This window comes from Mauremys mutica, unplaced genomic scaffold (genome assembly GCF_020497125.1).
Source record: "Mauremys mutica isolate MM-2020 ecotype Southern unplaced genomic scaffold, ASM2049712v1 000557F_np12_obj, whole genome shotgun sequence".
NCBI lineage: Eukaryota > Metazoa > Chordata > Testudines > Geoemydidae > Mauremys > Mauremys mutica.
This window is the reverse complement of record NW_025423004.1, coordinates 1-57,500: the sequence shown is the minus strand read 5'-3', so window position 1 is coordinate 57,500 and position 57,500 is coordinate 1. Positions and strand designations below refer to the sequence as shown.

General features: G+C 69.7%; 4 protein-coding genes across 7 annotated transcripts in view; 2 read left to right on the top strand and 2 right to left on the bottom strand.

The window, feature by feature from the left end:
- The window catches only part of EIF5A (eukaryotic translation initiation factor 5A), a 13,964-nt gene extending 3,563 nt beyond the window's left edge, over positions 1-10,401 (top strand). The window contains exons 1-7 of one of the 3 annotated variants that reach the window (XM_045000658.1): positions 2,568-2,666; positions 6,008-6,058; positions 8,302-8,487; positions 8,569-8,673; positions 8,759-8,890; positions 9,300-9,373; positions 9,572-10,401. In XM_045000658.1, the coding sequence (XP_044856593.1) occupies positions 8,323-8,487; positions 8,569-8,673; positions 8,759-8,890; positions 9,300-9,362 (465 nt within the window). In that variant the 5' untranslated portion in view covers positions 2,568-2,666; positions 6,008-6,058; positions 8,302-8,322 and the 3' untranslated portion in view covers positions 9,363-9,373; positions 9,572-10,401. Of the gene's footprint in view, positions 1-2,505; positions 2,667-6,007; positions 6,059-8,301; positions 8,488-8,568; positions 8,674-8,758; positions 8,891-9,299; positions 9,374-9,571 lie in introns of those variants that run through there. The other 2 variants (XM_045000657.1, XM_045000660.1) reach the window with 2 other exon arrangements.
- A 3,307-nt stretch (positions 10,402-13,708) lies between these two features.
- Positions 13,709-20,740, bottom strand: GPS2 (G protein pathway suppressor 2). Of its 2 annotated transcripts, none has more exons than XM_045000654.1 (11): positions 20,582-20,740; positions 18,882-18,991; positions 18,002-18,114; positions 17,652-17,731; positions 16,649-16,731; positions 16,402-16,567; positions 16,242-16,328; positions 14,464-14,543; positions 14,075-14,170; positions 13,933-13,992; positions 13,709-13,834 (listed from the first exon to the last, which is right to left on the bottom strand). In XM_045000654.1, the coding sequence occupies exons 1-11, from the start codon at positions 20,673-20,675 to the stop codon at positions 13,751-13,753; spliced, it is 1,053 nt and encodes a 350-aa protein (XP_044856589.1). In that variant the 5' UTR covers positions 20,676-20,740; the 3' UTR covers positions 13,709-13,750. The 2 variants fall into 2 exon arrangements, with proteins under 2 accessions (XP_044856589.1, XP_044856590.1); XM_045000655.1 differs by lacking the exon at positions 20,582-20,740 and adding an exon at positions 19,220-19,381.
- Positions 20,741-21,580: 840 nt separating this feature from the next.
- On the bottom strand, positions 21,581-45,433 carry NEURL4 (neuralized E3 ubiquitin protein ligase 4). Its single transcript, XM_045000644.1, has 29 exons — positions 45,251-45,433; positions 44,364-44,742; positions 42,083-42,148; positions 40,486-40,769; positions 39,302-39,413; positions 38,834-38,922; positions 38,470-38,542; positions 37,936-38,206; positions 36,989-37,170; positions 35,518-35,603; positions 35,266-35,428; positions 34,476-34,674; positions 34,291-34,367; positions 33,500-33,578; positions 33,086-33,261; positions 31,311-31,439; positions 30,375-30,520; positions 29,552-29,767; positions 28,852-28,950; positions 27,879-28,028; positions 27,307-27,471; positions 26,248-26,406; positions 25,792-25,971; positions 24,955-25,048; positions 24,721-24,828; positions 24,291-24,435; positions 24,033-24,145; positions 22,997-23,162; positions 21,581-22,897 (listed from the first exon to the last, which is right to left on the bottom strand). Exons 1-29 carry the CDS (start codon positions 45,431-45,433, stop codon positions 22,693-22,695), a joined length of 4,494 nt encoding a protein of 1,497 aa, XP_044856579.1. The 3' UTR covers positions 21,581-22,692.
- Positions 45,434-45,742: 309 nt separating this feature from the next.
- On the top strand, positions 45,743-57,405 carry ACAP1 (ArfGAP with coiled-coil, ankyrin repeat and PH domains 1; the record flags this gene model as incomplete). The annotated part of the gene is made up of 7 exons (XM_045000656.1): positions 45,743-46,903; positions 47,218-47,271; positions 51,750-51,807; positions 53,731-53,850; positions 56,017-56,070; positions 56,914-56,972; positions 57,347-57,405. Coding segments are annotated over exons 2-7 (403 nt in total), but the record flags the coding sequence as incomplete, so codon positions are not given.
- Positions 57,406-57,500: the final 95 nt, after the last annotated feature.

The following is a 57,500-nucleotide window of genomic DNA, read 5'->3' as shown; positions in this document are numbered from 1 at the left end:
GTGATTCTGGCGAGTGGGGAGGGGGTGACCCCAGGGGGGAGGGGATGATTCAGGGGGGCGGGGAGGGGGTGACCCCATGGGAGAGGGGGGCTGACCCAGGGGGCGGGGGTGACCCCGCGGGGGAGGGGATGATTCAGGGGGGCGGGGAGGGGTGACCCCGGGGGGGTGATTCTGGGGAGTGGGGAGGGATGACCCCGTGGGGGAGGGGATGATTCAGGGGGGCGGGGAGGGGGTGACCTCGTGGGGGAGGGGATGATTCAGGGGGGCAGGGAGGGGTGACCCCGGGGGGGTGATTCTGGGGAGTGGGGAGGGGGTGACCCCATGGGGGAGGGGATGATTCGGGGGGGCGGGGAGGGGTGACCCCGGGGGGGTGATTCTGGGGAGTGGGGAGGGGGTGACCCCATGGGGGAGGGGATGATTCGGGGGCCGGGGAGGGGTGACCCCGCGCGGGAGGGGATGATTCGGGGGGGCGGGGAGGGGTGACCCCGTGGGGGTGATTGGGGGGGCGGGGAGGGGTGACCCCGGGGGGGTGAGTCTGGGGAGTGGGGAGGGGGTGACCCCATGGGGGAGGGGATGATTCGGGGGGGCGGGGAGGGGTGACCCTGCGGGGGAGGGGATGATTCGGGGGGGCGGGGAGGGGTTACCCCATGGGGGTGATTGGGGGGGCGGGGAGGGGTGACCCCGGGGGGGTGATTCTGGGGAGTGGGGAGGGGGTGACCCCATGGGGGAGGGGATGATTCGGGGGGGGGCGGGGAGGGGGTGACCCCGCGGGGGACGGGGTAATTAGGGGAGTGGGGACGGGCAGACCCCGTGGGGGAGGGGATGATTCGGGGGGGCGGGGAGGGGTGACCCCGCGGGGGAGGGGATGATTCAGGGGGGCGGGGAGGGGTGACCCCGGGGGGGTGATTCTGGGGAGTGGGGAGGGGGTGACCCCGCGGGGGAGGGGATGATTCGGGGGGGCGGGGAGGGGGACCCCGCGGGGGAGGGGATGATTCAGGGGGGCGGGGAGGGGTGACCCCGGGGGGGTGATTCTGGGGAGTGGGGAGGGGGTGACCCCGCGGGGGAGGGGATGATTCGGGGGGGCGGGGAGGGGTGACCCCGGGGGGGTGATTCTGGGGAGTGGTGACCCCGTGGGGGAGGGGATGATTCAGGGGGGCGGGGAGGGGTGACCCCGGGGGGGTGAATCTGGGGGGCGGGGAGGGGTGACCCCGGGGGGGAGGGGATGATTCAGGGGGGCGGGGAGGGGGTGACCCCGCGGGGGTGATTGGGGGGGCGGGGTGGGGGTGACCCTGCGGGGGAGGGGATGATTCGGGGGGGGCAGGGAGGGGGTGACCCCGGGGGGGAGGGGATGATTCAGGGGGGCGGGGAGGGGTGACCCCATGGGGGAGGGGGTGATTCGGGGGGGCGGGGAGGGGTGACCCCATGGGGGAGGGGATGATTCAGGGGGGCAGGGAGGGGCTGACCCAGGGGGGCGGGGGTGACCCCCACGGGGGAGGGGATGATTCAGGGGGGCGGGGAGGGGTGACCCCATGGGAGAGGGGGGGCGACCCTGGGGGGCGGGGTGACCCCGTGGGGGAGGGGATGATTCGGGGGGGCGGGGAGGGGGTGACCCTGTGGGGGAGGGGATGATTCAGGGGGGTGGGGAGGGGGTGACCCCATGGGAGAGGGGGGCGACCCAGGGGGGTGGGGGTGACCCCGTGGGGGAGGGGATGATTCAGGGGGGCGGGGAGGGGGGTGTAAAACACCCCGAATCCTTTCAGGAGGCGTGTTCATATTTGTATTATTAAAGTAGCCTCATTAATATGAACTAATTTGCATAAATGTACATCTGTAACGACGAAAGAGGCGCAATTTCACGGTTGCTATGGTAACCATGGCGGCCACCCGGCTTCCAAGATGGCCGCCTCACCCCCACCCCCCGGCGGTGGGACTCTCTCTCCTCCCGGGTCCCGCTCTATGATTTCCCCCAACGGGTTGACGGAGGGCAGCCCGTAGGGGCGGATAGAAGTGCGCATGTGCGTAGTGGAGGGTCGGGGAGATGGTGCACGTGGATCACTGCGCGCGTGCTCAGTAGAGAACCCAGCGCGGTGGAATGGAGCATGGGCACGGGGTAATAATCAATGGAGATGGGGGGGGGGCTCTTTTGCGCATGCGCGTTGGAGCGTTTTGCGGCGAGGCGATGAGGCAGGCGTTTCTCGGATGCGCATGGGCCTTGAATGGCTACCAGGCTGGAACGAGGCAAGGTGTCTTGGGCACGCATGCGCATCGAGGCAGTATGTGTGCAGGGGCCGGCCGCGATCCTCTGCGCATGCGCACTGTCGGCCTGGCGCGCGGGGTGGCCGGGGAGCGCTCATGCGACTTGGCCGGCGTGTGCGGAGGGGGTGGGGCCTCGCCGCTCTCGCGGCGGCCCTCACCCAAGCGCGCCTGCGCCGCGGTGGCCGCCGGGCCGGCTTGTCGCCGCGGCGCCGGCGCGGCGCCCTCCGGCGCAGGCGCGCTGCGGCGTGGGCGTCCCCCCCCCCCCCTCGCGCCGCTGTCAGGCGGGGGGCCGCCTCGTTTGGGTGTGGGGCGGCATAAGTGCGCGTGCGCACTGCGGGCTGGGTTGCAGCAGGCAGAGCACAGCACGAGCGAAGCCAAGCGGCGGCGGCGGCGGTTGAGCTCGCGGTCGGGTGAGTGCGCGCGCGCGCGCGTGGTGTGTGTGCGGGTGGGTGCGCGCGCCGCCGGCTGGCCCCGTGCGCGCGGGAGCGAGGCCGAGGGGCGGTTGGGGACAACCCCCCCCCCGGTCGCGCGCGCGCGGGGAATGGGGGGGAGCGGCGCGCGAGGGAGGCCAGGCCGCGCCGCCCCTCCCCCCCGCCCCACACCGCGTGGAGAGGCCTGGCCCGGGGGGGGGCGCCTGGGGGGATCACCTGAGGGCTGGGGGGGGGCTGAGGGGGGTTGCCCCCCCCGAGGGCTTGAGGGGGGGGGTTGGGTTCCTTGAGGGCTAGTGGGGGAGGCTTCAGGGGGGGGGTTGGGGTCCCCTGAGGACTGGGGGGGGTTTCCTGAGGGTTAGTGGGGGAGGCTTGAGGGGCTCCCTGAGGTCTTGAGGGGGGTTGGGGTCGCCTGAGGGCTAGTGGGGGGTGTTGGGAGTGGGCTGAGGGGGTTGGGGGTCCCCTAATGGCTCCCTGAGGTCTTGAGGGGGGTTGGGGTTTCCTGAGGACTGGGGGGGTTTCCTGAGGGTTAGTGGGGGAGGCTTGAGGGGGGTTGGGGTCGCCTGAGGGCTATGGGGGGTGTTGGGAGTGGGCTGAGGGGGTTGGGGGTCCCCTAATGGCTCCCTGGGGGGTTGGGGGCTCCCTGAGGGCTATGGGGGGTGTTGGGGGTCCCCTAATGGCTCCCTGAGGGCTTGAGGGGGGGGTTGGGGGTTGGGGGCTCCCTGAGGGCTTGAGGGGGTTTCCTGAGGGCTAGTGGGGAAGGCTGAGGGTGGTTGGGGTCCCCTGAGGGCTAGAAGGAGGGTTGGGGGTGGGCTGAGGGCTTGTGGGGGAGGCTGAGGGGGGGTTGGGGTCCCCTGAGGGCTAGTGGGGAAGGCTGGGGGGGTTGGGGTCCCTTGGGGGGGGCTCGGGGGGTTCCCTGAGGGTTAGTGGGGGAGGCTTGAGGGGCTCCCTGAGGGCTTGAGGGGGGTTGGGGTTTCCTGAGGGCTATGGGGGGTGTTGGGAGTGGGCTGAGGGGGTTTGGGGTCCCCTATGGGCAAGTGGGGGAGGCTTGAGGGGGGTTGGGAGTGGGCTGAGGGGGTTGGGGGTCCCCTAATGGCTCCCTGAGGTGTTGAGGGGGGTTGGGGTTCCCTGAGGACTGGGGGGTTCCATGAGGGCTAGTGGGGGAGGCTGAGGGGGGTTGGGGTCGCCTGAGGGCTAGTGGGGGGGGGGTTGGGAGTGGGCTTAGGGGGTTGGGGGTCCCCTAATGGCTCCCTGAGGGCTTGAGGGGGGGGTTGGGGGTTGGGGGCTCCCTGAGGGCTTAAGGGGGTTTCCTGAGGGCTAGTGGGGAAGGCTGAGGGTCGTTGGGGTCCCCTGAGGGCTAGAAGGAGGGTTGGGGGTGGGCTGAGGGCTTGTGGGGGAGGCTGAGGGGGGGTTGGGGTCCCCTGAGGGCTAGTGGGGGAGGCTGGGGGGGTTGGGGTCCCTTGGGGGGGGCTCGGGGGGTTCCCTGAGGGTTAGTGGGGGAGGCTTGAGGGGCTCCCTGAGGTCTTGAGGGGGGGTTGGGGTTTCCTGAGGGCTATGGGGGGTGTTGGGAGTGGGCTGAGGGGGTTTGGGGTCCCCTATGGGCAAGTGCGGGAGGCTTGAGGGGGGTTGGGAGTGGGCTGAGGGGGTTGGGGGTCCCCTAATGGCTCCCTGAGGTTTTGAGGGGGGTTGGGGTTCCCTGAGGACTGGGGGGGTTCCCTGAGGGCTAGTGGGGGAGGCTGAGGGTGGTTGGGGTCCCCTGAGGGCTAGAAGGAGGGTTGGGGGTGGGCTGAGGGCTTGTGGGGGAGGCTGAGGGGGGGTTGGGGTCCCCTGAGGGCTAGTGGGGGAGGCTGGGGGGGTTGGGGGCTCCCTGAGGGCTAGTGGGGGAGGCTCGGGGGGTTCCCTGAGGGCTCGAGGTGGGGGTTGGGGTTCTCTGAGGGCTGGGTGCTGGGTTGGAGTGGGATTAGGGGGGTTGGGGTCCCCTGAGGGCTTGGAGGGTTGGGGTGGGCTGGGGTCCCCTAAGGGCTAGTGGAGTTCCCTAAGGGCTAGAGGGGGGGTTGGGGGGTGGGCTGAGAGGGTCTGGGGCCCCCTAAGGGCTAGGGGATCCCCTAAAAGCATGGAGGGGGAGTTTGGGTTCCTCTGGGAGTAGTGGGGGGGTCTTGCTGTGGGGGGTGGGCAGGTGGGCCTCATGGAGAGGGAAGGAGAAGCAGCGATCCGGTGGGCGGCCCTTGGTTCCTCCTGGCGGGGGCAGGAAGAAGGGGAGATGAGGGTCCTCCTAAGGGAAGGGGTTTGGGGCGATGGGGTCTGGTGGGAGGAATGAGACCTGGTTAGCTGTGGGGGGAGGAGGCCCTTGGATTAGCTGTGGGGGCAGAGTGGGGAGGGGATGAGGACGGTGGGGGGCTTGGGTCTCCGTACAGTGGGGCGCAGAGGGCAGGGGTTCTCAATGGCTGTTGCCTTGCCCTGGAGGAAATTAATGGGGGTGAGGGGGACCGTGGGTTGCCCTAGAGTGAGGAGGATTTGGGGGAGGGGTCCCCTTAGCAGGGTGGGGGATTGGAGGTGATCTCTGTGGGTTTTCCCCTATAGGATAGAAGGGTTTGGGGGTGGGTGGGATCCCCCTAGGGAATGGGAGGGGAGGAAGGAGAGTTGGGTGGGGGGTGGCTGTGGGGACTGAACTGGCCATCTCCCAGGGAGGGGTTGGGGGTGGGGGGAACCCCCATTGGGGTGTGGGAGGGGTTCCCCTGGAGAGGGCTGCCTGGGAGATCTGGGGAAGCCTCTGGGGTTCAGGGAGTGAGGTCAGGACATAACGGGGGGCGATAGATGGGGGAGACACTTGCCTCCCTCTGTAAGGAAGATCTCCCCCCTGCCCCCCCCAAATGGGTCTGGAGATCCCCCGCCCCCCAATTTCAGGGAAGGGAGAAGGCCTGAGTGCTGGTGGCTGGGCCTGCATTGCTTAAAAGAGACTCTGGGTCGAGAGAATGGGGGGTGCCGGGACCTGCATCGTGTCTTAGACCCCCCTCTTCTTGGGGGAGTCACCGCTCCCTTCCGTGCTGGGGGGAGGCCTCTAGCGTGAGGAGGGGGAAACTGAGGCAGTCTGGAATCTGCAGCAGGGTTTGGGGGTGCAAGGGGGGGCTGTACGGTGGCCTAGGTGGCTGGCTGACGCATGGGGCAGAGCCGTGGGGCAGGGAGGGCCCCGGCGCCGCGTGTGGGAGGGAGCTGCCGGGGCCGCCGAGCCGGCCTGGTTCCTTCCCCGGCGCTCAGGGCAGGAACTTTTCACCGATTTCTCAGCTGCCGGAGTTTTTTTTTTTTTCCTGCCTCCCCCCTGCCAGCTGCAGACGGAAGCACGTGTGTGGAGCGGCCCGGCCCGGCTGTCACCCAGCGTGAGCTATGGGGAGCAGTTGTGCTAATCAGTTATGGGTGGGAGTGGGGCGCGAGGGAGGGGGGGGGGAGGTAATTAAACCGAAACGGAAAAGCCCCGTCCCCGATCTGGTGCCTTGGGGAACCGTGAACCCTCCCAGCAGCCTGCCTCAGGCTCTGGCTGGGGGGGAGAAACAGCCCCCCCCCGCCCCCGTGGCTAGCGGGCCCTGCGGGGCACTTGCCTGCTCTGTAACCGGCCGCGTGGAGCCGTTCCTGGCCTGTCACCGCGCTTGGCAAGCAGACCTGGCCGCCGCCTCTGCTCTGGTTGAACCCGGGTCAGGGATGAGTCATCTGGTCCCCTCCTCCACGCCGTGGGGAGGGGAGGGGGAATCCAGGCCTGGGACCCATGTCCTGACTTGCTTTCTGGGGGGCGGGGGGGTGTCCCTGACTGAGGGGGAGATGGGAGCAGAGCCGGAGAACAGGTGCTGGGAGTCACCTCAAATGAGGGCACCAGGGTTCTCCGAATCGGCCCTTAATAGGGGGGTTTCCCAGAGCTGGGGAGAGAACCCAGGAGTCCTGGCTCCTGGCCCCCCACCACTCTAACCCACCAGCCCCCACACCCCTCCCAGAGCTGGGGAGAGAACCCAGGAGTCCTGGCTCCCAGCCCCCCCTGCTCTAACCCACCAGCCCCCATACCGCTCCCAGAGCCGGGGAGAGAACCCAGGAGTCCTGGCTCCCAGCCCCCCTGCTCTAACCCACCAGCCCCCACTGCCCTCCCCGAGCCGGGGAGAGAACCCAGGAGTCCTGGCTCCCAGCCCCCCCTGCTCTAACCACCAGCCCCCACTCCCCTCCCTAAGGAGGAAGGGCTGTGAAGCAGGACTCCTGGGTTCTTGCACCCTAAGAGGTGGCTAGTAGTCCCTCCCCAGGCTGGTGCCCGCGGCTGGCTCCTGGCCGTCTGCCCTGTGCCTGGGGCTCCCTGGAGGAGGGGAAATCCCCTGGGGCTGCTGCTTCCTGATGCGAATCTGGGGGCCGGGGCTACCGGGCACCCGGCCCTGCTGGCCAGGAGGGGGCGGCTGCTGCGCGCACCGGGTGGCTGTGGGGGAGAGTTGGGAGTCGAGTCCCTCTGTAAAGCAGCGCTGCTCTGGGCTCCAGTGTGTGAGTCCCCGCTAGCCCGGCCTGGGCTTCCCCCCCCCGCTAGCCCCCCTGTTAGCCCGGTCTGGGCTCCCCCCAGCTCTGCCGGTGCCCCTCACTCCCGACCCGCAGCCCCCTGCCCCTCCCAGCTCTGCCAGTGCCCCTCACTCCAGACCCTGGCGTTTCCCGCCTCTCCCCAGAGCTGGCTGCAGCCTGGTGCCCTGGCAGGCTCGAGGTGGAGTCGCGGTGCCAGGCCCCCCTCCCTGCCTCCGAGCTCGCGGCGGGATCGGGGAGGGTCTGAACCCAGCTAAGCCCAGGTTGAGGGAGCGGTGGCTGGGTCGGGGGGGGAGGGCTCTAGGTTGCCCCTTGCCTGGGGGAGGCAGGGGGGGGGCGATTATGGACGGGGCCTAGGCGCTGTCGTTCCACCCCCCTGTGTCTGGTTAATGCTCCGGGACAGGGAGTGTCTCTTGGTGTGGGGCGGGGCAGATCTCAGGGCAGAAGGGTCTGCGGAACCCCTGGTGTGATGGGGGGGGAAGATCTTGGTGGGGAGGGGTCTGTGGAGTCCCTGGTGTGGTGGGGGAGGGGGGCTAGATCTTGGGGGAGGGGAAGGGGTCTGTGTTCTCCCTGGGGTCATGGGATGGGCCCCAGGTTTGGGGGGGAGGGGTTTGTGGCACCCCAGTGTGGTGGGGAGGGATCTGTGGTAGCCCCTGGTGCGGTGGGGGACCCAGATCTCTGGGGGGAGGGCAGGGTCTGCACAAGCCCTGGTGTGATTGGGGGAAGGGGGCTGTGTGAGGGGGGGCATATCTGGGGGGGGAGAGGGGTCTGTGTAAGCCCTGGTGTGATGGGGGCAGATCTTGGGGGAGGGGGGGTCTGTATAAGCCCTGGTGTGATTAGGGGGGGTCTGTAAGACCTGGTTTGATGGGGGGGGGCATATCTTGATGGGGGGGAGGGGTCTGTGTAAGCCCTGGTGTGATGGGGGGAAGGGGTCGTCAGCTCTGGTGTGAGGGGGTGGGCCCCAGATTTGAGGGGAGGGGTCCCTAAGCCCTGGTTTGCTGGGGGAGCGGGGTGGGCCCAGATCTCAGCTGGGGTCTCTGGGTGCCACTGTAACCGGCCTGGTCTACCCCCCCCCCGGCAGTTCCTCTCACGCCCCATCACCATGGCCGATGACCTGGACTTCGAGACCGGCGACGCCGGGGCCTCCGCCACCTTCCCCATGCAGTGCTCGGCCCTGCGCAAAAACGGCTTCGTGGTGCTCAAGGGGCGTCCCTGCAAGATCGTCGAGATGTCCACCTCCAAGACGGGCAAGCACGGGCACGCCAAGGTAGGGGGCTCTGCCGCTGGGGGGCAGCGGGGGGGCGCCGTGGGGCGGCTCCCAGGCTGACTGTCCCGCCTCCCCCCCCAGGTGCACCTGGTCGGCATCGACATCTTCACCGGGAAGAAATACGAAGATATCTGCCCTTCCACCCACAACATGGACGTGCCCAACATCAAGAGAAACGACTTCCAGGTAAGGGGGGGGCACCCTGGGGCGCCGGGGGGGGGCGGCTGAACCCCGCGGTGGCGCTAAGGGCCCCCCCACCCTTGCCTTGCAGCTGATCGGGATCCAGGACGGGTACCTGTCCCTCCTCCAGGACAGCGGGGAAGTGCGGGAGGACCTACGTCTGCCCGAGGGCGACCTGGGCAAAGAGATTGAGCAGAAATACGACTGCGGAGAAGAGATCCTGGTAAGGGGGGGCGGGGGGGGCAGTGCTGGGGGGGGGCCTCCCCCCAGGTCAAAGGGGCAGGGCATGAACACCCCTTTGCTGCTCAGTCTCGGCAACGGGCACAGGCTCTCGGCAAAGTCAGGCAGCGCCGCTGCGCCGTGACCCCGGTTACAATAATCTTCCAGCAGCGGATCTCCAAGCACCTCGCGGAGGCGCTCGGCAACGCTAGCCCCGCGATGGGGAAACTGAGGCACGGAGGGGCGGCCGGTGACTTGCCCGGGGTCACCCCACCAGCTGGGACTAGAACTCGGGGCCCTGTTTGCCCCAGTAGCATCTAGCGACTGGCCCCCCCAAAGGAAGGGAGCTGGGGGGGGGGAAGCAGGATCTTACCAAGTGTGGCCCCCTGACCCCTCCTCCCCTCGCCCCCCAGATCACCGTGCTGTCCGCCATGACCGAGGAAGCTGCTGTCGCCATCAAAGCCATGGCTAAATAAAGGAACCACAGGTGGGTGCTGGGGGGGGTATTGCGGGGGGGGGGGTCGGAGGGGGCCACTTCTGGGTCTTGCTAGCCAAGCCTGGAAGCGGGTCCACCAGCCTCTGCAGGGGCCTGGCTGCTGCGGGGGCAGGAGGGTTTGGCAAGGGTTGGGGGGGGCAGGGCTAGGCCGTGCCCCCCCCCCCCCATAACGGCTCCTTCCTTTTCTAGGGCAGCGGCAGCAACTTTTACTACGAACCAGAGAGAATTGCGACCCCCCCCCCAAAACCGGCTCCATGTGGCTCAGCCCCCCCCAACACCCCCCAGCCTCCCCCGGGGGGGGATTTAAACCCACAGAACAAAAATCCTTTTAATTTGGTCTTTGTTTGGTTCTGGAAGCTGATCTCCCCCCCCTCCCCCCGCGGCCCCCCCCCTCCGGGGTGCTCGGAACACTACAGGGGTGCGAGGAAGGGGGGGGGATTATTTAAAGGGGCGGGAGAGAAATTGACACAAGCGGGGTGGGAAGCCTCCCCCCAAAAAACCTGGCCATTGTGGGTCTCAGAGCCCCCCAAAGTCCCTGCAGCTCTCAGGTCCCTCTGTAAGGGGGGGGGGGTGCCCCAACCCCAGCAGAAAACAGACACTCTGCCCCCTCCCCCTGCAGGCCCCCCCCCCTTGTTTGGCCTCTCCTAGGTCAAAAAGGCTGGTGAGTGACTGCGGGGGGGAGGGCACAGTATCCTGCTGCCTTCTCATTGGCTGAGGTGACCCTGAGCTGTCTGCTTCCCGTCATCCCCCCCCAGCTGTGGGGCAGCTGTTGCCAGGGGCGATGCCCCTGTTCTGGCCCCGCCCCCCACTGTTTGGAGGAGGGGGAGCTGCGCCCCCCGCCCCAGCACCCCCCCTGTCGCCTCCCTGCCGGAGCTCTCGGGGTGCGGGCAAAGGGGGGGTGTCCTTGGTCACTCACTAGCCCCCCCTTCTCCAGGTTCACCCTCCCCCGCCCTGCTGTCAAGGGGTCACTGCCCCCCCCCATTTGTTAATCAGCCTCAATAAAAGAAGTTTAATACGAAGCTCTGGCTCATGTCTCCTGCTGCGACCTGCTCTGGGGGGGAACCCCGGTGTCTCTCCACATCCGCCCCCACCCCCGGGGTGTTCACTTCCTGTCCTAACCCGGGGCCTGCTCTGTGGCCCTGATCTCATGGGGGACCATGCAGCCTGCCCCGGGGGGGGGGGGGGGGGGGAAGTGTCTGTCATGGCTGGTGTGATTGAGGCAGGGTGCTGGGCAGCACCGGGCACAAGGGGGGGGCCTGGTTTCAGGGGGGGTCTGGCCCATGGTGCCCCCTGAGTTTGGCTGGAGGGGGAGCTCAAAGCCCTGGGTTTCAATGGGGCCAAAGCGTCTGTGTCTCGTCTCTCCCCCCCCCCCCCCATCGGGGGGGGTGGGGGGGCCGGCTGCAGCCAGTGCTGGAAAATCCACCTCATTCTTGCCAGGCTGGGGTGGGGGGGGGCAATTCCTCCCTTTGCCCCCCAAAATCAGAGCCTGTGAGTGAGTGGCACCTGCTGTCCCAGCACCACCCCCTCTGCTCAGGGGCTGGACGGGATTTACCTCCTAGGCCCACGGAATAGCCCCCCTGCCGGAGTTACACGCCAGGGCAGGAGGTGACAGGTAGGAGCTGGGGCCAGACACACCCAGGGGTGGAGTTACATGCCAGGGCAGGAGGTGACAGCCAGGGGGTGGGTCCAGGCACACCCAGGGGGTGGGACTTTGTGCCAGGGCAGGAGGTGACAGCCAGGGGTGGAGCCAGGCACACCCAGGGGGTGGAGTTACGTGCCAGGGCAGGATGGGACAGACAGGGGGTGGGGCCAGGCACACCCAGGGGGTGGAGTTACATGCCAGGGCAGGATGGGACAGACAGGGGGTGGGGCCAGGCACACCCAGGGGGTGGAGTTACGTGCCAGGGCAGGATGGGACAGACAAGGGGCGGAGTTACATGCCAGGGCAGGAGGTGACAGCCATGGGGTGGGGCCAGGCACACCCAGGGGGTCGGGCTTTGTGCCAGGGCAGGACGTGACAGCCAGGGGGCGGAGTTACGTGCCAGGGCAGGATGGGACAGACAGGGGGCAGGGCCAGGCACACCCAGGGGGCGGAGTTACATGCCAGGGCAGGATGGGACAGACAGGGGGTGGGGCCAGGCACACCCAGGGGGCGGAGTTACGTGCCAGGGCAGGATGGGACAGACAGGGGGCGGAGTTACGTGCCAGGGCAGGATGGGACAGACGGGGCGGGGCCAGGCACACCCAGGGGGCGGAGTTATGTGCCAGGGCAGGATGGGACAGACAGGGGGCGGAGTTACGTGCCAGGGCAGGATGGGACAGACAGGAGGCGGGGCCAGGCACACCCAGGGGGCGGAGTTACGTGCCAGGGCAGGATGGGACAGACAGGGGGCAGGGCCAGGCACACCCAGGGGGCGGAGTTACGTGCCAGGGCAGGATGGGACATGCAGGAGGCGGGGCCAGGCACACCCAGGGGGCGGAGTTACATGCCAGGGCAGGATGGGACAGACAGGAGGCGGGGCCAGGCACACCCAGGGGGCGGAGTTACGTGCCAGGGCAGGAGGTGACAGACAGGAGGCGGGGCCAGGCACACCCAGGGGGCGGAGTTACGTGCCAGGGAAGGAGGTGACAGACAGGGGGCGGGATAGGCACACCCAGGGGGCGGAGTTATGTGCCAGGGCAGGAGGTGACAGACAGGGGGCGGGGCCAGGCACACCCAGGGGGTGGAGTTACGTGCCAGGGCAGGATGGGACAGGCAGGAGGCGGGGCCAGGCACACCCAGGGGGTGGAGTTACGTGCCAGGGCAGGATGGGACAGGCAGGAGGCGGGGCCAGGCACACCCAGGGGGTGGAGTTACATGCCAGGGCAGGAGGTGACAGACAGGGGGCGGGGCCAGGCACACCCAGGGGACGGAGTTATGTGCCAGGGCAGGATGGGACAGACAGGGGGCGGGGCCAGGCACACCCAGGGGGCGGAGTTACGTGCCAGGGCAGGATGGGACAGGCAGGAGGCGGGGCCAGGCACACCCAGGGGGTGGAGTTATGTGCCAGGGCAGGATGGGACAGACGGGGCGGGGCCAGGCACACCCAGGGGGTGGAGTTATGTGCCAGGGCAGGATGGGACAGACAGGGGGCGGGGCCAGGCACACCCAGGGGGCGGAGTTACATGCCAGGGCAGGATGGGACAGACAGGGGGCGGAGTTATGTGCCAGGGCAGGATGGGACAGACAGGGGGCGGGGCCAGGCACACCCAGGGGGTGGAGTTATGTGCCAGGGCAGGATGGGACAGACAGGGGGCGGAGTTACGTGCCAGGGCAGGATGGGACAGACAGGGGGCGGGGCCAGGCACACCCAGGGGGTGGAGTTACGTGCCAGGGCAGGAGGTGACAGGCAGGAGGCGGGGCCAGGCACACCCAGGGGGTGGAGTTACGTGCCAGGGCAGGATGGGACAGGCAGGAGGCGGGGCCAGGCACACCCAGGGGGTGGAGTTACATGCCAGGGCAGGAGGTGACAGACAGGGGGCGGGGCCAGGCACACCCAGGGGACGGAGTTATGTGCCAGGGCAGGATGGGACAGACAGGGGGCGGGGCCAGGCACACCCAGGGGGCGGAGTTACGTGCCAGGGCAGGATGGGACAGGCAGGAGGCGGGGCCAGGCACACCCAGGGGGTGGAGTTATGTGCCAGGGCAGGATGGGACAGACAGGGGGCGGGGCCAGGCACACCCAGGGGGCGGAGTTACATGCCAGGGCAGGATGGGACAGACAGGGGGCGGAGTTATGTGCCAGGGCAGGATGGGACAGACAGGGGGCGGGGCCAGGCACACCCAGGGGGTGGAGTTATGTGCCAGGGCAGGATGGGACAGACAGGGGGCGGAGTTACGTGCCAGGGCAGGATGGGACAGACAGGGGGCGGGGCCAGGCACACCCAGGGGGTGGAGTTACGTGCCAGGGCAGGATGGGACAGACAGGGGGCGGGGCCAGGCACACACAGGTGGCGGAGTTACGTGCCAGGGCAGGATGAGACAGACAGGGGGCGGGGCCAGGTACACCCAGGGGGCGGAGTTACGTGCCAGGGCAGGATGGGACAGGCAGGAGGCGGGGCCAGGCACACCCAGGGGGTGGAGTTACGTGCCAGGGCAGGATGGGACACCCAGTGGGTGGGGCCGGGCGCAGCAGAGAAGCCGGGGGGGGGGGGGGTGTCTGACCATCCCTGGGTCACACAGGAGTAACCCCCTTCTCCCCCCCCCCGGGAATGCCCAGAGACCACACGCTGCAAGTGGAGGCTCCCCGTTTATTGGGGGGGAGGGGGCCGCGTTGGCGCGGGCCCCTCCCCAGAGCTGGGCGCCCCGCGGGCCGGGCCGGGCGGGGGTCACTTGTGGTAGAAGCGCTGGCCCGGGGCGGGCTGGATGAAGCTGTGCCGCGAGGCCGGCTGGCCGCTGGCGGGGAAGCCCGACTGCAAGAGACAGACAGACAGACAGACGAGGGTTAACGAGGGGTTAACGAGGGGAACCCTTCCCCCCCCCCTCCCAGGGTCACCCGGCCCCCACTCACCGTGTGGGGCTGCTGGGGGGTGGAGCCGTGCGGGAAGCTCCCGGGCGAGGCCAGGCCAGACTGCGGGGAGCAAAGAGGGGTGAGTTAGAGAGGGGGGGGGCCTGACCCCCGGAGAACGGCGGGGGGGGGGTGTCACGCTCACCTTGCTGGCCGGCTGCATCTGGACGGGGAGCTGGGGGCTGGGCAGCAGGGTCTGGTTGGGGTGCAGGGCCTGGGGGTGCATCGGGCGCAGGGTCGCCTGCGGAGTCGGGAGCAGAGTGTGAGGGGGGAGACCCCGGGCCCCATTCCCTGCCCCCCCGAGCCGGCCAGTCCCCGCCCTGGGGCCGGCGCCCCCCAGAGGGGACAGGCCCCTGCCCCATTCCCCGCCCCCCTGAGCCAGCCAGTCCTGCCCTGGGGCCGGGTGGGAGCCAGCGCCCTCCAGAGGGGACAGGCCCCTGCCCCATTCCCCGCCCCCCTGAGCCAGCCAGTCGCAGCCCCGGGGCCGGGGGGGAGCCGGCGCCCCCCAGAGGGGACAGGCCCCGGGGGACTCACCGAGTCGGTGAAGCCGGACTGCTGGTTGGCGTGTTCCAGTTGCTTCTGCAGGGGGATGGTTGTGCTGGGGGGGATGAAACCTGAGAGACAGAAAGCCAGGGGCAGGGCTCAGTGCTGGGGGGCTCGGAACCAGACGGGTAATGGGGGGGGCAGGGCTCAGTGCTGGGGGGCTCAGAACCAGACGGGTAATGGGGGGGGGCAGGGCTCAGTGCTGGGGGGCTCGGAACCAGACGGGTCAGGGGGGGCGGCAGGGCTCAGTGCTGGGGGGCTCGGAACCAGACGGGTAATGGGGGGGGGCAGGGCTCAGTGCTGGGGGGCTCGGAACCAGACGGGTAATGGGGGGCAGGGCTCAGTGCTGGGGGGCTCAGAACCAGACGGGTAATGGGGGGGGCAGGGCTCAGTGCTGGGGGGCTCGGAACCAGACGGGTAATGGGGGGCAGGATGGGGGGGGCAGGGCTCAGTGCTGGGGGGCTCGGAACCAGGCGGGTAATGGGGGGCGGGGGGCAGGGCTCCGTCTCATGGCAGACTCAGGGTCTCTCCTGGCTGGCAGGGGGAAGAGGTTTCGGGGGGGGGGTCACTCCCAGCCAGGCGGGACTGTGGGGGGGGTATTTCACCTGGGCGGGGGGGTCTCACCTGGCTGGGCGACGGAGGGAGGGTCGGGGGGGGTCTCACGCAGGCGGGGGAAGAGGATTTCATCTGGCCAAGTGGGGAAAGGAGGGGTTGGGGGGGGTCTCACCTGGCCGGGGGGGTCTCACCTGGCCGGGGGGGGGACGGGTGTCGGGGGGGTCTCACGTGGCCGGGGGGGTCTCACGTGGCCGGGGGGGTCTCACGTGGCCGGGGGGGCGGGTGTCGGGGGGTCTCACGGGCCCGGGGGGGGCACGGGTGTCGGGGGGGACTCACGTGGCCGGGGGGGTCTCACCTGGCCGGGGGGGCACGGGTGTCGGGGGGGTGTCTCGTGCGGCCGGGGGGGGCACGGGTGTCGGGGGGGGGGTGTGTCACGCGGGCGGGAGGGGGCACGGGTGTCGGGGGGGGGTCTCACCTGGCCGGGGGGGGGCACGGGTGCCGGGGGGGTGTCTCACGCGGCCGGGGGGGGGCACGGGTGTCGGGGGGTGTGTGTCACGCGGCCGGGAGGGGGCACGGGTGTTGGGGGGGTGTCTCACGCGGCCGGGGGGGGACGGGTGTCGGGGGGGGGTCTCACGCGGCCGGGGGGCTCACGGGTGTGGGGGGGGTGTCTCACGCGGCCGGGGGGGGGCACGGGTGTCGGGGTGTGTGTGTCGCGCGCCCGGGGGGGGGCACGGGTGCCAGGGGGGGTCTCACGCGGCCGGGGGGCTCACGGGGGGGGGGTCTCACCTGGCCGGGGGGGGCAGGGGTGTCGGGGGGGGTCTCACCTGGCCGGGGGGCTCACGGGTGTCGGGGGGGTGTCTCACGCGGCCGGGGGGGTCACGGGTGCCAGGGGGGTGTCTCACGCGGCCGGGGGGAGGACGGGTGTCGGGGGGGTGTCTCACATGGCCGGGGGGGGCACGGGTGTCGGGGGGGGGGTCTCACGCGGCTGGGGGGCTCACGGGTGCCGGGGGGGGAACAGGTGTCGGGGGGGGGGTCTCACGCGGCCGGGGGGGGGCACGGGTGTCGGGGGTGTCTCACATGGCCGGGGGGGTCTCACGCGGCCGGAGGGGGCACGGGTGTCGGGGGGGGGGTGTCTCACGCGGCCGGGGGGGGGACGGGTGCCAGGGGGGGTCTCACGCGGCCGGGGGGCTCACGGGTGCCGGGGGGGGTCTCACCTGGCTGGGCGGGGGGGAAGTGCCCGTGGAGCGCGTACCCCGGCGGCTGCTGCGACAGGTACTGCATGGCGGGGAAGCCCGAGGGGCCTGTGGGGCAGAGATGGGGGGTCAGCGCGGTGCCCCAGCCCGGCCCCCCCCCCCCCGGCGGGCCCCGACTCACCGCGGATGGGCTGGCCGCCGGCGTAGCTGACGGGCCCGGCCTGGCCCGGGGCGTAGTGCTGGCCCTGCCCCACGGCGTAGGGGCCGTGCCCGGCCTGCCCGCTCTGGTACTGGCCGTGCTCCGGGGTGCCGGGCGCGAAGCCGGGCTGGGTGGCAAAGTGCCGCGTCTGCCAGACAGAGGGGGGGGGGGGGGGTCAGCGGCCTGGAGGGGATCCGCCCCCCCCCCCACAGCCCCCCCCGACACTCACCGTGATCACGGGGGGCGCGAAGATCTGCTTGCTCCGGTCGGCCGAGATCAGCGTCCCGGCCCGGCTGGGCCCCCCGGGGCTCCCTGCCGAGAGACCGGGGTGAAGGGGGGGGTCCCACGCTCGCGCCCCCCCCCGCTGCCTGCCCCGGGCTGCCTCGCAGCCCCCCGGCTCCTCCAACCCCCTCCCCCCCCCCGGCCTCCCCAACAGCCTCCCTGATCCTTCCCCGACCTCCCTGTTAGCCCCCCAGCCCCTCCCCACCCCCCCAGCGTCCCCTGTTACCCCCCAGCCCCTCCCAACCCCCCCAGCATCCCCTGTTACCCCCCCAGTCTCCCTGATCCTTCCCCGACCTCCCTGTTACCCCCCCAGCCCCTTCCCCACCCCCCCAGCCTCCCGTTACCCCCCAGCCCCTCCCAACCCCCCCAGTCTCCCCTGTTACCCACCCAGTCTCCCTGATCCTCCCCCGACCTCCCTGTTGCCCCCCAGCCCCTCCCAACCCCCCCAGTCTCCCCGATCCTCCCCTGGCCTCCCTGTTACCCCCCCAGCCCCTCCCCACCCCCCTAGTCTCCCCTGTTACCCACCCAGTCTCCCTGATCCTCCCCCGACCTCCCTGTTACCCCCCCAGCCCCTCCCCACCCCCCCAGTCTCCCCGATCCTCCCCTGGCCTCCCTGTCACCCCCCCAGCCCCTCCCCACCCCCCTAGTCTCCCCGATCCTCCCCTGACCTCCCAGTTACCCCCCAGTCTCCCCGATCCTCCCCTGGCCTCCCAGTTACCCCCCAGTCTCCCCGATCCTCCCTGGCCTCCCTGTCACTCCCCCAGCCCCTCCCCACCCCCTCAGCCTCCCCTGATCCTCCCCCGGCCTCCCTGTTACCCCCCACAGTCTCCCTGATTCCCCCAGCCTCCCCATCACCCCAACAGCCTCCCTGATCCCCCCGCACCTCGCTGTCACCCCCACAGCCCCCCCATCCTTCCCGTCACCCCGATCCTTCCCCCCACCCCCCGTACCCTGCATGTTGAGGATGTGGGTCCCGGCGTGCGCGACCATGCCCTGCTGATAGGCTGCCGCCGTCAGCGTTGTCAAGTCGCTGTAGGGGCGAAGAGCGAGAAGAGGCTGGTACGGGGCCCCCTGCCCCCCCTCCACCCCCCCCAAGTCAGCCCCGCCACCCACGCAAAATCACTGCGGCAGGGAGTTCCCCAGCTTAACAGTCACCTCTCCCTGCCCCCGCCCCCTTCGCGCTTTATCCCAGTGATCTCTGGTGGCCCCTTGAGCCACGACACGACCCCCCCCAACACCCCTGAGCCTGGACAGGAGCCCCCTCCGCCCCATCACCCCCCCCACCCCGCTCCCCCCTCACCTCTGCTCCTTGCGCCGGCGCTTCTCCTCCTCATGCAGCACCTTCTTCAGCTGCAGGAAAAGCTGGTGCTTCTCCTCTTGCAAGGCCTGCAGCCTTTCCCCCAGCTTAGAGATCTGGGGGGAGGAAGTGGGGCAGCGTGAGATGGGGGGCTGGGATCCGGGGGAGCCCCTCCCCGAGGGCAGGGGCCAGACACCCATCGCTGGGGGGCTGGGATCCGGGGGAGCCCCTCCCCGAGGGCGGGGCCAGACACCCATCGCTGGGGGGCTGGGATCCGGGGGAGCCCCTCCCCGAGGGCAGGGGCCAGACACCCATCGCTGGGGGGGGCTGGGATCCGGGGGAGCCCCTCCCCGAGGGCAGGGCCGGACACCCATCGCTGGGGGGGGGCTGGGATCCGGGGGAGCCCCTCCCCGAGGACAGGGGCCAGACACCCATTGCTGGGGGGCTGGGATCCGGGGCCAGACACCCATCGCTGGGGGGGGCTGGGATCCGGGGGAGCCCCTCCCCGAGGACGGGGCCAGACACCCATCGCTGGGGGGGGGCTGGGATCCGGGGAACCCCTCCCCGAGGACAGGGGCCAGACACCCATCGCTGGGGGGGGGCTGGGATCCGGGGAACCCCTCCCCGAGGACAGGGGCCAGACACCCATTGCTGGGGGGCTGGGATCCGGGGCCGGACACCCATTGCTGGGGGGGGGGGGGGCTGGGATCGTGGGGACCCCCGACACGGGGGGAGGCGGGGGGGGATGGTGCTCTGAACTGGGGCATCACTGATGGACTGCGGACCAGGGGAGCCCGGACCCCCCCTCCCCTGCTCACAACCCCCCACCCCAGGAGGACCCGGGGGGGGGGCAGTGGGGGGGACCGCCGCCCCCCCCCCTCACCTGCTCTTTGGTCTCCTCCAGCGACATGCGCTCCTCCATCTCCTTCTTCCGGCGCCGCTCCTGCTCCTCCTTCATCTTCTGCTCCATCATCTTGTCCACCTCCTCCTCCTCTGCGGGGACACAGCCGGGGTCAGCCCCCCCGCCCCCCGCCCCCGGGGGTGGGGGGGGAGATCCCGGCCGCCGCGGGGGCCCTCGCCTGGAAACGCTCCCAGCTGAGGACGGCCGACTCGTCACAGCCCGGCCGGGGGAGGGGGGGAAAAAATCGAGGCGGGGGGGGTCGGATCCGCAGCCCCCCCCCCCACAGACACACACCGGGGCGGGGAGAGGGGGGGATTCACCCTTAAATGGGGCCAATTCGGGCTGGAAAGTAGCAGAAAGTTTTGACGGAATCGGGACATGGGGGTCCCTGGGGCAGTACAGTGGGGGGGGCTGTGGGGTACTGAGGGGGTTATGGGGGTGCCCCAGGGGGCAGTACAGGGGGGGCTGGGGGGTGCCCCAGGGGGCACTAGGACTGGGGGTCCCTGGGGCAGTACAGTGGGGGGGGCTGTGGGGTACTGAGGGGGTTATGGGGGTGCCCCAGGGGGCAGTACAGGGGGGGCTGGGGGTGCCCCAGGGGGCACTAGAACTGGGGGTCCCTGGGGCAGTACAGTGGGGGGGGCTGTGGGGTACTGACGGGGTTATGGGGGTGCCCCAGGGGGCAGTAGGACATGGGGGGAGGTTGGGGGGTCCCTGGGCCAGTGTGCTGGGGGAGGAGTTTTGGGGGGTAACCTAGGGACAGTAGGATGGGGCGGTTCTGGGAAGGTCCATGGGGGAGTGTGGTGGAGGGTTTGTGGCGGGGTCCCGGTGGGGGGGGAGGGGGGAGGGGTCCCTGGGGGCACTATGGGGGGAGGGGGATCCCGGACGGGGGAGGGGTGGAGGGTCCCTGGGGGCACTATGGGGAGAGGGGGGTCCCGGGTCGGGGAGGGGTGGGGGGTCCCTGGGGGCACTATGGGGGGAGGGGTCCCGGGTGGGGGAGGGGGGTTCCCTGGGGGCACTATGGGGGGAGGGGTCCCGGGTGGGGGAGCGGTGGGGGTTCCCTGGGGGCACTATGGGGGGAGGGGGGTCCCAGGTGGGGGAGTTGTGGGGGGTCCCGGGGCACTATGGGGGGAGGGGTCCCAGGTGGGGGGTCCCGGGGGCACTATGGGGGGAGGGGTCCCGGGTGGGGGAGGGGTGGGGGGGTCCCTGGGGGCACTATGGGGGGAGGGGTCCCGGGTGGGGGAGGGGTGGGGGGGTCCCTGGGGGCACTATGGGGGGAGGGGTCCCGGGTGGGGGAGGGGTGGGGGGGTCCCTGGGGGCACTATGGGGGGAGGGGTCCCGGGTGGGGGAGGGGACGGTGGGTCCCTGGGGGCACTATGGGCGGGAGGGGTCCCAGGTGGGGGAGTTGTGGGGGGTCCCGGGGCACTATGGGGGGAGGGGTCCCGGGTGGGGGAGGGGTCCCTGGGGGCACTATGGGGGGAGGGGTCCCGGGTGGGGGAGGGGTCCCGGGGCCGGACGGTGGGGGAGGGGCCGTGGGGGGCGTGGCGGATTCAGGCCCCGCCCCCAGGGGGCGGGTCGGGCCGGGCCGTTCGGTGACGTGGAGGCGTTGCCGGGTGGGGGCGGGGCCGGGGCGCCGTTGCCGGGTGGCGGCGCGCGGACGGGAGGGGGGAGGGGGCCGGGCTCACCCTGCCGCTTGCGCTCGCGCTCCACCATGACGTGGCGGTGCAGGGCGCGCGCCATGGCCGAGGAGAGCTTGGGCCGCTCCAGCAGCGCCGGCATCTTCGCTCCGCGCCGGGCCCCGCCCCTAGCCCACCCCGCGCTTCCGCTTCCGGGGGCACGCGCCGCCGCGCGCCGCCTCACGCGGCCCCCGCCCCCTGGCCCACAGCGAGGCCGGGCCCCGCCCCTGCGCCTCACGCGGCCCCCGCCCAGCGAGGCGAGACTCCGCCCCCCTGATGACACGTCAGAGCGAGGCCCCGCCCACCTCCTGACTGATCACAGCGAGGCCCCGCCCACCTCCCCCTTCCGCGAGCTTCACAGGGAGCCCGCCTGACCCCCCCCCCGCGTGAGAACGAGGCTCCGCCCCTTGCCCACTGGTGGCAGAAGTGGGATCCCGACCCAGCGCCCCGCCTCCTCCCCCCCCCCGGCGCTGGGGGAGGGGAACGGCCCCGCCCTTTTCTGTTGGGGGGCAGGGGGACCCCTACGCCCAGGGGCAGGCCCATGGCTGTGTTCACCCCCCCCCCACAGCAGGGGGGGGCAGCACCCCATTGCTCCTCACTGCCAGACCCCGGAACGGGGGGGTGGAGGCAGGAGGACACCCCCCAACTCTGACACCCCCCCCACGCACATAGGGCACAGCCGTGGAAGGACTGTGCCCCCCCCCCCAATGCTGGAGCCGGGGGAGACCCAACCTCCTGGGGTGCCAGGGGAACCCGAATTGGGGTGCATGGGGGGGTCACCTCCAGGGAGGCACCCAGGGTATGTTGGGGGGTAACTACTGTGGGGTGTGGGGGGGCAAACCTCACAAGGAGGCAGTTCTGCACTAGGGCATGAGACACACACACAGACACACTTGAACTGGGTGGATGGCGGTTTATCAATCGGGGGGGGGGTGCTCCACGAACAACCCCCCCCTTTACACCCCACATTCAACTCCACCCCCCCCCCCCACGGCTCTGCCTCCCTCTCCCCCCCCACCCCCAGCCTTACATGGAAAAGCATCTTAAATAAAAACTTAAAAAAAAGTAACAGGTTGGGGTGAAACGGGGGGAGCTGCGCCCCCCCCCGCCATCCCCACCCCCAAGGAAATTCACATTTCAACACCACCGACGGGTAATAAATAAGGGGGGGGGACAAAATAGGGTGGATGGGGGGGAGGGGAGCGCTCTGGGGGCAGGAATGGAGAGCTGGCTGGGGGGGGCAGGGAGGGAAGGGGGTGGGGGACAGTGATAACTGGGGGGGGCAGGGTCATTTAGTTGACATATCCGCCCCCCCTCCAACCCCCCTAACCTGAGCAGGGGGCAGCTGTAAGTGCTAAAATTCACCCCCTTAAAATACAGGGTGGGGGCACCCCCCCCCCAACGGACACCAGGAGAATCACTTCCCCCCCCCCCCACTTCAAGGAGGGGGGAGTAACAGCTAAACCCCCCACACACACACACACACTCCCCATGGACTAGTCCAACCCCCCCTCCCCCCGTCATTCAATCTAGTGCTCCCCCCTTGAAATGTTCAATGGGAAATCCCAGCCTAGGGCAGAGCTGAACCCCTCCCCAGCATGAAATCATGTGGGGGGGGGGCATGGAGGTACGTCTTCTCTACCCCCCCCACAACGGAAGTGGTTTAGGGGGTAGACATAGACCCCCCCCCCACGAAAAAAAATTAAGTCCTTTGGGGTTCAATAACCCCCCCCCAAATCTCCCCGCATGCTACAGGTGCCCCCCCCCCCCCCGCCAATCCTTAGCATTTTCTATGTGCAAAAGACAGCTCTGGCCACCGGAGGGAGCTGTGTGTAGGGGGGGGCCTCCCCCCCCCCCAGCTTTAAAACAGTGTCAGACTTGTCCAAATTCTCCCCCCCTCCCGCACCCCCCCAGGCTGTGCCACAGGAGGGGGGGGGGACCCTCCCCCAAAATGGCAGCCGCTTCTGGGGTCATGCCCCTCTGCTGGGCATCCGGAGAGGGGGCGCAAAGACCCCCCCCCAGAAATGCAGTCGTCCTCTGGAATAGGGGGGGCACTTAGAAGAGGCCCCCCCCCAGCATCCGGCGCCCCCCGCTGGTCCATACGAGGGGTGTGGGGGGGGTCATTCCACGCGCACCAGCAGGCCGTAGAGGACGGTGGCCCCCTTCTCCTTGGTGACCCACTCGAGCTCGGCGGGGCTGAAGCGGGGGTCCGGGGGGTCGGGGGCGCCGGCCGAGGGGGGGCCGGGCTTGTAGGAGCCGGGGCGCACGCACACCTGGAAGGCCACCTGGGCCCCGTGCTGCCGCTGAGACTTGGGGTCCCGGAATCTGCGCGGAGGGGAAAAAAAAAAGAGAGAGAAGGGGGGGTCAGGGACCCACCGCTGCCCCCCAACTCGCTGGCCCCCCCCGGTGGCGGGCAGCACTCACTGCACTTTGGTGGCGAAGGCCTCCAGGCCGGCGTAGCGCAGGGTGGGCGAGAGCAGGACGCGCTGGGGCTCGGCCCCCCGGCCGGGGGAGCTGTTCTCCGGCTCGTGGTAGCCCCCGCCCTGGGGGTCCGCCTTGGCAGGCCGGCAGCTCAGGATGGACGCGCTGCCTGCGGGGGGGGGGGGGGGGACCGGGACAGCCAATCAGTGAGCCCGGATCAGCCCCCCCCCTGCAGGCCCCACCCGCCTCCCCCTGTGGGTGGAGTCTGGGGCCTGGAACCCATTGGGCCAGGGCCAGGGCTGGTGGGTTAGAGCAGGGGGGGCTGGGAGCCAGGACTCCTGGGTTCTCTCCTCGGCTCTGGGAGGGGAGTAGGGGCTGGTGGGTTAGAGCAGTGGGGGCTGGGAGCCAGGACTCCTGGGTTCTCTCCTCGGCTCTGGGAGGGGAGTGGGGGCTCGTGGGTCAGAGCAGGGGGGGCTGGGAGCCAGGACTCCTGGGTTCTCTCCTCGGCTCTGGGAGGGGAGTAGGGGCTGGTGGGTTAGAGCAGTGGGGGCTGGGAGCCAGGACTCCTGGGTTCTCTCCCCGGCTCTGGGAGGGCAGTGGGGGCTGGTGGGTTAGAGCAGGGGGGGCTGGGAGCCAGGACGCCTGGGTTCTCTCCCCCGGCTCTGGGAGGAGAGTGGGGGCTGGTGGGTTAGAGCAGGGGGGGCTGGGAGCCAGGACGCCTGGGTTCTCTCCCCGGCTCTGGGAGGGGAGTGGGGGCTGGTGGGTCAGAGCAGGGGGGGCTGGGAGCCAGGACTCCTGGGTTCTCTCCCCAGTGCTGGGAGGGGACTGGTGGGTTAGAGCAGGGGGGGCTGGGAGCCAGGACGCCTGGGTTCTCTCCTCGGCTCCGGGAGGGGAGTGGGGCTGGTGGGTCAGAGCAGGGGGGGCTGGGAGCCAGGACGCCTGGGTTCTCTCCCCGGCTCTGGGAGGGGAGCGGGGGCTGGTGGGTCAGAGCAGGGGGGCCGGGAGGGGCGCATCGGGCTCGGTGCCGGGTCCCTCCTACCTGCCCCCAGCTCCCCTTGGTCCAGCATCCTCCGGACGGCGCCCACGCTGGTGCCGTGATAAGCCATGTGCCACTTCTTACAGGTGCTGGCCACCTCCAGCTGGGGGTTCACCCTGCCAGGGGGAAGGGGGAGGGTATCAGAGCCAGGAACCCCCTCCACCCATACCCCACATCCCCCCCCCCGCCGCAGTCCGTTCCCAGCTAGACCCACCCACACCCCAACCTCCCCCCCGCCAGTCCGATCCCCCTCCCGGGTACCTGAGGTTGAAACGGCACCAGCCGAAGGGCAAGGCGTAGTCCCGGGGGGGGTCCCCCCGCTTGTAATAGGCCTCGTCCCCCCGCAGCTTGTGGCACGACTCGCAGTAGCAGAGGCTGAATTTAGGGTCTTCGGCAAAGTAGTCGTCTGGGAGGGAAAGGGGGGGCGAGTCAGGTGTTGGGGGGGGAAGAGGGGAGCAGAGGCAGCCCCCCTTTTCCTTCCCCTCCTCGGGAGGAGAGCTGGCCCGAGCCTGAGGAATGGGGCGTTAACTCTGAACCCTAATGACAACGTCCACCATCCAGCTCCCGCACACGTTGGAAACCAGCCGGCCCCCTTCGGTCGCTAACACGGCGCCACATGGGGCGGGTTCCTGAGAAGCGGGGTGCCCCCCACCCCACCCCGCTGCCCCCGGAGAGGCGGCTCCCGGCTCACCTGGCAGCAGCAGGAGGTCCTTGAAGCGGGCGCAGAGGGCGTGATACTCGCAGGTCTTCATGGTGTTCGTGTCCACGGGGGGCGTCCAGCACACGCTCTCCTTAATGCCTGCCACAGAGACAGAGGGTAGCCAGCCCCGCCCCTGCCCCACACGCCCCAAAGGCGCAGAGGGGAGGGCCCTGCCCCGGCCCCACTCCCTCACCCAGGCAGATCCCGCCCCCCTCCGTCACTCACCGTCCACCATGTCTGCCTTCTCCATGTCCGCCTGGGCGCGGGGGTCCCCGCTCTCCCCTCCCAGCGCTGGGGTGTCATTCGTTACTATGGTAACCTGGGGGGACAAATGCACTGGTTGGGGGGGAGCTGGGTGCCAGGACTCCTGGGTTCTCCCCCTGGCTCTGGGAAGGGAGTGGGGGCTGGTGGGTTAGAGCAGGGGGGGCTGGGAGCCAGGACTCCTGGGTTCTCTCCCCGGCTCTGGGAGGGGAGTGGGGGCTGGTGGGTTAGAGCAGGGGGGGCTGGGAGCCAGGACTCCTGGGTTCTCTCCCCGGCTCTGGGAGGGGAGTGGGGGCTGGTGGGTTAGAGCAGGGGGGGCTGGGAGCCAGGACTCCTGGGTTCTCTCCCCGGCTCTGGGAGGGCAATGGGGGCTGGTGGGTTAGAGCGGGGAGGCTGGGAGCCAGGACTCCTGGGTTCTTTCCCTGGCTCTGGGAGTGGAATGGAGGCTGGTGGGTTAGAGCAGGTGGGGCTGGGAGTCAGGACTCCTGGGTTCTGTCCCCCGCTCTGGGATGGGAGTGGGGACTGGTAGGTTGGAGTGGGGGCACTGGGAGCCAGGACTCCTGGGTTCTCTCCCCAGCTCTGGGAGGGGAGTGGGGGCTGGTGGGTTAGAGCAGGGGGGTTGGGAGCCAGGACTCCTGGGTTCTCTCCCTGGCTCTGGGAGCGGAGTAGGGGATAGTGGTTAGAGCAGGGGGGTTGGGAGCCAGGACTCCTGGGTTCTGTCCCCAGCTCTGGGAGGGGAGTGGGGGCTGGCGGTTAGAGCAGGGGGGGCTGGGTTCTCCCCCCCGCAGGGGCGGGGCTCACCTGCTCGCACTGCCCGTAGAGGTCGACCAGCACGTAGCAGGGGCTGGGGATGTCCTGGGCGGCCACCCCCTGGTCCATCCCGTTGACGTAGAGGTGCAGGCAGCCGCTCGAGTCCACCAGCAGGCCCAGCACCGTCCCCTCGGGGCACGTGTCCAGATTGGGCCCGTAGTTCTCACAGATCTGGGGGGGACGGACCACAGTGAGCCCCGGGCCCCATTCCCTGCCCCCCCTGAGCCAGCCAGTCCCCGCCCCGGGGCCGGGGGGGGAGCCGGCGCCCCCCAGAGGGGACAGGCCCCTGCCCCATTCCCCGCCCCCCTGAGCCAGCCAGTCCCCGCCCCGGGGCCGGGTGGGAGCCAGCGCCCCCCAGAGGGGACAGGCCCCTGCCCCATTCCCCGCCCCCCTGAGCCAGCCAGTCCCCGCCCCGGGGCCGGGTGGGGCCGGGGGGCCCCTCCCCACCTTGAGCGAGTTGTGGAAGACGGAGTCGCGCTGCAGCAGCCAGGCGCAGCGTTTGAGGGAGCAGGCCGTGGCGGGGAAGTTGAGGCGCTCGGGCGAGGTGCCGATGAGGCCCAGGCACAGGGACGACGTCCACTGGGGGTTCAGGAAGTCGATGTGAACCTGGGAAAAGGGGGGGGGGGGGGAGGAAACGTGGGAGAACAACCGTGATGCCACTGGAGAGGAAGTGATGTCAGAAGCCACCGGGACCCACCTCCCATGGGGCCCTGAATGGTACCCCCCTGTGTGAGGTCACATCCCCATCATGACATCACACGTGCCCTAGACGGACAGGAGCAGAATCAACATCCTCCCTATCACGACATCACATCCTCCCCCGACAGGAAGTAGCAGGCCCTATAGCCACCTCCATCATGACATCACATCCTCCCCTGACAGGAAGTAGCAGGCCCTACACTTGCTCGCATCATAACATTGTATCCTCCCCTGACAGGAAGTAGCAGGCCCTATAGCCACCTCCATCATGACATCACATCCTCCCCCAACAGGAAGTAGCAGACCCTATAGCCACCTCCATCATGACATCACATCCTCCCCTGACAGGAAGTAGCAGACCTTATAGCTACCTCCCTCATGACATCACATCCTCCCCCCTCCCCTCTCATGTCACATCCTCCCCCATAATGACATCACATCCTCCCCAGATATGATGGAAGGGGGAGGTGGACCTGCTACTTCCTGACATCACCTCCTCCCCCGACAGGATGTAGCAGACCCTACAGCCACCACCATCATGACATCACCTCCTCCCCCGACAGGAAGTAGCAGACCCTATAGCCACCTCCATCATGACATCACATTCTCCCCCGACAGGAAGTAGCAGACCCTACAGCCACCTCCATCATGACATCACATCCTCCCCCGACAGGAAGTAGCAGACCCTACAGCCACCTCCATCATGACATCACCTCCTCCCCCGACAGGAAGTAGCAGACCCTGCAGCCACCTCCATCATGACATCACATCCTCCCCCCAGGGGCAGGAGGGGGCCCAGGGCCACACCTGGAACAGCTGGCCCTGGGGCAGGGGCTGGGCGATGACCACGATGCCCTGGTTGTAGCTGGCCACGCGGGTGGCCGTCAGGTTGCCGTTGGACAGCAGGATGTTCTTGCCGTGGTTCTCCAGGAACTCCATGGCGGCCGGCGGCACGGGGGCCTCGTTCTCACACTGCAGCCAAGGGGAGGGGAAGGGGGTCACTCCCCAGCTCGAGCCGGCAACCCCCAGAGGGGACAGGCCCCTGCCCCATTCCCCGTCCCCCTGAGCCAGTCAGTCCCCGCCCTGGGGCCGGGTGGGAGTCGGCGCCCCCTAGAGGGGACAGGCCCCTGCCCCATTCCCCGTCCCCCCTGAGCCAGCCAGTCCCCACCCTGGGGCCGGGTGGGAGTCGGCGCCCCCTAGAGGGGACAGGCCCCTGCCCCATTCCCCGTCCCCCCTGAGCCAGCCAGTCCCCACCCTGGGGCCGGGTGGGAGCCGGCGCCCCCTAGAGGGGACAGGCAGCATCTTCCCACCCTGAGGCTGGAGCAGGGCTGGCGCCCCCTCAAGGCCAAGGGGTGAACTGCCCGTCTCCCAGCACTCACAGGTGTGGGCTCCTCCTCCTCCTCTTCCTCGCTGTACGTCTCGGAGGCGACTGACGGGGGCTTGGTGCCGTCCGACTCCTCCAGCACCGTGGAGCTGACAATGGAGACCGCGGTGACGCGCCCGTACAGATCCAGCACCACGTAGACGTTCTGAGGACACAGGACACGGGGGGAGAGGGGAGGCTGGTGGGTTAGAGCAGGGGGGGCTGGGAGTCAGGACTCCTGGGTTCTCTCCCCGGCTCTGGGAGGGGAGTGGGGGCTGGTGGGTCAGACCAGGGGGGGCCGGGAGCCAGGACTCCTGGGTTCTCTCCCCGGCTCTGGGAGGGGAGTGGGGGCTACTGGGTCAGAGCAGGGGGCGCTGGGAGCCAGGACTCCTGGGTTCTCTCCCCGGCTCTGGGAGGGGAGTGGGGGCTGGTGGGTTGGAGCACGGGTCCTGGGAGCCAGGACTCCTGGGTTCTCTCCCCAGCTCTGGGAGGGGAGTGGGGTCTAGTGGTTAGAACCGGGGGGCTGGGACTGCTGGGTTTATCCCACACTGCAGCGAGGCGGAACCCCTCAGCACTGGACACGGCAGGGACAGAGACGTCCGGTTGTGGGGAGGAAGTGATGGGGGACACTCCGGGAGCTCACGGGGCAGCGATTTCCTGTGACATCACATCATATTTCCCCCAAACAGGAAGGGGCGGGCCCTAACCCTGGCATGACATCACATCACATCTGCTCCCAGACAGGAAAAGGTGGGCCCTATGCCCCGCCCCATAAGATGTCATCATCGAAGGGCAGACCAACACCCATGACATCACAACCCACCCCCGACAGGAAGAGACGGACCGACGCCCATGACATCACAGGTCCCCCCAAAAGGCAGCCCCCTTGGGGGCCGCTGGCTGCTGGGGTGGGGACCTACCCAGCGGGGCTCCCGTGGGCTCTGCCCCCCAGCACCATTGGGCAGTTGGGGGTCCCAGCAAGGATTTACCTTGGCCACGCCGGTGGTGGCCGGCCCCATGTCCTCGCCGTCCACCAGGATGTGCATGGTGTCGTCCGCACAGCGCTTCACCCCCACGCGGTTCCCCACCTGCCGGGAGGGGGGGCCTGGGTCAGAGCCATGGTCCCACCGGCCCCACAACCCCTGGCCGCTCCCCGCCCCCCGTCCGCATGCCCCCTGCCCACCCCACCCCCCGACCAGACTGCTGGGCCCCCCATCTGCACGCCCCCTGCCCACTCCCCTCTCCCCCAGACCACACTGCTGGGCCCCCCATCTGCACGCCTCCTGCCCACTCCCCACCCCCCAGACCAGATCTCTGCCCCCCAATCCCCTGCCCACTCCCGCCACCCCCTCGGGATCAGACCGCTGGACCCCTCATCCCCACGCCCCCACCAGGTCTCTGGGCCCCCCTGTGCCCACTCCTGCCACCCCCCCCCCCGAAGGATCAGACCACTGGGCCCCCCAAGCCCCTGTCCATCCCCCGCCCACTCCCCCAACCCTGGGACCAGACTGCTGCCCCCCCCCCACTACCCCCCACAGGGACCAGACCGCTGCCCCCCCCCCCTCCGGACCAGATCACTGGGCCCCTCCAGCTCCACCTCTCTCCCCGCAATGGGCCTCTGCAGCCCTGCATTTCCCCTCCGCTCCCCCCGCCCCGCCCAGCCCCCCCGCCCCCCCCGGCGCCGCTCACCCCCAGCCTCTCCAGCGAGCAGCCGTAGTTCTGCTTCTGCAGCTGGCCGTTGCGCCGCACCTCGGAGCCGGCCACCAGCCAGGTGGCCTTGGAGTGCAGCTCCGGCAGGGAGGCCGGCAGCCCCGTGGCCGCGTAGGGCACCTCGGAGGGCAGCAGGGTGGTCAGCCCCACGTGGAAGGAGCCCGACCACTTCTCGTCCAGCTCCTCAATCTTCACCTGCGGGGGGGGGGCGGGGGGGTGAGCACGGGGCACAGGTCAACGAGCACGGAGGGGGAGGGATCCAACCCCAAGGTCAGAGGTCACCGAGCAATGGCGGGGGACAGGGAGTCTGGCTCCAAGGGTCAGAGGTCACCAATCAACTGGGGGGGAGGGGAGAGAATCCAGCTCCAAGGGTCAGAGGTCACGAGCAATGGGGGGGCGCCTCTGGCTCCAAGGGTCAGAGGTCACCAATCAACTGGGGGGGGAGGGGAGAGACTCCGGCTCCAAAGGTCAGAGGTCACCAATCAATGGCGGGGACGGGGAGTCTGGCTCCAAGGGTCAGAGGTCACCAATCAACTGGGGGGGGAGGGGAGAGAATCCAGCTCCAAAGGTCAGAGGTCACCGAGCAATGGCGGGGAGGGGAGAGAATCTGGCTCCAAGGGTCAAAGGTCACCGAGCAACAGCCAGGCATGTGAAGGTCTGGCTCCAAGGGTCAAAGGTCACTGAGCAAGGGGGGGGGGGACATGAGTGTAGCCCCCACCCCAGAGCCAGGCTGGGCACAGCGCCCCCTACTGACCCCAGGAAGAAGGCACCGGCTGTACCAGCCACCTTAGCTCAGACTCACCTCAAACACCTCGTCAGCCTTCAGCTCCTTCATGCTGAAGACGATGCCGTGGCTGTAGCCGGCCACGCGCACGGCCCGGCACCCGTTGTCCTGGAAGGCCACATTCTTCCCGCAGCTGCTGTGGAAGCGGTGAGCCACGCCCGGCACTGGGGGGGGGGGGGGGCAGGTGAGGAGAGACGTGGCATCAACAGCTGGTGGGATGCTAAGGGGTGCTCTCCCCTAGTAGGCAGGGCTGGCTGCAGGGCGGCGCCAGGGGGCACTGTGGGGTAGGGAGCGGTGCAGGGGGGCGCTCTCCCCTGGCAGGCAGGGCTGGCCCCATGGGATACTAGGGGTGCTGTGGGGCAGGGAGCGGGGGGGGGGGGTCAGCAGTGGGTGCTCTCCCCTGGCAGGCAGGGCTGGCCACAGGGTGGTGCTAGGGGATGCTGTGGGGCAGGGAGTGGGGCGGCTCAGCAGGGGGCGCTCTCCCCTGGCAGGCAGGGCTGGCCCCAGGGTGGTGCTAGGGGGCGCAGTGGGGCAGGGAGCAGGGCTCAGCAGGGGGCGCTCTCCCCTGGCAGGCAGGGCTGGCCCCAGGGGGCGCTGTGGGGCAGGGAGCAGGGCTCAGCAGGGGGCGCTCTCCCCTGACAGTGGGCTGGCCACAGGGTGGTGCTAGGGGGCGCTGTGGGGCAGGGGCAGCAGGGGGCGCTCTCCCCGGCAGGCAGGGCTGGCGCCATGGGGTACTAGGGCTGCTGTGGGGCAGGGAGCGGGGGGGGGGGCGGTTCAGCAGGGGGTGCTCTCTCCTGGCAGGCAGGACAAGCCCCATGGCACTAGGGGGCGCTGTGGGCCAGGGGCTCAGCAGGGGCGCTCTCCCCGGCAGGCCGGGTGGGGCTGCTACCGACAGGGGGCCCCCGAAGTCAGCACAGCGATGCAGCCAGCTCTGGGGCGGGGCGGGGCTCTCACCTGGCGAGTGGAGGGGGAAGGATTTCTCGGTGACGTTGCTGGTCGACAGGCTGTTGTCCATGGGGCCCGTGGCGCTGGTGATGGACACCTGGACGCACTGGCCGTAGAGATCCACCACGGCGTACACCTCTGTGCCGCGCCGCCGGGGAGCAAAGGGTTAACCGGGCCGCAGCTGCGACAACACCCAGCTAGACTATTACCCCCCCCCCCCCCGCCCCCATCAGGCCAATGGATCCATCCAGTCTGGTATATGTCCACCCCCCCTTCCAATGAGCCCACCCACATCAGTATACTCCCCCCCCCCGCCACAAGCCCAGTGGGCCCATCCAGGTCCCCCCACGCAGACCAATGGGCCCATCCAGCCTATATAGCCTATATAGCCTCCCGCCCTGGATTGGCCCAATGGTCCCCCCACGCAGACCAATGGGCCCATCCAGGTCCCCCCACGCAGACCAATGGGCCCATCCAGCCTATATATCCTCCCGCCCTGGATCGGCCCAATGGTCCCCCCCACGCAGACCAATGGGCCCATCCAGCCTATATAGCCTCCCGCCCTGGATCAGCCCAATGGGCCCATCCAGTCCCCCCCATGACCAATGGGCCCATCCAACCCAGTATATCCCCCCCCCCCACCAGATCAGTCCAATGATCCCATGCATGGGGGAACACAATAGGCTGGATCAGACCAATAGGCCCATCCATGGGGGGGGGGGGGAGAAACACAGCAGGCCGGATCAGACCAATAGGCCCCTCGCTGCAGGGGGAACATGCCAGGCTGGATCAGACCAATGGACCTGGGGGGGGGGGGAGGAGGAGACACACACTTAGGGTGACCAGACGTCCCGATAAAATCGGGACTGGCCCGATTTGGAGGAGTTTGTCTCACGTCCCGGCCAGAGTACGGTCGGGACGCCATTTGCCCAGTGGGGGGCCCATCTGTGGGGGGAACATGCTGGGCTGGATCAGACCATTGGGCCTGTCTGTGGGGGGGGACACAGTGGGCCGGATCAGACCAAGAGGCCCATTGCTGGGGGGGGGGGGGGGGAACACAGCAGGCCGGATCAGACCAAGAGGCCCATCGCTGGGGGGGGGGGGGGGACACAGCGGGCCGGATCAGACCAAGAGGCCCATCGCTGGGGGGGGGGAAACACAGCGGGCCGGATCAGACCAATGGGCCCATCTGTGCGGGGGTACACACTGGGCCAGGTCAGACCAAGAGGCCTATAGCTGGGGGCGGGGGGGACACAGCGGGCCGGATCAGACCAAGAGGCCCATTGCTGGGGGGGAACACAGCGGGCCGGATCAGACCAAGAGGCCCATCGCTGGGGGGGGGGGGGACCACAGCGGGCCGGATCAGACCAAGAGGCCCATCGCGGGGGGGGGGAAACACAGCGGGCCGGATCAGACCAATGGGCCCATCTGTGCGGGGGTACACACTGGGCCAGGTCAGACCAAGAGGCCTATAGCTGGGGGCGGGGGGGACACAGCGGGTCGGATCAGACCAAGAGGCCCATTGCTGGGGGGGGAGGGTGGGACTCAGCGGGCCGGATCAGACCAAGAGGCCCATTGCTGGGGGGGAACACAGCGGGCTGGATCAGACCAAGAGGCCCATTGCTGGGGGGGAACACAGCGGGCCGGATCAGACCAAGAGGCGTGTCCGTGGGGGGAACACAGCGGGCCGGATCAGACCAAGAGGCGTGTCCGTGGGGGGAACACAGCGGGCCGGATCAGACCAAGAGGCCCATCGCTGCGGGGGGCGGGGAGGGGCGGCTCACCCTTGGCGGGGGGCAGGCCGGAGCAGGCCACGCCCTGGTCCACGCCGTTGATGAAGTAGTGCAGGTCCCCCTTGGCCGTGCGCATCATGCCGATGCGGGAGCCCGTGGTCAGCGAGTCCAGGTCGCAGCCGTAGTTGTTGCGCATGGTGTTGCCGTCCTGCATGATGGCCGTGCCGCTGCGGGGGGGGAAGGAAGGGGGGGGGGTCAGGAGGAGACACGGTCCCACGCCCCCACAGGAACCCAAGCGAGAGGTCCCCCCGACATATCCCAAGCCACAGCCCTGACCCCGCCCCCCTATATCCCAGCTCCCCGCCCCAAGACACGGCCCTGCCTCTCCTGTGGCTGAGCCCCCGGAAACTCACCTGAGCCCCCCCCCCACATCCCCCCTACCCCCCGCCACACACACACACTCACCTAAGCATCCAGGTGTCGTAGTCGATGTCCGTCATGGTGTTGGGGAACTCCAGGTCCTCGGGCCGGATGGCCGTGACCCCTGCCCGAGGGAATCCGAGCCGTGAGGGGCTGGAAGGGGCCCGGAGAGGCCGCCCAGCCCCCCATTCGCCCTAGCCCAGCCCCGCCAGGGGTCCATCTGGGCCTCCCCCTCCACCCCTCGATAACACACACCGCGGAACGGGCTCTGCACTGCAACCCCCCCCCGTGCCGAGCGGCTTTTCGGCCATACGAGCCCCCCGCTGGTTAGCCCCTGGTTGATTTTCCCTTCCTAAGTGGGGGCCGGGCTGATGGTCTTCCCTGAATTTCAAGCTGGCGAGGTCAGAAAAATTTGGCGCGGTCGGTTCGACTTCTGATCTGGCCCCAAAAGCGGTGGAGACCCCTCCCGGCTCGGAGGCAGCCACGAATTCGGAAAATAGACTCGCCACTCTGTTATCCAGGTGAGTCACCAGGTCTCAGTGCGATTCGCCCGGCGCTGAGATGCAGCCACCTCTGGGGCAGGGCGGCCGGTTACCCAGGGACCCCTCGCCCAGCGCTGAGATGCGCCCACCTCTGGGGCGGGGCGGCCGGTTACCCGGGGACCCCTCGCCCGGCGCCGAGATGCAGCCACCTCTGGGGCGGGGCGGCCGGTTACCCAGGGACCCCTCGCCCGGCGCCGAGATGGGACAGGAAGTGAAACCGACCGCCGTCCCCCAGCGGCGCTCTCCGGGCGGGTGGGGAATTCCGCCAGGGACGTGGGCCCCCCCGTCTCTCACCCGCCTCGATCGAGCCGGACCAGCGATCCACCATCTTCTGGATGACGATCTCGAAGAGTTCCCCGTCCCGGAGGGCCCTGTGCGGGGAGAGGGGAGAGCCATGAAGCCCGGAGAGGGGGCAGGCCGGGGGCGGAGGGGGGGCGGCGCGGGGGGGGGCGGGCGCAGGGCCACGCACACACACCGACCGGTTGGAGATGACGATGGCGTCGTTGAACTCGCTGCGGCAGTTCTGGCGCAGCGCCGTGCGCCCGCCGTTGGTGATCACCGCGTTGGCGCCGTGCAGCTGGTGGAAGCGCAGGTCGGTCACCGAGGCGGCGGACGAGGGGCTGCTGGGCGACGGCTGGTGGTTGCCCTCCGACAGGTCGTCCGGCAGCGGGAGGAGATCTGGGGGGGGGGGGAAGCGAGGGAGGGGGGGTGTTCCCGGGGTGCACAGGGGGGCACCCCCGGCTGTAGCCCAGCCCCTGGGACACCCCCCCGGGCACCAAGAGACAGGGTCCCCCCCCAGGTATATCCCAGCCCCCCGACATGTCCCTGTCCCCCTCCCACCCCCAGTTCTATGCCAGCCCTGGGAGCCCCGCCCTCACTGAGACACGGCCCCCACCCTGCTATATCCCAGCCCTGGGACCCCCCCCTCACTGAGACACGGCCCCCACCCTGCTATATCCCAGCCCTGGGACCCCCCAGCACCGAGACACGGCCCCCACCCTGCTATATCCCAGCCCTGGGACCCCCCCCACTGAGACACGGCCCCCACCCTGCTATATCCCAGCCCTGGGACCCCCCCCTCACCGAGACATGGTCCCATCCTGTCCCCGCCCCATATCCCAGCCCCCCAGGACGCCCCATGGTCCCATCCTGTCCCCGCCCCATATCCCAGCCCCCCAGGCACCGAGACATGGTCCTGTTCCCCCTCTCCTAGATCCCAGCCCCCCCGGGAGCACGGCACGTCCCTGCGACCCCCCCCGCCCGGCTCACCGGTGTCGTCGAGGATGGTGGCCTGCGCCGCCTGCCCGTACAGATCCACCACGGCGTAGACGTTGGGTGGCACGTTCCAGGCGGCCGGCCCCTGCGCCACCCCGTTGACGAAGAAATGCAGCGTGCCGTCCTCCTTGCGGACCACGCCCACCGTGTCGCCCGCCTGGGGGGGGGGGCAGCAGAGGGGGTGAGGGCACTGCCCGGGGGCGTGTTGGGGGGGGGGACGGGGTGCCCCCCGCCCCCCCGACTCACCTTGAGCCGGTCCAGGTTGTGGCCGTATTCGTCCAGGATGGTGGTGCCGTTGTGCATAACCCCGTTGCCCGTCATCATCCAGGTGCCTGGGGGAGAGGAGACAGCCGGGGGGGGGCGTTATTGGCAGCGCCCGGCCCAGTCACGCAGCTCGCTGTTAACCCGCGGAACTACCTGCCGCAGGACCCGGGGACCGGCTCAGCCGCGTGGGGCCGTCACCAGCCTGCGAGGCCTCACCACTAGCCCCCCGCAGTCGTCAGTTAACCCAGGGAACTACCCACCGGTCTGCCCTGGGGAGAGGTTAACCCGGGGAACTACCCGCCACAGGAACCAGGGACCAGCTCAGCCACGTGGGGCCGTCAGCAGCCTGCGAGGCCTCACCACTAGCCCCCCGCAGTCGTCAGTTAACCCAGGGAACTACCCACCGGTCTGCCCTGCGGAGAGGTTAACCCGCGGAACTACCCGCCACAGGACAGGTACTAGTCCGCCCAGGGAGAGCTTAACCTGGGGAACTACCTGCCACAGGGTGCAGCCTCCAACCCTCTGGGCAGCAGTTAACCCGGGGAACCACCCACCGGTCAGCCCTGGGGTGAGGTTAACCCGGGGAGAGCTTAACCTGGGGAACTACCCGCCGCAGGGTGCAGCCACCAACCCTCTGGGCAGCAGTTAACCTGGGGAACCGCCCACCGGTCAGCCCTGGAGAGAGGTTAACCCGGGGAACTACCCGCCACAGGACAGGTACTAGTCCGCCTGGGGAGAGCTTAGCCCGGGGAACTACCTGCCATAGGGTGCAGCCACCAGCCCTCTGGGCAGCAGTTAACCCGGGGAACTACCCGCCGCAGGACACGGCTGCCAGCTCCTGCTCCACTAACCAATTATCCCAGGAGCTACCAGCTGCCAGCACCCCCAGCCGGCAATTAACCCCGGGAACTACCCACCAGTCGGCCCTGCGGAGAGGTTAACCCAGGGAACTACCCGCCACAGGACAGGTACTAGTCCACCCAGGGAGAGCTTAACCCGGGGAACGACCCGCCGCAGGGCACGGCTGCCAACTCCCGCTCCACTCACCAATTATCCCAGGAACTACCAGCTGCCTGCACCCCCAGCTGGCAATTAACCTGGGGAACTACCCGCCACAGGGCACGGCTGCCAGCTCCTGCTGCAGCCATGAATTATCCCGGGAGCTATCAGTTGCCAGCATCCCTAGCTGGCAATTAACCCAGGGAACTACCCGCCACAGGACACAGGTACCAGTCCGGCCCGGGAGAGGTTAACGCGAAGAACTAACCACCATAGGGAGCAACCACCAGCCCTCTGGGCAGCAGTTAACCCGGGGAACTACCCGCCGCAGGGCACGGCTGCCAGCCCCACTTGGGGAGCTGGCCACCTGCTGGAGGCAGGGTGAGGATGGAGCCAGAGCCAGCCACCGGGTGTTATCCCCCCTCCTGCCCCCGAGGGGCGCCGGGGCCCGGACCTGAGCGGAGGTTGGTCATGGTGGAGGGCAGCTGCAGGTAGGTGGGGTTGTGCGTGGTCACCCCGATCTCGATGGAGCCGGCCCACTTGTCCACCATCTTGTCGATCCGCACCTGGAAAACCTCGTTGTTACGCAGGGCCCGGTTGCTCAGGACGACCCCGTGGTTGAAGTCGTCCGTGGCGCTGGGGAAGAGAGACGGGTTAGCTCGGACACGAGCCACCCACCCCGGTGCTGAGATGCGGCCACCTCTGGGGCGGGACGGCCGGTTACCCAGGGACCCCTCGCCCGGCGCTGAGATGCGCCCACCTCTGGGGCAGGGCGGCCGGTTACCCGGGGACCCCTCGCCCGGCGCTGAGATGCAGCCACCTCTGGGGCGGGGCGGCCGGTGACCCAGGGACCCCTCGCCCGGCGCGGAGATGCGGCCACCTCTGGGGCGGGGCGGCCGGTTACCCAGGGACACCTCGCCCGGCGCTGAGATGCAGCCACCTCTGGGGCGGGGCGGCCGGTTACCCGGGGACCCCTCGCCCGGCGCTGAGATGCGCCCACCTCTGGGGCGGGGCGGCCGGTTACCAGGGACCCCTTGCCCGGCGCTGAGGTGCGCCCACCTCTGGGGCGGGGCGGCCGGTGACCCAGGGACCCCTTGCCTGGCGCTGAGATGCAGCCACCTCTGGGGCGGGGCGGCCGGTGACCCAGGGACCCCTCGCCCGGCGCTGAGATGCGCCCACCTCTGGGGCAGGGCGGCCGGTGACCCAGGGACCCCTTGCCTGGCGCTGAGATGCAGCCACCTCTGGGGCGGGGCGGCCGGTTACCCAGGGACCCCTCGCCCGGCACTGAGATGCAGCCACCTCTGGGGCGGGGCGGCCGGTTACCCAGGGACCCCTCCCTCGGCGGTGAGATACAGGCTACACGATGGCCCCAGGCCCCGGCGGGGGCAGGCTGGCACTCACTGCGGGCGGAGGGCCGTGCGCCCGTCATGGATGATGGCCGCCTTCTGGCCGCAGTTGGCGTGGAAGAGGAGGCGCTCCGGCTCGGGTTCGCCCACCCCGCCGGCCTCCAGGGCGCGGCGCCCCACATCCGGGGAGAGCGCCCGCATGATGGCGTTGTTCCGCCGCAGCCGGTCGCTGTGGTTGTGGTTGTGGACGATGGTGACCTTCACCGCCATGCCGTAGAGATCCACCACGCCGTACACCACCAGCGGGGTCAGGGTGGTAGCCACGCCTGCGGGGGAGCGGGGGGGGGGGGGGGGAAACACACACCATGCAGCCACCTCTGGGGCGGGGCGGCCGGTTACCCAGCGACCCCTCGCTCGGTGCTGAGATGCAGCCACCTCTGGGGCGGGGCGGCCGGTTACCCAGCGACCCCTCGCTCGGTGCTGAGATGCAGCCACCTCTGGGGCGGGGCGGCTGGTTATAACGGCACCAGAGCAAACCCCCCTGCCAGGGGAGCGCGCCCCCTGCTGAGCCCCCCGCTGCGCCCCCTACCTTGGTCAATGCCGTTGATGTAGAAGTGCAGAGCGTTGTTGGATTTCCGGGTCAGGCCAATGTGATCCCCCTCCTGTGGGGACGAGGGGGGTGGCCGTTAGGGGGAGCTGCAGCCGAGGAACCCAATGAGGGGGTGAGGGCAGAGGTGGAGGGGGGCTGATGGGGGTACAGGGATACAGGGGGCCGGGTTTGGGGGAGCCTGGTTCGCACATGAGGGGTGCAGGTATATGGGGACCCCCCTCACCGGCAGAGGGCTGGCGATGGGGTTTCGGGGGGCCCGCAGGGGGTGGCGATGGGGGGCTCGGGGGCTCACCCGCAGGGGGGTAGCTAGGAGGGTTTGGGGGGACAGCGGGGGGGCTCTCACCTGCAGCTCGTCCAGGCTGAATTCGCAGTATTCCCGCCGCGTCCCTTTGCCGTTGGTCAGGATCCCGCAGCCGCTCATCATGATCGTGCCTGGGGGGGGGGGGGTCCTCCCGTCAGCCAATCAGCCGCGGGGACCTGCACCCCAGGGACACCCCCCACCCCATCCTGCTGGCCCCCCCCCACCCCCGCCTATTCAGCTCCTTCTTCCCCCCCAAATTCAGCCATCAAAGGAGCTGCACAGGAGTGGAGAAACTGAGGCACAAACCGACACCGGGACCCGCCCCTCCCCGAGACGGGGATAGAACCCAGGCGTCCTGGCTCGAACCCACAGAGCCGCCCCACCCCCAAGCCAGGAGAGAACCCAGGAGTCCTGGCTCCCAGCCTCCCCCCAGTTCTAACCACCTCCTCCCCCAGAAGCAGGGAGAGAACCCAGGCGTCCTGGCCTCCCCCCGCCCCCGCCGGCAGGTACCGGAGCGCAGGTTGGTCATGGTGGCGGGGTACTCCAGGCTGTTGGGGTTGTGGGTCGTCACCCCGATTTCGATGGAGCCCGACCACTTGTCCACCAGCTTGTCGATGCGGATCTATGGGGCGGCAAGGGGGAGGGGGGGGGTCAGGGGACTCACCGCTCCCCCGGCCAGCCCCCCCGACCCCACCCCACTGCTGTAGTTCACCCCCTCCGGGTGTACCCCGACTCTCTCCCCTCCTGCCCCAAACCCCCTGGGTAATGCCGCTACCCCCTCCCCAAAAGTCACCCCCTGGCCCCACAGCCTCACCCCGCCGCCCTCCTGCCCCATCCGTCCCCTGCGGGCTCCCCTCCAGGGCACCCCCACATCGGCGGGCGCCCCCGTCCCCCCCACCATCTGTCACACAGCACCCCCCGTTCCCCAGTTCCCCGTATGCCCCCCAACATCTCAGAGCATCCTGCCCCCCCAATGCCCCAGCCCCCCTATATCCCACCCCCCCCGACCCCCATCCCAGTCCCACCCCAGACGTAGGACATTTCATTGTCCGGTGGCTGGTTCCCCATGGCCATGCCGCAGCCCCCCCCAAGAACCCCCAGCCCCCCCCCCAAGAACCCCACCTCAGCCCTCGGTGTCTGGCTGCCCAGGAGCCCCATCCGCAACCCCCCCCCCCCCATGTTCCCCCAGCCCCCCCACCTCAAACACCTCATCATCATTCAGTGTCTGAGTGGCCAGGACCCCGCCCCCCCCCCGTGTCCCCCCAGCCCCCCCGGCCCCCCCACCTCGAACATCTCGCCGTCCCGCAGCGGCCGGTCGGTCATGACCCCCCCCCCCGGCCCCCCCACCTCGAACATCTCGCCGTCCCGCAGCGGCCGGTCGGACACGACCCCCCCCCCGACCCCCCCCACCTCGAACATCTCGCCGTCCCGCAGCGGCCGGTCGGTCACGACCCCGCCCCAGGCCCCCCCGGCTCCCCCACCTCGAACATCTCCCCGTCCCGCAGCGGCCGGTCGGTCATGACCCCGCCCCAGCCCCCCCCGGCCCCCCCACCTCGAACATCTCGCCGTCCCGCAGCGGCCGGTCGGTCACGACCCCGCCCCGGCCCCCCCCGGCCCCCCCACCTCGAACATCTCGCCGTCCCGCAGCGGCCGGTCGGTCACGACCCCGCCCCGGCCCCCCCCGGCCCCCCCACCTCGAACATCTCGCCGTCCCGCAGCGGCCGGTTGGTCATGACCACGCCGTTGTTGAACTCGTCCAGGGGGCGGCGCCGCTCGGCCGTCTTGTGGCTGTTGCTCAGCTTGATGAGGGTCCCGCACTTCTCGTGGAAGAGCAGCGCGTCGTTGGAGGTGAGGGGGGCGGCCCCCCCCTCGCCCGGCGCCGGGGGGGGGCTGCCCAGGCTGACGCTCAGCAGGCTGCCGTTGTAGGCCGAGAGGATGGCGTTGCTCACCGCCTCCGACAGCTCCATGCTGGACAAGCCTGGGGGGGCGCGGGCGGGCGGAGAGATGTTGGGGGGGGGGGGGGACAGGAATCAGGGATGGACGGAAGGATGCGGGGGAGGGGGAACCCGGGACGGACGGACAGATGCGGAAGGAGGGGGGGAGGGAGAGGAATCAGGGACAGACAGACAGACGGGGGGGGGGGGGGACAGGAAACAGGGAGACAGACAGATGTGGGGCAGGGGGAACCAGGGATGGACGGACAGACAGACGTGGGGTGGGGTGGGGGGGCGGAGAAGGGAACCAGGGACGGACGGACAGACGGGGTGGCAGGAAACAGGGAGAGACAGACAGACAGATGTGGGGGATGGGGGAGGGAGAGGAATGGGGGACAGACAGATGTGGGGGGGGAGGGAACCAGGGACGGACAGACGGACGGAGGGGGGAGAAGGAGAACCAGGGACGGACAGACAGACATTGGGGAGGGGAAGCAGGGACAGACAGACAGAGGGACCAGGGGGGGCGGGAGGGGAACCAGGGACGGACAGACAGACATGGGGGGGGAGAAGAGGAACCAGGGACGGACAAACAGACGGACGGGGGTGGGAACCGGGGACGGACGGAGGGGGGAGAAGGGGAAGCAGGGACAGACAGACATTGGGGGGGGTGGGGGAGGGGACCGGGGACAGACAGACAGACGGACCGGGGGTGGGGGAGGGGCCCGGGGACGGACGGGTTAGGGACGGGCTCACGCTCAGGAGCCGGAGTCTCCCCGTCAAGCCCTCTGGGCCCAGATTTACCACCCCACGGCTAGGAGGAGGGGTCAGCCCCCACGGGGGGAAGTCCCGCCCCCCCGGAGGAGGGGGATCGGCCCCCACAAGGGGAAGTCCCGCCCCCCCGGAGGAGGGGGATCGGCCCCCACAAGGGGAAGTCCCGCCCCCCCGGAGGAGGGGGACCGGCCCCCACAAGGGGAAGTCCCGCCCCCCCGGAGGAGGGGGACCGGCCCCCACAAGGGGAAGTCCCGCCCCCCCGGAGGAGGGGGACCGGCCCCCACAAGGGGAAGTCCCGCCCCCAGGCTAGGAGCCGGGGCCAGGCCAGCTGGGGTCTATTTGAAAGCCCGACCCGGCAGCGCCGCCTCCTGCCCCGAAGTCGACCCGGGCCCTAGCGCTCAATTCACGGGCGGGGCGGCCGCCCCCCTCTCCACGGCCCCCTCCCACCCTGCCTAGCACCCCCGCTGGGAGCAAAGGCTTCTGGGTAACGGCCCGGGCAAAGCTCGAGGGGACAGGCCGGCCCGGGGGCTGCAGCGGCTCGCGCTGCGGGACGGGGGGTGGGGGGCCGGTCGGGGTCACTCACCGTTCTCAGCCTCCAGGCTGTTGGGGAATTTATCCGGGCGGCTCTGGGGACGGGGCAGGGCCGGGCCTGGGAAGAGAAACACGAGGAAGAGGAGGGAAGCCAGTTACACCCCTCGATCCCGACCTGCCGCCCCCCAGCCCTGCCCGCCCCCCACTCCCTGCCCCCCAGCCCAGCCAACGCCCCTCACTCCCGACCCGCAGCCCCCTGCCAGCCCAGCCCTGCCCCCCGCAGTGCTGCCAACGCCCCTCACTCACGACCCACAGCCCCCTGGCCGGAGAGGGGCAGAAGGGGGGAGCATTGGGGCCAGCCCTGGCTGCCGGGGGAGGCCCTGCCAAGGCACAGAAGTGGGGGGCACTGGGGCCGAGGATGCAGAGGGACAGGCTGGAGCTCTGGGTAACCAGAACGGACCAGAGACACGGGAACCGGGCGGTCATCGGGGTTTCTTTGACCCTCTACTGCTGGGGGAATTTGTGCATCGTTATAGAGATCCTGGCCGGCGGGTATTTTGTAAATAAATTACCGAAATAATTGAAATGGGTGCGACTCCACAGCGTTATTTTGACAAAACATTTGCAGGATTTTACCCTATCGGGCGCAGGATTTTACACAATCGGGCGCAGGATTTTACACAATCGGGCGCAGGATTCACCCAGCAGCAACCTCTAAAGCAGAAGCGTCACCCCCCTGGGCACAACGGGGGCACGTTTAAGTGGCCGGGCGGCCTTCCAGGGAACCCGGCGCCCAGGAAACGAGCCAGACAGGAACCCGGCCCTTCAGCCTGGCAACCGATGAACGCAGCCCGGAGGTTCGGCTCCCCCGCCACAGCAGGAGGGGCGTCGCGACCAGCCGGCGTAAGGGGCGCAGAGGGGATCCCCCCAGGTCGCCAGCGCCAGCGAGGTCTCTGCAGCCAGCCAGAGACGCGCTGGGTCGGCCTAGCGCCGGCGAGACGTACGGCCGGGCGATAGCGAAGGCGTTTTGCGTCGACACTGAAAATGACGTTCTCCGAATCCGGGAGCGGACGACGCCAGGCAGGAGAAAGCAGCCGCTTCCCTCTCCGTCCGGCCCCGGGGGTCACCTCGGGAACGGCCCTTTGGCTACGGCGCCGGCAAGAGAGGAGCCCCCAGCACAGCACGGGGCGCGCGCTGTTTGCAAGTGAAGACAATAGGCTGGACGGCGGGTTAAGCGGTGGTTTGAAGGGGGATCTGGAAAGGTCGGGGGGGAGACCCAGAAAGGTGGGGGGGCCGGTTCTGTGAACACCGGAGCGTCCAACGGACACCCCGCGGGGACCCAGAAAGGTGGGGGGGACCCAGAAAGGTGGGGGGGACCGGTTCTGTGATCACTGGAGCGTCCAGGGGACACCCCGCGGGGACGGTGGTTTCGGGGGGGGGACCCGGAAAGGTGGGGGGGGCCGGTTCTGTGAACACTGGAGCGTCCAGCGGACACCCCGTGGGGACGGTGGTTTGGTGGGGACCCAGAAAGGTGGGGGGGACCCAGAAAGGTGGGGGGGACGTTTCTGTGAACACTGGAGCGTCCAGCAGACACCCCGTGGGGACGGTGGTTTGGTGGGGACCCAGAAAGGTGGGGGGGACCCAGAAAGGTGGGGGGGCGGTTCTGTGAACACTGGAGCGTCCAGCGGACACCCCGTGGGGACGGTGGTGTGGTGGGGACCCAGAAAGGTGGGGGGGACCCAGAAAGGTGGGGGGGGCGTTTCTGTGAACACTGGAGCGTCCAGCAGACACCCCACGGGGACGGTGGTTTGTGGGGGGGACCCGGAAAGGTGGGGGGGGCGTTTCTGTGAACACTGGAGCGTCCAGCAGACACCCCGGGGGGATGGTGGTTTGTGGGGGGGACCCGGAAAGGTGGGGGGGGACCGGTTCTGCGAACACTGGAGCGTCCAGGGGACACCCCGCGGGGACGGTGGTTTGGTGGGGGACCCAGCAAGGTGGGGTGGACACAGAAAGGTGGGGGGGGGGGCGTTTCTGTGAACACTGGAGCGTCCAGCGGACACCCCGCGGGGACGGTGGTTTGGGGGGGGGACCCGGAAAGGTGGGGGGGAGCGTCCAGGGAGGTCGGGGAGGGCCCGTCGCTCGCCGGGAGCGAGACAGCGGGGCCGGTTGCGTCGGCCGTGGAAATCAGGGGGGCCGACCCGCCGCGGACACACACGGGGCACGTGTTAGTGGGGTGCCCCCGGGAAGCGTCCCCACACTCCGCCCCCCTCTCCCCCCCATACTGCCCCCAGTGGACCCCTCCACACACTCCGGGGGTGTTTTTTTTCCTCTACCTTCATCTCCCGCGGCGCCGTCCTCGGCCTCCTCCGGCTCGCCGGGCACCACGGTGACCTGGGTGCACTTGCCGTAGAGATCCACCACGGCCCAGACGCGGGGCGGGAGGCCGGTGGCGGCCACGCCGCAGTCCCGCCCGTTGACCCAGAGGCGCAGCTCGCCGGCGGCCGTGCGCTGGATGCCCACCCGGTCGCCCTCGCCCAGCTGGTCCAGGTCCTGGCCGTACTCCTCCAGGATGGAGCGCCCGTCCCGCAGCACGGAGCAGCCCGAGACGACCCACGAGCCGCCCTTCAGCCCCGTGGCGCTGCTGGGGAAGTCCAGGTGCTCGGGGTCCAGCGCCGTCACCCCGATCTCGATGGAGCCGCTCCACGAGTTCACCTGCGCGGGGGGGGGGGGGGAGACGGCGGGAGTCAGGGCCGGCCCCTCCGAGGGGCCCCCCTTGCAGCCAGGGCCGGCCCCAACACCCCCACCTTCTGCAGCTCGGCAGAGCCCCCCCCTTGCAGCCAGGGCCGGCCCCAACACCCCCCCCCCCTTCTGCAGCTCGGCAGAGCCCCCCCCTTGCAGCCAGGGCCGGCCCCAACACCCCCCCCTTCTGCAGCTCGGCAGAGCCCCCCCCTTGCAGCCAGGGCCGGCCCCAACACCCCCCCCCCCTTCTGCAGCTCGGCAGAGCCCCCCCATTGCAGCCAGGGCCGGCCCCAACACCCCCCCCCTTCTGCAGCTCGGCAGGGCCCCTCGTTTCTGGCACTTGGTGGTTGAAACCCCCCCCCCTCCAAATCTCCCTGGCTCGCAGGGCTCCCCCTCCCTCGAGGTGCTCGGCGCTGCGCACCTGGCGGCCGAGGCGCCCCTCCCCCCCCCCGCGCTGGGCCGGGTGCTCGGCGCTGCGCACCTTGCGGTCGATGCGCACGGCGAAGACGCGGCCCGGGCGCAGCGGCTCGCGGCTCAGCACCAGCCCGTGGTTGAACTCCTGGCCCGGCTGGGAGCGCGCGGCGCTGCGGCCCCCCGGCGCCAGCGTCACCAGCTTCCCCGTGCGCGGGTGCAGCGGGCCCCCCCCGCCGGCCGGGCCCGACATCCCCCCCGCCGCCGCCGCCGGCCGCGCTTTACGGCCGCCGCCGCCGCCGCTCCGCGCCCCGGCGCCGCCGAGCTTTGCGGCAGTGTCGCGACGCCTCTCCCCTCCCCAGCGCCGCCGCGCTTTACGGCAGGGTCGCGCTTTACGGCACCGAGGCCGCGCCTCTCCCCCAGCGCCGCCGCCGCGCTTTACGGCAGCGAGGCCTCAGCGCTCGCACCGCGCCCGCCGCGCTTTACGGCAGTGTCGCCAGCCCTTTCCTACAGCGCCGCTGCACTTTACGGCTGCGTCGCGACGCCTCTCTCAAACGGTCGCCGCCGCGCTTTACGGCAGCTTTACGGCCGCCTGTCAAAACGGCCACCGCTCATTTCAGACGGCGCCGGCGCGCTTTACGGTAGCATCGGCCGTTTCCTCTCGCGACAGTCTCGCTTTACGGCAGCGTCGCGCCGCGCTGTCCCGAGAGAGAAGCACGAGCGCTCCCCCCGGCAGGTTGATGGGGCTCTCAGGGCCGCCTCGTTTTACGGCACCATGGAAGCGGGTCGGGGGGGCGCTTCACGGTAGCCTCCGGGGCCCTTTTCGCTTTTACTGCACTCGGGGAACCGTTCCACCCCCTGCGTCCTCGCTTTACGGCACAGGGTGAAGGCTGCCAGCCGCTGGGCTTGACGACCGTGAATGCGCGGCCGCGCTTTACGGCACCTCGGACCAACTTTTGCGACAGACAGAAGGGATCGCTTTACGGCAGCGTGGCATTTACAAAGAAGAACGGGGGGGGGCTTCGCGTCACTGACGCTTTACGTTGACGCGGCGCCGTCTGTTGCTAGGGCCCGCCGTGAACGGGCCCCGTCCCCGCATCGCCTCTCGCACTTAGGCGGCATCGGCTTTGTTTTACGACACTGTCGTGCTCCTCCGAACCAGGATGTTTTGCTTGACGGCAGCGTGGCCAAAATGCTGTTGCCCGGGCTACGGGAGGGCGGGGCTGGGGAAGGGGGCGTGACCCAATGAGAACGATTAGCCCCAATTACAACGAATGTAAATAGGAATTGTCCCAGGGAAACCATCAGCAGACGGCTAATTAGTGCCAATCCCTGGTGCCGTTTTAATTAGTGCAAATGACTGGTGCAACTCACTAATGGGCAGAACTGGGGCAAGGATCATTCGTGCAAAGAAACGTCTAGTGCAAAGTGGTGCAATGAAGCTGCTCGTGCAGACGGTCGTGCAAGCGATACTTTAGTGCAAGGGACGGGTGCAACACGTTAGTGCAAGGGAGCGGCCCTCCGCCCTGCTGCCCGGGCCGTCGTTGGCCCACCCCCGAGGTGGATTAGCTAGTCACACGGAGCCCAACAATTTACTCCGGATTAAAGCAGCGGCCAGAAAAGGCATCTGCTCCGGATCGGCAGCCGGCAAGAGAGGGAGAACGCAGCGCTGCCCTTGAGAGTTTGATCCCGTAGCTAATCCGCCCCGGGACCCCTCTCCGAGGTGCTGCTGGGCTCCCTGCGCCCCGGGTCCCCTCCCCGAGCCTCCCCGTGCGCCCCGGGACCCCTCCCCGAGGCGGGGCTGGGCTCCGCGCCTCCCTGTGCGCCCTGGTCCCCTCCCCGTGCGCCCTGGTCCCCTCCCCGTGCGCTCTCTCCTCCCCCCCCACCCCGTGCAGGAGGTGTCGGTGCCTCCTTGCGCGGCTGGCTCCAGGGCTGCTCTCGTCTCTCTCCTCCAGGCGCTCGGCTGGTTTCGGAGCTTTCTCCGCGCCGGGCCGGGGAGCCCGGACCTCAGTGGCTGGTTCTCGTCCCTCCGTCCAGGATGACGGTGAAACTGGACTTCGAGGAGTGTCTGAAGGACTCTCCCCGGTTCAGGTGGGTCTCACGGCTCGGGCGGGGAGGCCGGTTCCGGTCCGGTTCCCCCCCGCCCCCCCGCACTGGTCTCAAACCTCCCCTTCCCCCGGGGCAGCTTGTGCGCTTTTACGCATCTCTCCGTGCGCCTGGGGCGCGGGTGCCAAGTCGTGCCGGGGCGGGAAGCGAGGCCAGGGGGTGGGGGGGCTGGGGGCTCCCCGGCTCTGTAGCGGGGGGGGGGGGGACCTGGCCCTCTCTAAAGGCTGGTTAATTTTTTTTTCAGGGCTGTTCCCAAGCTGGTTATATTGCGGGGGGGGGGCAGGTTGAGCTGTTGGGGGACCCCTCGGCCAAACAGCCCCCCTCGATTTAATCTCTCGGGGGGGGGGGCTGGGAGCCGTCTCCCTCGGGGTGAAACTGGGGGGTGATCCCCTGTCTTGGGGAGGGGTATTGGGGGGGCTGTGAGGTGACCCCCTCACCTGCCCCCTGTGCCACCCCCCTGTAGTCCTCCACTCCACCTCGCCCCCTCTCCAGGTGTCCCCCCCAGCACACATTATCCATCCTTCTGTGCTTCCCTGCCCCCCCCCCCCCGTACAGCCTCCACCCCACTCATAACACATTTCCTGCGTGGGTCTTCCAGACGCCAGTGAGCCCACGTGGCGTGAGGTTCCCCCCCCCCCCGCACACACACGCACACCCTGAAGCGGGGGGGGGCAGGAAGCGGCCGGTGCGCAAGGTGCTGCGCAACCCAAAGGGCCGGAAACCCTGCGGCCGGGGAGGATGAGCAGTTGGGGGCGGGGAAGACACCCCTCCCCTCCGAGGGGATCATGGCTCTGTGGCAGGGGATGGAGGGACGGACACACACGGCCCCCCCGAGGGGATCAGGGCTCTGGGGCAGAGGACGGAGGGATGGACACACACGGCCCCCCTGAGGGGATCAGGGCTGTGGGGCAGGGGACAGAGGGACGGACACACACGGCCCCCCCATGGGGATCAGGGGACAGAGGGATGGACACACACGGCCCCCCCGAGGGGATCAGGGCTCTGGGCAGAGGACGGAGGGACGGACACACACGGCCCCCCCATGGGGATCAGGGGACAGAGGGATGGACACACACGGCCCCCCCGAGGGGATCAGGGCTGTGGGGCAGGGGACGGAGGGATGGACACACAGCCCCCCCCATGGGGATCAGGGGACAGAGGGATGGACACACACGGCCCCCCCGAGGGGATCAGGGCTGTGGGGCAGGGGACAGAGGGACGGACACACACAGCCCCCCCCATGGGGATCAGGGGACAGAGGGACGGACACACACGGCCCCCCCGAGGGGATCAGGGGACAGAGGGACGGATAAACACGGCCCCTCCATGGGGATCAGGGCTGTGGGGCAGGGGACAGAGGGACGGACACACACGGCCCCCCCATGGGGATCAGGGGACAGAGGGACGGACACACACGGCCCCCCCGAGGGGATCAGGGGACAGAGGGACGGACACACACGGCCCCCCGAGGGGATCAGGGCTGTGGGGCAGAGGACGGAAGGACGGACACACACGGCCCCCCGAGGGGATCAGGGCTCTGGGGCAGAGGACGGAGGGATGGACACACACGGCCCCCCGAGGGGATCAGGGCTCTGGGGCAGGGGACGGAGGGACGGAAACACATGTCCCCCCCCGAGGGGATCAGGGCTCTGGACGGAGGGACGGACACACACGGCCCCCTGAGGGGATCAGGGCTCTGGGGCAGGGGACGGAGGGACGGAAACACATGTCCCCCCCCGAGGGGATCAGGGCTCTGGGGCAGAGGACGGAGGGACGGACACACACGGCCCCCCGAGGGGATCAGGGCTCTGGGGCAGAGGACGGAGAGACGGACACACACGGCCCCCCGAGGGGATCAGGGCTCTGGGGCAGAGGACGGAGGGACGGACACACACGGCCCCCCCGAGGGGATCAGGGCTCTGGGCAGAGGACGGAGGGACAGACACACACGGCCCCCCGAAAGGATCAGGGCTGTGGGGCAGGGGACAGAGGGACGGACACACACGGCCCCCCCGAGGGGATCAGGGCTCTGGGCAGAGGACGGAGGGACGGACACACACGGCCCCCCCCGAGGGGATCAGGGCTCTGGGGCAGAGGACGGAGGGATGGACACACAGCCCCCCCCCCCATGGGGATCAGGGGACAGAGGGACGGACACACACGGCCCCCCTGAGGGGATCAGGGCTGTGGGGCAGGGGACAGAGGGACGGACACACACGGCCCTCCGAGGGGATCAGGGCTCTGGGGCAGAGGACGGAGGGATGGACACACAGCCCCCCCCCATGGGGATCAGGGGACAGAGGGACAGACACACACGGCCCCCCCGAGGGGATCAGGGCTCTGGGGCAGGGGACGGAGGGATGGACACACAGCCCCCCCCATGGGGATCAGGGGACAGAGGGATGGACACACACGGCCCCCCCGAGGGGATCAGGGCTCTGGGGCAGAGGACGGAGGGATGGACACACAGCCCCCCCCCCATGGGGATCAGGGGACAGAGGGACGGACACACACGGCCCCCCCCGAGGGGATCAGGGCTGTGGGGCAGGGGACGGAGGGATGGACACACAGCCCCCCCCATGGGGATCAGGGGACAGAGGGACGGACACACACGGCCCCCCCCGAGGGGATCAGGGCTGTGGGGCAGGGGACGGAGGGATGGACACACAGCCCCCCCCCATGGGGATCAGGGGACAGAGAGACGGACACACACGGCCCCCCCCGAGGGGATCAGGGCTGTGGGGCAGAGGACAGAGGGACGGACACACACGGCCCCCCCATGGGGATCAGGGGACAGAGGGACGGACACACACGGCCCCCCCGAGGGGATCAGGGGACAGAGGGACGGATAAACACGGCCCCTCCATGGGGATCAGGGCTGTGGGGCAGAGGACGGAGGGACGGACACACACGGCCCCCCGAGGGGATCAGGGCTGTGGGGCAGGGGACGGAGGGACGGACACACACTGCCCCCCGAGGGAATCAGGGCTGTGGGGCAGAGGACGGAGGGACGGACACACACACACCCACACCCCGAGGGGATCAGGGCTCGGGACGGAGGGACGGACACACAGCCCCCCCCATGGGGATCAGGGCCCCAGCAGGCCCGGGGGGCAGGGAGGGGTTTGTAGCCAGGGGCTCTGCCCGCCTGGCTGCGTCCCCAGACCCCGGTGCCGCTCTGGGGAGGGGGCATAGCTCCCCACCCCAAGATCTGTGTCCCTTGGGGGGTGTCCCTCGCTCTATCTCACACACACACACACACACACGTCCCCCTTCCGTGTGCGTGTGTGTATTGAATCTCTCTCATATCCCCGCAAACACACACACCATGTCCCCCTCGGGTGTGTCTCTCTCCCCCAGCCAGCCCCCCCCCGCGCGCCCCCGATACCGGGGCGGAGACGGGGCCCACCCCAATCTGCTGCCACTTCCCTCCCTCACCCTCCTTTTTGGGGGGCAGGAGGCGGGCAGGAGGCCCCCAGTGCATGCTGGGATGGCTGGGCGCCATCTTGGCCCCCTGAACCAGACAGTTCCTGCCCTGGGGCCGGGTGGGAGCCGGCGCCCCCTAGAGGGGCCAGGCCCCTGCCCCATTCCCCGCCCCCCTGAGCCGGCCAGTCCCCGCCCTGGAGCCGGGGGGGGAGCCAGCGCCCCCTAGAGGGGACGGGCCCCTGCCCCATTCCCTGCCCCGGAGAACGTGACTCCCATGATCCTCTCTGCTCGCGTCAGAGGTGGTTTTGCAGGGTTTATTTTTTCCATTTCCAAAATGGTCCCCGCCCCGCCCCGCCCTCCCCCCCCCCCCCCGGTAACTGGTGTGGGGGGGTTGCCAGGCGACGGGGCGGGGGGTGACGGGAAGTGGTTATGGGGCTGATAAAGGTAGCAGGGCCAGGCCGGAAAGAAGCGACCGCAAGGGAGAGCGAAAGGCGGCTCCTGGGGTGGGGTGGGGGGGGGGATGGGTGCTGCCGATTTACACCCCCCCCTGGAAAAATACCTCTCCTTCCTCAGCCCCTGTTGACCCCCCCAGGAGCCCTGTCCCCTGCCCCATTGACCCCGACACTCCCGGGAGCCCCCCTGCCCCATTGGGCCCTGACACCCCCTCCCGTCCCCCATCTCCTAGTGAGTCGTGATGTCCACCACCCTCCCTGTGGCCCCCAAAGGGCCCCCCAGCAGTCGACCCCCCCCCGGGCAGGCCCCCCACCAGCCCCACCCCTCCCCCTAAGCAGCCCCCCCCCACTCTCCCTGCCCCCTGGGACCCTGATCCCTTCCCCAGCCCCCCGCCCCCGGGGAACCCCAATCCCCACCCCCCCAGCTGCCCCCCTCCCCTGCCGCCATGGGGCACCCACTCCAGCAATTCCCGGGGTGACCCTACGGTAACAAAGCGCCCCCTCTCCCCGCGCTGTGGGAGGGTTTGGGGGGCTGTTAGCGACCCCCAGATCCTCCTTTAACCCCGTCCTGCCCCCCCCCCCCAGGGCTGCCGTCGAGGGGGTGGAATGTGATGTCTTTGAGCTGGAGACTCGGCTGGAGAAGGTGAGGTGGCGGGGGAGGGGAAGGGACCCAGGTGTCCTGGCGTCCGCAGAGCTGACCTGGGGGGCTGAATGGAGGGTGGGGGGGGCTGGTTCTGTGGGGACGGATGGAGGGCAGGGGGCTGGCTCTGGGGGCTGGATAGTGGGGGGGGCTGGTTCTGGGGGGCTGGATGGAAGCGGGGGGCTGGTTCTTGGGGGCTGGAGGGTGGGTGGGGGGCTGGTTCTGGGGGGCTGGATGGAAGGTGGGGGGCTGGTTCTCGGGGGCTAGAGGGAGGGCCGGGCTGGATGAGGGCAGTGGGGTTAGTTCTGGGGGACTGGTTTTGGGGGGCTGGTTTTGGGGGGCTGGTTCTGGGGGGCTGGATGAGGGCAGTGGGGTTAGTTTTGGGGGGCTGGATGGAAGCGGGGTCTGGTTCTGGGGGGCTGGATGGAAGCGGGGGGCTGGTTCGGGGGGGCTGGATGGAGGGCAATGGGGTTGGTTCGGGGGGGCTGGATCAGGGCAGGGGTCTGGTTCTGGAGGGGGCTGGATGGAGAGCAGTGGGGTTCTGGGGGGCTGGATGAGGGCAGTGGGGTTAGTTCTGGGGGGCTGGATGGAAGGTGGGGGGCTGGTTCTGGGGGGCTGTTCTGGGGGGATGGATGGAGGGCAGTGGGGTTAGTTCTGGTGGGGCTGGTTCTGGGGGGCTGGATGGAAGCGGGGGGCTGGTTCTGGGGGGCTGGATGGAGGGCAGTGGGGTTAGTTTTGGGGGGCTGGATGGAGGGCAGGGGGCTGGTTCTGGGGGGCTGGATGGAGGGCGGGGGGCTGGTTCTGGGGGTCTGGAAGGAAGCGGGGGGCTGGTTCTGGGGGGCTGGATGAGGGCAGTGGGGTTAGTTTTGGGGGGCTGGATGGAGGGCGGGGGGCTGGTTCTGGGGGGCTGGATGGAGGGCAGTGGGGTTAGTTGTGGGGGGCTGGATGGAGGGCAGGGGGCTGGTTCTGGGGGGCTGGATGGAAGCGGGGGGCTGGTTTTGGGGGGCTGGATGGAAGCAGGGGGCTGGTTCTGGGGGGCTGGATGGAGGGCGGGGGGCTGGTTCGGGGGGGCTGGATGGAGGGCAGTGGGGTTAGTTCTGGGGGGCTGGATGGAAGGTGGGGGGCTGGTTCTGGGGGGCTGGTTCTGGGGGGATGGATGGAGGGTGGGGGGCTGGTTCTGGGGGGCTGTTCTGGGGGGCTGGATGAGGGCAGGGGGGTTAGTTCTGGGGGGCTGGATGGAAGGTGGGGGGCTGGCTCTGGGGGGCTGGATGGAGGGCAATGGGGTTAGTTCTGGTGGGGCTGGTTCTGGGGGCTGGATGGAGGGCGGGGGGCTGGTTTTGGGGGGCTGGATGGAAGCGGGGGGCTGGATTTGGGGGGCTGGATGAGGTCAGGGGGGTTAGTTTTGGGGGGCTGGAGGGAAGGGGGGGGGCTGGTTCTGGGGGGCTGGATGGAAGGTGGGGGCTGGTTCTGGGGGGCTGGATGGAAGGTGGGGGGCTGGTTCTGGGGGGGTCTGGATAGGGGCAGGGGTCTGGTTCTGGGGGGCTGGATGGAGGGCGGGGGGCTGGTTCTGGGGGGCTGTTCTGGGGGGATGGATGGAGGGCAATGGGGTTAGTTCTGGTGGGGCTGGTTCTGGGGGGCTGGATGGAAGGTGGGGGGCTGGTTCTGGGGGGCTGGATGGAAGGTGGGGGCTGGTTCTGGGGGGCTGTTCTGGGGGGATGGATGGAGGGTGGGGGGCTGGCTCTGGGGGGCTGGATGGAAGGTGGGGGGCTGGTTCTGGGGGGCTGGACGGAAGGTGGGGGGCCGGGCCGGGAGGCAGGGTGGGGCTGGTTCTCGGGGGCTGGAGGGGGGCACTGGTTGGGGGGTGAGTCACAAGGGGGGGGCCAGGCTGCGTGCGGCTGACCCCCCCCCCCCCCGTCTCCCCGACAGCTGCTGAAGCTCTGTGGGGCCATGCTGGATTCGGGGCGCCAGTACTGCGCCGCCAGCAAGGCCTTCGTCGGGGGGGTGCGCGACCTCTCCCAGCACGCCCAGGGGGACGCCATGATGAGCGTGAGTCTCCCCACCCCCACCCCGGCCGGGCGGGGGAGCCCGTGGGGCCGATTCAGGGGGGATCTGGGGCTGGGGGGTGTGTGGGGCTGATTCAGGGGCATATGGGTCGGGGGGGGGCCGTGGGGCCAATTCAGGGGGGATCTGGGGCTGGGGGGGGTGTGGGGCCAATTCAGGGGCATATGGGTCTGGGGGGGGCCCGTGGGGCCGATTCAGGGGGGATCTGGGGCGGGGGGGGGTGTGGGGCCGATTCAGGGGCATATGGGTCTGGGGGGGGCCGATTCAGGGGGACTCGGGGGCTGGGGGGGGCCGATTCAGGGGCATATGGGTCTGGGGGGGGCCCGTGGGGCCGATTCAGGGAGATCTGGGGCTGGGGGGGCCCATAGGGACGATTCAGGGGGGATCTGGGGCTGGGGGGGGTGTGGGGCCGATTCAGGGGCATATGGGTCTGGTGGGGGCCCGTGGGGCCGATTCAGGGGGGATCTGGGGCTGGGGGTGGTGGGGCCGATTAACGGGCATAAGGGTCGGGGGGGGGCCCTTGGGGCCGATTACTGGGGGATCTGGGGGGGGGGGGGGGGCGGGCCGATTCAGGGGCATATGGGTCTGGGGGGGGCGTGGGGCCGATTCAGGGGGGATCTGGGGCTGGGGGGGGTGGGGCCGATTCAGGGGCATATGGGTCTGGGGGGGCGATTCAGGGGGAATCTGGGGCTGGGGGGGTGTGGGGCCGATTCAGGGGCATATGGGTCTGGGGGGGGCCCGAGGGGCCGATTCAGGGAGATCTGGGGCTGGGGGGGCCCATAGGGACGATTCAGGGGGGATCTCGGGCTGGGGGGTGTGTGGGGCAGAATCAGGGGCATATGGGACTGGGGGGGCCCGTGGGGCCGATTCAGGGAGATCTGGGGCTGGGGGGGCCCATAGGGATGATTCAGGGGGGATCTGGGGCTGGGGGGTGTGTGGGGCCGATTCAGAGGCATATGGGTCTGGGGGGGGCCGTGGGACCGATACAGGGAGATCTGGGGCTGGGGGGTGTGGGGGGCAGATTCAGGGGCATATGGGTCTGGGGGGGCCGTGGGGCCGATTCAGGGGGGATCTGGGGCTGGGGGTGGTGGGGCCGAGTCAGGGGCAGATGGCGCGGGGGGGGGCGTGGGGCCGATTCAGGGGGGATCTGGGGCTGGGGGGGGGGTGGGGCCGATTCAGGGGCATATGGGTCTGGGGGGGGCTGATTCAGGGGGAATCTGGGGATGGGGGGGCCGATTCAGGGGCATATGGGTCTGGGGGGGGGCCCGTGGGGCCGATTCAGGGAGATCTGGGGCTGGGGGGGCCCATAGGGACGATTCAGGGGGGATCTGGGGCTGGGGTGTGTGTGGGGCCGATTCAGAGGCATATGGGTCTGGGGGGGGCCGTGGGACCGATTCAGGGAGATCTGGGGCTGGGGGGGGTGTGGGGCTGATTCAGGGGCATATGGGTCTGGGGGGGCCCCGTGGGGCCGATTCAGGGGGGATCTGGGGCTGGGGGGGCCCATAGGGGCGATTCAGGGGGAATCTGGGGGTGGGGGGGGTGTGGGGCCAATTCAGAGGCATATGGCTCTGGGGGGAGCCGTGGGACTGATTCAGGGAGATCTGGGGCGGGGGGGTGTGTGGGGCTGATTCAGGGGCATATGGGTCTGGGGGGGCCCCTGGGGCCGATTCAGGGGGGATCTGGGGCTGGTGGGGGGTGTGGGGCCAATTCAGAGGCATATGGGTCTGGGGGGGGGGCGTGGGGCCGATTCAGGGAGATCTGGGGCTGGGGGGGCATGGGTCTGATCTGGGGGGCTCCGAGCCAGCTGGGGTGGGGGGTGCTCCAGCTCTGCCCCTCCTCCCCCAGCTCCCCTAGGGGCACGGGGCGGGGGGCTCATCTGGGAGCGCTGGCCCCCCCACCCCCCCAGCAGGCAGCGCTGGCCCCCATGCCCCAGTGCGGCGCTAGGGGGCGCTGTAGTGCGGGGTTTCCTTAGCCTGGGGAACTCCCTGCCACATGACGCTCTGGTGCAAAGAGGAGGGGCTTGGCCTCGGGGCCGGGGAATCCCCTGGGGCGGGAACGGTGCAGGGGCATTGACACACAGCGGCTCGGGGAGGGGGCCCGGCCGGCCCCTCACTCACCTTCTGCCCCTCTTTCTGCCCCCCCCCCCCCCCGGAGGGCCTGGAAAAATTCTCCGACAGCCTCAACCAAATGATTGACAACCAAGTGGTGAGAGAGCCCCCCCCCATTCACCCCTCAGGCCCTGCCCCCCAACACCTCTGACTCCTCCCCCTCCCAGCTGCCCTGGTCCAGCCCCCGCCTCCTTGGGACCCCCTTCCCCAATCTCCCCCCCCCCGGCACCTTTCCTGATGTGGGGGGGTGGGGTGAACCCCAAGTAGAGTTATCCGGCTCGATCTCCCCCAGGGACCCCCAACTATCGCAGACCTCCTCTCCCTCCACCCGGGGGTTCCCCCCAATCTCTGAGCCCCTCCTTCCTCTCTCTGGGGGTCCCCCCAATCTCTGACCCCCTCTCCATCTCTCTGGGGGTTCCCCAATCTCTGACCCCCTCTCCCTCCACCCGGGGGTTCCCCCCAATCTCTGACCTCCTCCCTCCTCTCTCTTTGGGCCCCCCAATCTCTGACCCCCTCCCTCCTCTTCTCTGGGGATCCCCCCAATCTCTGACCCCCTCTCCTTCTCTCTGGGGGTTCCCCCACTCTCTGACCCCCCCCTCCATCCCTTTGGGAGTTCCCCCCAATCTCTCACCCTCCTCCCTCCTCTCTCCCCAGGACCCCCCAATCTCTGACCCTCTCTACCTCCCCCTGGGGATCCCCCCAATCTCTGACCCCCTCCTTCCTCTCTCTGGGGGTTCCCCCATTCTCTGACTCCCTCTACTTTCCCCTGGGGGTTCCCCCCCATCTCTGACCCCCCTCCCTCCCCTCTCCCTGGGCCCCCCAATCTCTGACCCCTTCTCCCTCTCTCCCCAGTCCCCCCAATCTCTCACCGCTGAGCCCACCAAGCTGTGACACCCCCAATCTCTGATCCCCCCCACACCCCTTTCCCGGCTCGTTGCAGGAGCTTCTGGACGTCACTCAGCAGTCGTCCCGGCAACACATCCATACCCTGGTGAAAGAGTGAGTTTGGGGGCGGCTTGGGGGGGGCAGGAGGATGGGGGGGCTTCCCAGGGGTATCTGGGAGGGGCAGTTTTGGGGAGGGGCAGGGTAGATGGTTAGGGCTGTGGGTGGGGGTGAGAGGTTGGAAACAGATGAAGGGGAGCGTTGTGGGGGTGCCCTGATGATCGGGGGGGGGGCTGGGTGGATTTAGGATGAGGCGCCTGGAGTGGGGGGGGGGGCTGGATTTGGAGTTGGGGGCTGGTTGGGGGTGGGCTGGGTTCTGGACGGGGTGGGAGGGGTGCCGATTCTGGGTTGGGGGCAGCGAGGGGCTGGGTTTGGGGGGACCAGGTTTGGGGGGCAGTTTTGGGGTCTCCCCTGACCCCCCGCTGTCCCAGGGACGTGAAGCGGTTCAAGGAGGCGCGGAAGGAGTTCGAGCGGGGCAGCGAGGGGCCGGGTTGGGGGGTGCCGGGTTGGGGGGGCGGTTTCGGGGTCCCCCCTGACCCCCCCGCTGTCCCAGGGACGTGAAGCGGTTCAAGGAGGCGCGGAAGG

Excerpts from the sequence above, each read along its gene's own strand:
- NEURL4 (XM_045000644.1), bottom strand. The coding sequence starts at position 45,433 with ATGTCGGGCCCGGCCGGCGGGGGGGGCCCGCTGCACCCGCGCACGGGG. Across the intron at positions 39,414-40,485 it reads GGGACGGCGAGATGTTCGAG|ATCCGCATCGACAAGCTGGT; the intron begins GTGGGGGGGCCG and ends GCCGCCCCATAG. Across the intron at positions 33,579-34,290 it reads GTCCGGCTCGATCGAGGCGG|GGGTCACGGCCATCCGGCCC; the intron begins GTGAGAGACGGG and ends TCCCTCGGGCAG.
- GPS2 (XM_045000654.1), bottom strand. The coding sequence starts at position 20,675 with ATGCCGGCGCTGCTGGAGCGGCCCAAGCTCTCCTCGGCCATGGCGCGC. Across the intron at positions 18,992-20,581 it reads GCGCGAGCGCAAGCGGCAGG|AGGAGGAGGAGGTGGACAAG; the intron begins GTGAGCCCGGCC and ends GTGTCCCCGCAG. Across the intron at positions 13,993-14,074 it reads AGATGCAGCCGGCCAGCAAG|TCTGGCCTGGCCTCGCCCGG; the intron begins GTGAGCGTGACA and ends TGCTCCCCGCAG.